The sequence below is a fragment of the Cervus elaphus genome, chromosome 6 (genome assembly GCF_910594005.1).
Source record: "Cervus elaphus chromosome 6, mCerEla1.1, whole genome shotgun sequence".
NCBI lineage: Eukaryota > Metazoa > Chordata > Mammalia > Artiodactyla > Cervidae > Cervus > Cervus elaphus.
In genome coordinates, this window is record NC_057820.1 from 39,775,719 (window position 1) to 39,847,807 (window position 72,089).

Consider the following 72,089-nt stretch of genomic DNA (forward strand, 5'->3'; position numbering starts at 1 on the left):
AAAAACAGGCATAGTCAGGTATTTTGGAACTCTGGAAACTAACTAAAAGCTTTTAGTGATTTGTGCAGAACTGCTTCTTTAAGAAAAATGGCTGAATCTCTGTAAGAACATAAGACTTGTTAACATGTTAAATTGAACTCTTCCCTTTTCCTAAGCTTTCCAAATCTGTGCTAACTGTTGAAAATAACAAAATATTTCTACTACCAGTACTGTATAAAAAAATTTTCCTCACCCCCAAATAACTGTCCATATTTGATCTATCTATTGACTCAAATGTCAATAGACCCACTCAAAATGTCTGTCTTTACCTTCCCTGATTCAGAAATCACCCTGAAATAAAACCTTTATCTGAGAGGCATTTCTCAAAACACTTGTAGATAGATATTTTACTCATTGAGATAATGGATAGAAAATTGGCATAGATAGAAATAAACATAAATCAAGAATCTTGGATTAGTGTTATATTTAAAATGGATAACCAACAAGGATCTACTGTTTAGCACAGGGAAGTCTGCTCAATATTATGTAACAAACAAAATGAGAAAAGAATTTGGAAAAGAATAGATACATGTGTATGTATAACTGAATCATTCTTCTGTACTTCTGAAACTAACACAACCTCGTTAATCAACCATGTTATGTCTGACTCTTTGTTACTCCATGGGCTGCAGCACACCAGACTCCTCTGTCCTCCGCTATCTTCCAGACCTTGCTCAAATTCATGTCCTCTGTGTCAGTAAAACTATCTAACTATCTCATCCTTTGCTTCCTCCTTCTTCTTTTGCCTTCAATCTTTCCCAGCATCAGGGTATTTTCCAATATAAAAGAAAAAGTTTAAAATGAATCGTGGAAGAAAAAGCTGAGAGATGAGAAGCTTTGGAGTTAAAAGACCTTTAAAAAGTGGGAATCTAGAGAGTCACATACATCCCTTAGGAAATGAAGACTTTATAAAATTAGTCTGTGATAAGACTAATAAGATAGATATAGACTAGATAGATTAGACAAATAAGACTAATAAGATATATGCTAAGACTAATAAGTTATATTTTAGATTTCATATACAAGTGATGTCATATGTTATCTGCCTTTTCTAGCATATCATTTTGTATGACAGCTTCTAGGTTCATCCATTTTGCTGCAATTTCTTAATGGTGCTTCTAATCCATGATAATAAAAAATTGATTGGAACCTATTTTAAGTGGGAAAATGTCACCCAAGAAAATAAGATGGTGACATGGCTAGTAATAAATACTAGCTTTTAAACTCTGCAATGCAATGTGGTTTCAATAATACCATGTCTTGTGACTTGTATATTATTTCTACAGCATAATTTAATGGGATACTGAACCCATAGGATAGAGACTCCAATATCATTTTGAAAAGAAAAACACATATAATATTTATAATATATATGTTATTGTAATGTATAATCATAGGATTTCATTTGCAATAGTTGGGAAATAGGCTCTATGAATGTTTTATATATTTCAAAGTTTTTCATTTTTTCCATCTGTCAATGTGAATACCCAGAAGCAACAAAGTAAGATTCATAACCTAAATTTCAGTAATAACTATAATTGCAATTCAAGATTTAATACTTCAAAACAAAGATCAGTGTCCTGAAAATTAGGTTTGGTATTCCAACAGGGAAATTTTTACTTATGTTACATTTCTTTAATTTCAGGTGATACCCTGAAAAAAGAGCACACATTCACTCTTGAAGGAATGAAGTTTCCCTATATTTCATGTACAGTTTTTCTTTTTTGATTAAAAATATACTTTAAATTGTTCCTCTTAAATATTTAACCAAATTAGGGTTAAATCTTCGTTATAGTTATTCAAAGTGAGAGAAATAAATAAAATTTTCTGCCTCTTCTTTGCATCATGAAAGTACATGAAATTATATATAAGTACAATTCAATTGATATTCTTGTTTTCTCTTTGCAATTTTACTTACATAGTAATTCTAAACTTTGTACAATGTATAAGCATAATCTAAGTAATATAAACTCAAGGAAAATGTTTGGAGGCTAAGAGGACATTTAAACTGCCTTGGATGATATAATGTCAAATGTAAAAATGGTATATGTTATATATTACTTTTCCATTGATATATAAAATATTTTTGTGACATTAAAAATTTGTTAATCAAAAAAAATGTGTTAATCAAGGTTCAGATATTCAAAATTATCTTTCCTGTATGTTTTATAATGTTTTACTTACCACTCTGAATTAATATAGAAAGTACACAAACATCAAACATTAACAGGCTAACATTTTAATTCAAAATTAATTGTTCATAATGACACACACCTGAGCTGTGATACATCTCCACTAAAAAAAAAACAAAAACAAAAACTAATTGTTCATAATGAACAACAGTATATATTTCAATCAGTTATTTTAATTACATTACAAGGACTCTTTCTATAGACACAACATAAATAAAGCACATTTTTGTCAGCTAATGAGACAGATTTCTTTATGGAATATATTTCTTCATGTTCAGTTAAAAATAACATCCCATGTTTAAGAGTACACACTTTCAGTTAGTATGTATAAAAGGCTTAGAGATATAATGCACAGTAAATGATTATAGACAGAACAGTAATGTAAGTATTAAAATTTATAAAAAGACTACCTGAATTATTTCCACCAGTATAAGAATGATGTGGCATGACAGAGTGGTTAGCTAAAGCTACCATGGCATACATTTTGAAGTGTGTCAAAATTAGAGATGCCAAGGGAACATTTCATGCAAAGATGGGCTCAATAAAGGACAGGAATGGTATGGACCTAACAGAAGCAGAAGATATTAAGAAGAGGTGCAAGAATACACAGAACAGTACAAAAAAGATCTTCATAAGCCAGATAATCACGATGGTGTGCTCACTCACCTAGAGCCAGACATCCTGGAATGTGAAGTCAAGTAAGCCTTAGGAAGCAGCACTATGAACAAAGCTAGTGGAGGTGATGAAATTCCAGCTGACCTATTTCAAATCCTAAAAGATGCTGCTGTGAAAGTGCTGCACTCGGTATGCTGGCAAATTTGGAAAAGTCAGCAGTGGCCACAGGACTGGAAAAGGTCAGTTTTCATTCCAATCCCAAAGAAAGGCAACACCAAAGAATGTTCAAACTACCACACAATTGCACTCATCTCACACGTTAGTAAAGTAATGCTCAAAATTCTCCAAGCCAGCCTTCAGCAATACATTAACCATAAACTTCCAGATGTTCAAGCTGGTTTAGAAAAGGCAGAAGAACCAGAGATCAAATTGCCAACAACTGCTAGATCATAGGAAAAGCAAGGGAGTTCCAGAAAAACATCTACTTCTGCTTTCTTGACTATGCCAAAGCCTTTGACTGTGTGGATCACAATAAACTGTGAAAATTTTGAAAGAGATGGGAATACCAGAACACCTGACCTGCCACTTGAGAAACCTGTATGCAGGTCAGGAAGCAACAGTTAGAACTGGGCATGGAACAACAGACTGGTTCCAAATAGGAAAAGGAGTATGTCAAGGCTGTATATTGTCACTCTGCTTATTTAACTTATATGTAGAGTACATCATGAGAAATGCTGGGCTGGATGAAGCACAAGCTGGAATCAAGATTGCTGGGATAATTATCAATAACTTCAGATATGCAGATGACAACACCCTTATGGCAGAAAGTGAAGAACTAAAGAGCCTCTTGATGAAAGTGAAAGAGGAGAGTGAAAAAGTTGGCTTAAAGCTCAACATTCAGAAAACTAAGATCATGGCATCTAGTCCCATCACTTCATGGAAAAGAGATGGGGAAACAGTGGAAACAGTGGCTGAGTTCATTTTTGGAGACTCCAAAATCACTGCAGATGGTGACTGTAGCCATGAAATTAAAATATACTTACTCCTTGGCAGAAAAGTTATGACCAACCTAGACAGCATATAAAAAATCAGAGACATTACTTTGCCAACAAAGGTCCATCTAGTCAAGGCTATGGTTTTTCCAGTAGTCATGTATGGATGTGAGAGTTGGACTACAAAGAAAGCTGAGCATGGAAAAATTGATGCTTTTGAATTGTGGTGTTTTAGAATACTCTTGAAAGCCCCTTGGACAGCAAGGAGATCCAATCAGTCCATCCTAAAGAAGATCAGTTCTGAGTGTTCACTGAAAGGCCTGAGGTTGAAGGCCTGGTGTGCTGTGGTCCATGGCGTCGCAAAGAGTCAGACACAACTGAACGACTGAACTGAACTGAGCAACATAAAAATTTACACAATCTTTTGTCAATTACATCATAATCATGTTTTAAAAATTGAACGTCTCAGATAGAGAATAATGTAAGAAAATTATGAAAACAAAGTCCCTCAACCTTAACTAAGAAGCGCTGTGCTAGACAGCATCCCTCTTTTATCTTAGACTAGTAAAGAACCCGTCTGCCAATACAGGAGACCTAAGAGATGTATGTTCAATCCATGGGTTGGAAAGACCCCCTAGAGGTGGGCATGGCAGCCCACTCCAGTATTCTTGCCTGGAAAATCCCATGGGCAGATGAGCCTGGCGGGCTACAGTCCATAGGGTCGCAAAGAGTCGGACACAACTGAGTGACTTAGCACACATGCAGGGAGACAACGAGTACTAGTCCATTAAGGTCAATATCATTTGTTATCACTGAGTCCAAGTCTCTGTCCATATCTCACTGTTACATAAAAAAGGAAGTCTGCTGTCAATACCTAAGTTATTTGTCTTGGAAATCCCAACGTATCTCTTTGATGAATCAGTTTAAAAATTCTGAGATGATGTGCACATTTACCACCAAGGTCCCATCTCATCCACATTTCTAACCAGATGTCTTTTGAGGATCAGGAGTCAGTCTAAAATTAGTAGCTTTCTTTGTTCCCCCTCTATATATATACCATCTATAGGTAACTCATAAATATAAACAATCAGATTCACATTAGTTCTAAGTAATAGGCTGGGGGAAAAAAATAGCACTCTAAATGAATCAAATAAAGTGGAATTCACTATTCTAATTTTAAACAAAGCATTCCAAAAAATTAAAAATAAAAATTATAAATAAAATTATCAGAGAATAGAGGGTATTACATAATTATTAAAGAGGTCAATATTCAACAAGACAATACTAAGTCAAGTATCTACCCAGGAGCAGAGCATCAAAATAAATGAAATAAACACTGACAGAACTGAAAAAGAAGTCTACAAACATATTCCACTCAAGACTTCAACACACCTCTTTCAGAAATTGACATATCAAATCAGCAGAAAGTTATTAAGCATATACTTGACTGAATATGATTAGAAATCAACACAATCTAGTTGACATTATAGAACGGTATTTCCAACGACAGCAGACTACATATTATTTTTAAACTCACAGGGAAGAATCACCAGGATGGACAACATTTTGTGCCATAAATCATATCTTAACAAATTTAAAATAATATAAACAACACAAAGTATGTTATCAGACTACAGTAGGATTAAACTAGAAGTTAAATCCCCCAATATTTAGAAATTAAACAACACATTTCTATATAAGATGAACAACAAATAAAGTCTCAAGAGAAATTTAGAAATAGCTTTAATTAAATTATATGATAATGAGCATACAAAATGTATTAGCTACAGGACAAAAAGCATGTACAGGAAAATTATAGCACTATATTCATATATAAGAAACAAGTACAAAAGTCTATAACCTATTCTTAGAGCCCTAGGGAAATGAGAGTTATCTACATCAAAGGCACTCATTACAGAGAATGAAATTAGAGGAGATAAATTATATCGAAAATAGGAACATAGAGAAAATAAAATTTAAATCAGTGAACTCATAATCTGAGTGTTTGAGTGATGAAATTTATAAACTTCTAGTTAGGCCAAACAAGAAAAAGAACATACACTGATTACCAGTATTACAAGTAAACAACACTATCAATCTATGGACATTATAAAGTAAGTTACACAATACAATAAGCAAACCCTTGACTATATATTTGTAACTTAAATAAAATGGATTAATTTCTTATGATACACTACCAAATATTACACAGTGAGACCACAAAACCAGACTATCCATGTAGTCAGCCTACCACAACAGAAGGACCCATGTAATCCATGTAAATATGTAAAACTCTATGCTCCAAATCCTTCAACACTATATGAACCAACAGCTTTCAGATGTACAAGCTGGATTTACAAAAGGCAGTGAAACCAGAGATCAAGTTGCCAACATGGGTTGGATCATAGTAAAAGCAAGAGAATTCCAGAAAAACATCTACTTCTGCTTCATTGACTACACGAAAGTCTTTGACTATGTAAATCACAACAAACTAGAAAATTCTGAAAAGGGTAGGAATACCTTCCTCTGAAGGGAAGCTATAAAAATCCTAGACAGCTTGTTAAAAAGCAGAGACATCACTTTGCCAACAAAGGTTCATATGGTCAAAGGTATGGCTTTTCCAGTAGTCATGTATGGATATGAGAGTTGGACCATAAAGAAAGCTGAGCACCAAGGAGTTGATGCTTTTGAACTGTGTTGGAGAATTTTCTTGATAGCCACCTGGACTGCAAGCAGATCAAACCAGTCAATCCTAAAAGAAATCAGTCCTGAATATTCATTGGAAGGACGGATGCTGAAGTTGAAGCTCCAGTACTTTCACCACCTGATGCAAAGAGCTGACTCATTGGAAAAGACCATGAAGCTGGGAAAGATTGAGGGCAGGAGGGGAGGGGATGACAGAGGATGAGATGTTTGGATGGCATCACCGATTTAATGAACATGAGTTTGAGCAAACTCCAGGAGACAGTGAAAGACAGGGAAGCCTAGCTTGTTATAGCCCATGATGTCACAAAAAGCCAGACACGACTAAATGACTGAGTAACAGTTGCATTACTATACATTAACACACTGCCAGAAAGAGAAATTTAAAAAAAAAAGAAAAACAATCTCAATTACAATTGCATCAACAAGTATAATACACCCAGGAATAAATCTAAATAAGAAAAGACCTGGACTGGAAAATGATGAGAAATCGATGAAAAAATTTGATGCTGACACAAACAAATGGAAACATGTATCATGCTCATATGTTAGAAGAATTAACATTGTTAAAATGACCAAACTAACCAAGATGATATATAGATTTGGTCCCTATCAAAATACCAATGATATTTTTCACAGAACTAGAGCAAATAATTCTAAAATGTGTATGGAAACCCCCCCCCCCAAAAAAAAACAACTGTAAATAACCAAGATAGTGTTGAGAAAGAAAAAGCTAGAAATATCCTGCTCCCTAATTTTAAACTACCACAATCTATGTCATCAAAACTCTACAGTACTGGCAAAAGGACATATAAATTGAACAGAACAGAAAGTCCAGAAATAAACCCACATTTGTATGGCTTATTAACCTGTGACAAAGGAGGCAATAATTGTGAAAAGACAAACACTTCAATGAGCAGTTGGAATAACTGAAGAGCTACATGCAAAAAAAAAAAAAAGTCAAACTGAACCACTGTATCTTACCATACACAAAAATAAATTCAAATTAGATTACAGACATAAGCATAAAACCTGAAACTATGAGGCCTCTAAAAGAAAAAATAGTCACTAGACTCTTTAACATCTAGGTTTTTTTTTTTTTCCCCTGGATATGCCTCATCAGGCAATAGAAACAAAAGCAAAAAATAAATATGACAAAAACATAAAAAAGCTTTTACGCAGTGAATGGAAATATCAATAAAATAAAATAGCTCCCACCTGACCTGTCTCTTGAGAAACCTGTATGCAGGACATGAAGCAACAGTTAGAACTGGACATGGAACAATAGACTGGTTCCAAATATGAAAGGAATATGTCAAGGCTGTATATTGTCTCCCTGATTATTTAACATATATGCAGAGTACTTCATGAGAAATGCTGGGCTGGATGAAGTACAAGCTGAAATAAAGATTGTCAGGAGAAATAGCAATAACCTCAGATGGGCAGACGACACCACCCTTACAGCAGAAAGGGAAGAACTAAAGAGCTTCTTGATGAAAGTGAAAGAGGAGAGTGAAAAAGTTGGCTTAAAGCTTAACATTCAGAAAACTAAGATCATGGCATCCGGTCCCATCACTTCATGGCAAATAGATGGGGAAAAAGTGGAAATAGTGGCTGACTTTATTTTTGGGGGCTCCAAAATCACTGCAGCTGGTGATTGCAGCCAAGAAATTAAAAGATGTTTACTCCTTGGCAGGAAAATTATGACCATTGTAGACAACATATTAAAAAGTAGAGACATTACTTTGTCAACAAAGTCTGTCTAGTCAAGGCTATGGTTTTTCCAGTAGTCATGTATGGATGTGAGAGTTGGACTATAAAGAAAGCTGAGCACAGAAGAATTGACTCTTTTGAATTATGGTGTTGCAGAAGACTCTTGAGAGTCCCTTGGACTGCAAGGAGATCAGTCTATCCTAAAGGAGATCAGTCCTTGGTGTTCTTTGGAAGGACTGATGTTGAAGCTGAAACTCCAATACTTTGACCACCTGATTCGAAGAGCTGACTCATTTGAAAAGACTCTAAAGATGGGAAAGATTGACGGCAGGTGGAGAAGGGGATGACAGAGGATGAGATGGTTGGATGGCATCACCAACTCGATGGACATGGGTTTGGGAAAATTCTGGGAGTTGGTGATGGACAGGGAGGCCTGGCATGCTGTGGTTCATGGGGTCACAAAGAGTCAGACCCAACTAAGTGACTGAACTGAACTGAACTATTGAAAGGGGGAAGATATTTGCACACTACATACTTAATAGGGGTTAATAGCCTACATATATAAAGAACTCATACAACTCAACATCAAAAAAAAAAAAAAATCAAACAAACTGATTAAAAAATGGGCAGAGGACCTGTTTGGACATTTCCCAAAGAAGACATATAAATGGTCAGCAGGCACATAATAAAGTGTTCAACATCACTAATCAGAGGAATGTAAATCAAAATCACAATGAAATGTCACCTCACATCTGTCAGAATGGCTATCATCAAAAGACAACAAATAATAAGTATTGGTGAGGATGTTAAGAAAAGTTGGTGGGGATGTAAATTGGTATGGCCACTATTAAAAGAGTAGGGCAATTCCTTAAAAAATGAAAAATAGAACTACCATGTGATCCTGCAATTCCACTACTACATATTTATCCAAAGAAAATTATGATACTAATTCAGAAAGATATATGCACTATGTTAAATACAGCATTATTTACAATATCCAAGATAAAACACCTTGCCGTCGCCAAATGAATGGATAAAGATGCAGTGTATACACATGTATACAGAGTGGAATATCACTCAGTCACAAAAAGTGAAATTTTACCATTTGTAACAATACAGATGTGCCTATAGGTTATAATAAGTCAGACAGAGAAAGTCAAAGTCTTTATCATTTCATTTTCATGTGGGTTATAAAAGAGAAAATAAAAATACTCAAATAGACCATTATAGATACAGAGAAAAAACACATGATTTCCAGAGGAGAGGTGGGTGGAATGAGAAAAGATGTAAGTGAAGATTAAGATGCACAAATTTCCTGTTGCAAAATGAGCCACAGATATGAAATATACAGTGTGAGGAATATCAATAAGTATGTAATGTTTTTCTATGGTGACAGATCATAGCTAGACTTATCACAGTGGTAATTCCGAAATATATAGAAATATTAAAACACCATGTTAAAAAAAAACCCACTATGTTGTATATGAGGAACTAGCACTGTTTGAAGTAAATTACACTTCAAAAACAAATAGATTTATAGGTAAAGAGATCACATTTTTAGTTACTAGAAGCAGGGTGTAGAGGGAAGAGGAGCTGGATGAAGGCAGACAGAAGGTATAGTTATAAGATAAAGTTATAGTTCTAAGTTCTATATAGTTCTATAACTTCTAGTTATAAGATAAAGAAGTACTAGAGATGTAATGCATGACATGATAAACATTAACACTGCTGTATGTTATATACGAAAATTATTGAGAGAAAATCTTGAGAACTCATCACAAGGAAAACACTCTTCTATTTATTTGTGTATATATATAAAACACTGGATGTTATATTTCATGATGTATACATGTCAAATCATGCCATACACCTTAAGCTGATAGAATGATGTATGTCAATTATATTTCAAAATTGACAGATAAAAACTTTTACAATGAGAAACACATAGTTTGAATAAGTGTATATTTAAAAAGTGAGTCAGTGACTAACAAGCTCCTGAAAGAGAGAGTTCCAGGCCCAGATGGTCTCATTAGTGAATTTTTATAAACACAGCAGGAAGAAATGATTTCAAATCTTCACAGTATCTTTTAGAAAATAGAAAAAGAAAGGACTCTCTCTGTCTCATTTAATGAAGCCAGAATCACCTTCTGTGCAAAAAGAAAGAAGCAGCAGAGACTACACTGTTTATGAACATGGATGCAAAAATCTATATGTAAAATATTACCAAATCAAATCCAACAGTGTATGAAAAGAATTATATACTGTGAAAAAGTATGATATACTCCAAGTTTGCAAGGCTGGTTCAATATTTCAAAAATCAATATAATCTACTCTATCAATAGTATAAAGAAGATAAACCATATGATCATATCAATTGATACAGAAAAAGAATTTGAAAAAAAAAATCCATTTAGAATTAAAACCACAAGAAAAACACACACCAATACAGAATACCTTTCTCAATGTGAAAATGAACAACTACAAAAAGCCTGAATCTCACAGTACATTTTATCTCTAAAATCAAGAACAACATACAGGTGTCCTCTTTCACTACTTCCAGTCAATATCACACTGAAAGTTCTAGCCAATGCAATATGACAAGAAAAGGATGCAAAATTTTATAGATAAAACTATATTAATGTGACATGAATATTTATGGTAAAAAAATCTTGAAGTACAGACAATAGACTATTGGAATGAATCACATAAATCAATTACCCTTCTAGATTCCAGCAATGAACAACTGGCATTGCTGTTTTAAAAACACCATTTAACATAGCACCAGCAAAAGAAATTCTTAAGTATAAATGCCACAAAATATTTACAGAATCTTTATATGGAAAACTTTAAAATTCTATCTAAAGAAATCAAAGTAGATGTGGAAAACTTCAAAATTCTGACTAAAGAAATCAAGGTATATTTAAACATACAAATGGATATTCTATGTGCATTGTTATGTCTATTGTTATTTTGTCAATGCTTTCCTTATTGATCTATAGATTCACTGTAATCATATTTAAAATCCTAGTAAGCACTCTGTTGGCTCAGTTGGTAAAGAGTCCACCTGCAATACAGGAGATCCAGGTTCATCCCCTGGGAGGAGAAGATCCCATGGAGAAGGGAATTGCAACCCACTCCAGTATTCTTGCCTGGAAAATCCCATGGAGAGATAAGGCTGGTGGGCTATAGTTCATGGGGTCACAAAGAGTTGGACATGACTTTTAGTGACTAAACTGCCATACCACTAAGCACTTTATAGATATCAACAAACTCTAAAGTTTATACGGAAAGGCAAAATTTCTATGACACACAACACAACTCTGAAGAAGAAAGTTGGGGGACTCAGAATACATGATTCTAAGATTTATTATAAAACTACAACATGCAACATAGCACAGTCTTGGTGAAAAAAATAGACTTTCATTCTAATGGAACAAAATTGAGAACACAGAAATAGATTCTTTTAAACATAGACAATTGATCTATGACAAAGAAGCCAATGAAATTCAATGAAGGATAGTTTTTGATCAAACAGTGCAGAACAGTTGGGCATCCATATATGCATTTTTATGTAAAAAAAAATAAACCCAGAAAAAATCTTACATCTTTCATAAAGACTGATACAAAATGGGCTATAGGTGTAAATGTAAAATTCAAAACTATAACCTTCTGAAAGAAAACATAGAAGTCAGATATGCTCACCACCATACCACCAAAACTGAAAAAAAAATTAAAATAAAAAAAAATAGAGCAAATTTTATGTAAACTCAGATTTAGGTATAATACCAAAGCTTTATCCATGAAAGAAAAAGTTGATTTTATTAAGATTAAATACTTGCTAAAGATACTATGAAAAGAACTAAATTAACCTGCAGACATGAAGATATTCACAAAAGAAACAAATTATTATACAATGGTTTCTAAAACCTTCATAGAATTTTAAACTTCAATAATAAGAAGATAAATAATCCAATTTAAATGCTGACAAAAGATCTGAACAGACGACTCACTATATGGGAAGGAAAAATAAGCACATGAAAATATGCTCAATATCATTTTTCAATAAGAAATGCAAGTTGAAATGGTATTAGAAAATCTAAAATCCAGAAAATAAAAATAACTAATAATACCAATTGTTGATTCAGAGGGCAAAGTAACAGAACTCCCATTCATTGCTGTTTGGAATGTAAACTGGTCAATCGCTTTGGAAGGGAATTTGGCAGCTCCTTACAAAGCTAAACGTACTCTTACCATTTGATCTGGCACTCACACTCCCAGGTTTTTACCCAATTTATTTGAAAATCTATATCCCTGGTGGCTCAGATGATAAAGAATCTGCCACAATGCAGGAGACCCAGTTCGATCCCTGGGTCAGGAAAATCTCCTGGAGGAGGGAAAGGCTACCCTCTCCAGTATTCTCACCTGGAGAATTCCATGGCCTGTACAGTCCATGGGGTTGCAAAGAGTCAGACACGACTGAGCAACTTTCACTATCACTATGCTATACTATATCCACAGAAAAACTTTCCTGTGCATAGTCACAGCAGCTATATTCACAACTGTCCTTCAATAGGTGCATGAATACAGAAATTGTGGTATATCTATATAATGAAATATTACTCAGAGAAAAAAAGATTTCAACAAAATTCAATATGATGAAAACTCCAGAAAGTGAGCAGAGGGAACCAAACTCAGTATAATAAAGGCAATATATGACAAACCCACAGCAAACAGTATTCTCAATGGTGAAAAACTGCAAGCATTTCTTTTAAGATCAAGAACAAGACAAGGGTGCCCACTCTTGCCGCTATTATTCAACATAGTTCTAGAATTCCTAGCCACATCAATCAGAGGGGAGATAAAAGAAATTCAAGGAATCCAGGTTGGAAAAGAAGTAAAACTCTGTCTCTAGACAACATGATATTAATACTATACATAAATAATCCTAAAGATATCACCAGAAAACTGTGTCTATGTGTGTGCTCCGTCATGTCTGACTCTTTGTGACCCCATAGACTGTATTCTGCCATTCTCCTCTGTCCATGGAACTTTCTAGGCAAGAATATTGGAGCAGGTTGCCATTTCCTACTCCAGGTGATCTTCCTGACCCAGGGATCAAACTTCCCTCTCTTTCATTGGCCGACAGATTCTTTTTTTTTTTTTTTTTTGACAGATTCTTTACCATGGCACCACTTGGGAAGCCTAAGCTAAACAATGAATTTCATAAAGTAGCAAGATACAAACATACCTAGAAATCTCTTGCAATCCAAGACACTAACAATGAAAGATCAGAAAGAGAAATTAAGGAAACAATCCCATTGACCATTACAACAAAAAAGATAAAATACCCGGGAATAAACCTACCTAAGGAGACAAAAGACCTGTATGCAGAAAACTATAAGACATTGATGAAGGAAATCAAAGATGGCACAAATAGATGGAGAGATACCATATTCTTGGATTGGAAGAATTAATACTGTCAAAATGACTATACTACCAAAAACTATCTACAGATTCAATGTCACCCCTATTAAGTTACCAGTGGCATTTTCCACAGAACAAGAACAAAAATTAAAAAATTTGTATGGAAGTACAAAAGGCCTTCAATAGCCAAAGCAATCTTAAGAAAGAGAAACGGAGTTGGAAGAATCAGGCTCCCTGACTTCAGACTATACAAAGCTACAGTAATCAAGACAGTATAGTACAGCACAGAAAAGGAAATATAACAATGTAAGAAGACAGAAAGCCCAGAGATAAACTTACACACATATGGGCACCTTATCTCTGACAAAGGAGGCAAGAGTGTATAATGGAGAAAAGACAGCTTCTTCAATATGCGACAACTAAATATAAAGACAACTAAATATAAAAGAATGAAGTTAGAACACTTCCTCAACACCATATTAAAAAAAAAAAAAAACCCAAATGGATTAAAGACCTAAATGTAAAACCAGAAACTATAAAACTCTTAGAGGGAAACACAGGCTGAACACTCCTTAACATAAACTGCAGCAAGATCCCAATCGCAGGTTCAATTCCTGGGTTTGAAAGATACCCCGGAGAAAAAAATGGCAACCCAATCCAGTGTTCTTCCTTGGGAAATCCCATGGAAAGAGGAGCCCTGCAGGCTACAGTCCATGCAATCACACAAGAATCAGACAGGATTTAGTGACTAAACAACAACAACATACATCTCAATAAAAAACAAACAAACAAACAACCCAGTCAAAAAATGGGTGAAAGACCCAAATAAACATTTTTCCAAAGAAGACATACAGATGGCCAACAAACATGAAAAGATGTGCAACCCTGCTAATTATTAGAGAAATGCAAATTAAAACTACACTGAAATACCAACTCACACCAGTCAGAATGGCCATCATTAAAAAGTCCACCAATAACAAATGTTGGAGAGGGTGTGAGGATAAGGGAACCCTCTTACACTGTTGGTGGGAATGTAAATTCATACACCCACTATGGATAATAGTATGCAGGTTCTGTAAAGAACTATAAATAGAACTACCATATGACTCAGCAATCCCAATATTAGGCATATACCCTGAGAAAACCATCATTCAAAAAGACACATGTATTCTAGTACTCACTGTAACACTATTTACAATAGCCAAGTCATGGAAGCAACCTAAATGTCCATCAACAGATGAATAGATAAAGAAGGTGTGGTACATATAGACAATGGGATATTACTCAGTCATAAAAAGGAAAGAAATTGGGCTATTCGTAGTGATGTGGATGGACCTAGAGTCTATCATACAAAGTGAAGTCAGTTAGAAAGAGAAAAACATATCACATGTCAATGCATATATATGGAATCTAGACAAATGGTACAGATGACCTTATTTGCAGGGCAAGAATAGAGATGCAGACAGAGAACAGATATGTGAACACAAAGTGGGAAAATGGGGGTGAGATGAACTAGGAGAGTAGCACTGACATGTGTACACTACTATGTGTGAAATGGATACCTAGTAAGGAGCTGTTATATAGCACAGCAGAGTTGCTATATAGCACACAGATATGCCATATAGCACATCTCAGCTTGGTGAGATGGGTGGGTTGGAGGCAGCGGGAGGGAGGTTCAAAAGGGAGAGGATGTGTGTGTACATATAGCAATTCATTTTGCTGTACGGCAGAAACTAATACAACATCGAAAGCAATTACATTCCAATAAAATAAATAATAAATGGAAAAAGCAAATGAGCTATCAACCCATAACAAGACATGGTGAAATTCTAAGTGCTTATTTCTATGTGAAAGCAAAAATTCTGAAAAGGCTACATGTGGTAAGATCCCAATTATATGGTGGTCTAGAAAAGACAAAACTAATAGTTAAATATATCAATAGATTTAAGGGCTAAGAGAGACGGGAAAAAAGGTTGAAATATGTGAAATTAGAATTTGAGGCACAGTGAAATTATTCTATATGACATTGTAATGGTAGGCATATGACATTATATGTGAAACTACAACACTTAAAAGTGTGAAAGTGTTAGTCACTCAGTCGTGTCCAACTCTTTGCAATCCCGTAGAATGTAGCCACCATACTCCTCTACCCAGGAAATTCTAAAGGCAAGAATACTGGAGTGGATAGATATTCCCTTCTCCAGGGGATTTTCCCAACCCAGCGATAGAACCTGGGTCTCCTGTACTGCAAGCAGATTCTTTACCATCTGAGTCATTACAGCACTTAAAGGGGATCTTAATTTATGAAAACAAGTATATCTTTCAGGAAACTAGGAGATTCCAGGATAAAATACGGAATGTGACCAAACAATATAACTATATTACAATGTATGAAACACCCTGAAGGTTGGGGTAGGGCGAGGTGCTGACCAAGGTAACCATAAAAATGAGTGGAACACTATCATTTTGGTTTGGACTATTTTTGTTCAATAATGTTTGTATATAAAATAGCCTTGGAAGATAGAGACACTAGCTTCCTATGGAGCAAAGGGTAGATGTGCATACTATGCAGTATAATATATACAGTTTCTTCCTCTAGGACAAAATCAAGAAGACTTACCGCCTAAAAAGACTCAGAGTCTTTGAGTTTGATGTCCTTTTCCTGTAAAACAATCGCCAGTTGGGGAGACACCACCTGGTTCTCTTCCTACTGCTCTGTGGGAAATGGGATTTTGACTATTGTTATTGCTGAGAGTAATAATACCCTATCTAGGTGTGTTTTTTTTTTTTTTTTTTTTTTTGGGGGGGTGGTTAACAATGCATAGGGATGCTCATTTGTTTCAGTACCATTTTTTTTTGAAGACCATCCTTTGTCTCCAACCAGATTCCTATATATTCCATCTGCATCCATGAAACTGTTGCAGACTAGCTAACTTTGCAGTGGTATAAAATATCAGATACTTCACAGTTCTTATACCTAGCTAGATAATTAGCTAACTGAAATTTTAATAGGTTAGTTCAAAAAAAGTCTTTTTTTGATTTAAAGAACTAGAGTGCAAATTATGGGTCTCTTTCAGTAGTCCCTGTGGAGCCAGATATATTCCTTAAACTTCAAAAAGTATTGTTAATAATTAGAGTAGTTGATTGGTAACTAGCTTGAGCTGGAATCAACTGCCAGGAGAAGTATCAATCACCTCAGATACGATAAACACCACCCTTATGGGAGAAAGCAAAGAGGAACTAAAGAGCCTCCTGATGAAAGTGAAAGAGGAAAGTGAAAAATCTGGCTTAAACTCAGTATTCAAAAAACTACGATCACGGCATCTGGCCCCATTACTTCATGGCAAATAGATGGGGAGACAATGGAAAGAGTGACAAAATTTATTTTATAGGGTTCCAAAATCACTGCTTCAACCATGAACTTCCAGATGTTCAAGCTGGTTTTAGAAAAGACAGAGGAACCAGAGATCAAATTACCAACATCCACTGGATCATCAAAAAAGCAAGGAAGTTCCAGAAAAACATCTATTTCTGCTTTCTTGACTATGCCAAATCCTTTGACTGTGTGGATCACAATAAATTGTGGAAAATTCTTCGAGATGAGAATACCAGACCACCTGATCTGCCTCTTGAGAAATCTGTATGCAGGTCAGGAAGCAACAGTTAGAACTGGACAGGGAATGACAGACTGGTTCCAAATAGGAAAAGGAGTAGGTCAAGGCTGTATATTGTCACCCTGCTTATTTAACTTATATGCAGAGTACATCATGAGTAATGCTGGGCTGGATGAAGCACAAACTGGAATCAAGATTGCCAGGAGAAATATCAATAAACTCAGATATGCAGATGACACCACCCTTATGGCAGAAAGTGAAGAAGAACTAAAGAGACTCTTGATGAAAGTGAAAGAGGAGAGTGAAAAAGTGGGCTTAAAGCTCAACATTCAGAAAACTAAAATCATGGCATCCGGTCCCATCACTTCATGGTAAACAGATGGGGAAAGAGGGAAGACAGTGGAAACAGTGGCTGACTTTATTTTGGGGGGCTACAAAAGCACTGCAGATGGTGACTGTAGCCATGAAATTAAAAGATGCTTATTCCTTGGCAGGAAAGTTATGACCAACCTAGACAGCATATTAAAAAGCAGAGATGTTACTTTGTCAACAAAGGTCCATCTAGTCAAAGCTATGGTTTTTCCAGTAGTCATGCATGGATGTGAGGGTTGGACCACAAAGAAAGCTGAGCACTGAAGAATTGATGCTTTTGAATTATGGTGTTGGAGAAGGCTCTTGAGAGACCCTTGATCTGCAAGGAGATCCAGCCAGCCCATCCTAAAGGGCATCAGTTCTGAGTGTTCATTGGACAGAGTGATGTTGGAGCTGAAACTCCAATATTTTGGCCACCTGATGTGAAGAGCTGACTCATTTGATAAGACCCTGATGCAGGGAAAGATTGAAGACAGGAGGAGAAGAGGATGACAGAGGAGTAGATGGTTGGATGGCATCACTGACTCAATGGATGTGGGTTTGAGTAAACTCTGGGAGTTGGTGATGGACAGGAAGGCCTGGCGTGCTGCAGTTCATGGGGTAGCAAAGAGTTGGACCTGACTGAGTGACTGAACTGAACTGAAAATCACTGCAGATGATGACTGCAGCCTTGAAATTAAAAGATGCTTGCACCTTGGAAAAAAGCTATGACCCACCTAGACAGCATATTAAAAAGCAGAGATATTACTTTGCCGACAAAGATCTGTCCAGTCAAAGCTATGGTTTTTCCAGTAGTCATGTATGGATGTGAGAAGTGGACCACAGCTAAGTGCCAAAGAATTGATGCTTTTGAACTGTGGTGTTGGAGAAGACTCTTGAGAGTCCCTTGGACTGCAAGGAGATCAAATCTGTCAATCCTAAATGAAATGAGTCCTGAATATTCATTGGAAGGCCTGATGCTGAAGCTCCAACATGGCCACCTGATGCAAAGAACTTCTTCATTAGAAAAGACCCTTATGATGAGAAAGGTTGGAGGCAGAAAGAAAAGGGGACAACAGAGGACGAAATGGTTGTATAGCATCACCAACTCAATGGACATGAGTTTGAGCAAGCACTGGAAGTTGATGATGGACAGGGACTCCTGGCATGCTGCAGTCCATGGGGTTGCAGAGTCAGACACGACTGAGTGACTGAATTGAACCATTTGTTCATTACACTCTACTAGGTACATTACCTACTAGTTTTCTATTGTTTCATATGAATATCACAAATTTGACTGCTTGTGTACTTAGTCACTCAGTTGTATCTGATTCTTTGCGACCCATTGGACTGTAGTTCACCAGGCTCCACTGTCCATGTGATTTTTTTCTGGCAAGAATACTGGAGTGGTTTGCCATTTCCTACTCCAGGGAATCTTTCCAATCCAGGGATCAAGCCTTAGTCTCCTACATTGTATGTTGATTCTTTACCCACTGAACCATCGGGGAAGCCATAAGAAAATCACAAATTTAGCTGCTTAAAGCACCACAAATTTATCATGTGATACTGAGCCCAAATCAAAAAGGCAACATAAGTCTTCAATTAGAAGATCAGCTTATTAGCACTATTAATTCCATCTACAAATTACTTTTGCCATGAAACATAACATTTGCAGGTGCAACATCATGGGAAAGAAAATCCTGCCTCTCACCCTATGGAACTGAGAAGAGATGCAGCCAATAGCCTGAGGCTGTTCAATGGGAATTTTAGAAAAGAATCATAGGGAAATCATGATAAGAACTTCAGTTTGCATAAAAGTAATTAATTTTTCTGGCAGTTAAAGTTGAATTTTAGCATGGGTTATTGAAAGATTATGTAATCTTTCTGGGACTAAACATTTGTCAACCAGAATGGCCTTAACGCAGTTTCCCTTACAGGTTGAATTCCTTGTTGAATATATTTACCAGTCAGGTATTCAGAGTTTAATCAAACTATGAAAATACCTTTTTTACAAAATGGTTAAGAAGACTATAAATTCACTGTTCTCTTAACACTAACATATTACAGAGAGGTAATTAAGAAATGGTACTTTATACCAGATAATAAATGATTTTAAAATCCTATTTTTGTATTTGTTTTCATCTGTAAATTTCATAATTAGAAGAACATTTGAAATTGAGTACTAAAAATGAGGTAAACTGTAGAAAATAAAGATCAACATTCCTATATTTTAGTCTTTAAATCCTTTAGAGTAGGAAAGGTAGATTTAAGCTCACTGTCTACCAAATGGATACAACCCCATTTCACTTAGAGCTGGATTTATATGACCTTGAATCCATTATGGGAGAAGAAGGTTTGAATATAGTCAGTTTTCTTTCCATTGTTTAAGCTGCATTTGTTGTCTCATATAGCTGATTTCAAAACCTTCTTTAAACAATGTTTCCCAAAGTTTCTCAGTGATCAAAATCACATGGGTAATTAAAAATTAAAAAAAAAAAAAAAATTTAACCCCCTGAGAAATACCCATGGCCTCATAAATCATAGGTAAGAGGGAATCTGCAAAGCTGTAGTTAACAAACACCCCAATGATTCTCATCATCAGGCTAGTTAGGCAAATATTTCTGAGCAAGTGCCAAAATGAAATCAACCACTTTAGAAATGTTTTACCTCTAAAAAAAATCCACCACATTTGTAAAGCTGAAAGGTACAGGCTTATTTTTCTTATGTATCATGATCTGACACTTAGCCTATCCTGAAGAATTCTAAAAGATTTTTGTGCTTTCTAATGAGATAAAATAACTTTTGACATTTTTTTTCTCTCCTAATTTATTTTACTATTGTGTTAGATTTACAAAAAATAAAAACAAACAAACAAAAAAAAAAACCTCCCTTTTGTAAAATTACAGAGAACTATATATTTCATTTTTCATCTCTCATACCCTTTTCACTCTGTTAATTCAATATAATAATCCATTCTACTTAAAATTTCAAGGTTTTATATGAATTTATACTTTAGTAACTTTTATATATACATATACATTTCTTTCAAAATAAGACAATATAATACAAATTTATATTAAAAAGTCCTTCACACCTGATAATGAAATATTAGAAAAAAAGCATACTCTAGATTTGTATACTCTTACTAATAGACAAATTGTTGGATCTCCTTGCAGTCCAAGGGACTCTCAAGAGTCTTCTCTAACATCACAGTTCAAAAGCATCAATTCTTCAGTGCTCTGCTTTCTTTTTAGTCCAACTCACATCCATACATGACTACTGGAAAAACCGTAGCCTTGACTAGATGAACCTTTGTTGGCAAAATAATGTCTCTGCTTTTTAATATGCTGTCTAGGTTGGTCATAATTTTCCTTCCAAGGAGTAAGTGTCTTTTAATTTCATGGATACAGTCACCATCTGCAGTGATTAAAGATCAATCAAAATGTTTTCTATTCAGATATGTCCTTTGAAAAAATTTATTTTTAATTTAAGAGCATGGAGAAAATACTAAAATTTCCAGCATAAATAGACTAACTACATAGAAGGAAAACCTTACTGACATTGTACTTTCCAATGAAACCAATTTTTACCCTACACTTTTGTTAACAGTGATTAAACAAACATTTAATTATGAGAGCAAAATAGAGTTTTTGTTTAACATTGCAAGCAATTGACTGTGAATAGAATTTTTAAAAAACAACTTCTGGAAGGAAATTTCTAAACATTTTTAAACTTTAAAGATAGCAGAAAACTAGAAAATAACATAAAAGCATAGGTGAAATTTATTTTGAATTTACATATAAACATTCTACATAAAATATTTTCAACAGTACAGTAAATTTTCTGCATAAATTATGATAGGAATTTGTCTTTATTACACAATAAGGAGAACGTACTTTGATCTGTTGCAAACATGAAACTAAGCAAACTTTCTGGGCTCAAATGTGGCTACTTCACTTTCTAGGTTTAGTATTTTGGGCACATCATTTAACATTATGTGCCTCAGTTCATTCATGGTTTTCTTAGGAGAATTTAAAGACATAATACATGTAAAATGTTTGAAACATCTTGGCACATAATAGCATTATTAAGTTTCAGTTTTTGCTGCTGTTATTTTTGCCACTAAACACAAGGACATGTCAGTTGAGGTCCAACATCAACATTTTCATTCAACATCATTCTGAAGATTTTAGCTAATATAATGTGAAGAAGAGAAGAAAAGAAATGCATATACTAAAAAAAAAAAAAAAAGAGAGAGAGACCATTATTACAAGTGTTAAAAGATATCTGTATGGTAGTTTTATGGTCAATATGTAGGGAAAATGACTTCCTAGGTCTGAATTAATCAGTTGAAATATTTGATAATGAACAAACTCTTTCACTGAGATATAATTTTTCACTGAGATATATATTTCTAGACACAAATATAAGAAATGTGCAAGATCTTTATGACAAAAACAGAAAAATACTGATACAAAGTGTAAATAAATAATTCAGGAACATACTAAGTTTGTGCATGAGATGATTCAATAATTTGAAGAGTTAACTTCTGCCAAAATTAATAAGGACATTTAGTACAATTATAATCATATTCCCAATTTTGGAGTTACAACAGATTGCTTACAAATTTCACCTAATAGAATAGCTTAAACCATCTTTTTGAAGAAAACCAAAGGGAAGAAATTCAGTTTTACCAGAACAGAAGGAATATATGTAGGACCTGATAGTAGGCAAGACTGTTTTGTTTTGAAATGGAAACATTACAAAGATTTGTGAATCCTACAAAAAAACTCTAATACTAGACAACATTGAATAACTGTCATTTTTTGAGCATAGCATTGACATCCATAGCATCTGAGAGCCCTAGGTTAAGAAATTAAACATTTACCTTCAAAATACGGAGTCGATCCTGAATACTATGGAATCCTGAATATCAAGCTTCTAATACACTATACCAGAAAAATCTGGGTTATATATTCACAGAGTTATCTCGAGATTTCCTGAGTCAGAATTTTCCAGGTGGCAACATTGGTAATCTGCCTTTCTAACAAGCCCCCCTGGTGATTCCAATGAGCAGGGGTTTGACCATTAATCTTAGCTCTCAAAAGATCATCATGCATGAGAATCACCTGAAGATATGGTAGAAAACATAGATTTCTAAGTTCCTCCCCAAGAAAGTCTGCCTCAAGAGATCAAAGCAGGAAAATAGGACTCAAAATTTTAAAATAAGCATTTAAAATTGGAGCAGTAAACTTCAAGAGAAATACAGCTTTAAATTATCATTTGACTAATAGTAATTCTAATTGTAAATTTATCTCCAAGTTAAATATGATTGCTATGTGCAGACAATTAACTCAGGGAAAGATTACACATGGGATTTGGGAGGAAATTCTGATTACATGGGTCTATGATTATTAGGAACAGCTGATTTGATACAGATTAGTTTTAAGGGTCTGGGTAGAATTTATAGCATTTGATAACCAATCAGTGGGCTTTCCTGGTGGCTCAGTGGTAAAGAATCTGCCTGCCAATGCATGAGATGCAGGTTTGATCCCTGTGTCTGGAAGATCCCCTGGAGAAGGAAATGGTACCCCGTTCAGGGGAAACCCCATGAACAGAGGAGCCTGGCCTACAGTCCATGGGGTCTCAAAAAAGTAGGACATGACTGAAGCAACTTAGCACACAGGCTTAGAAATGAACAAGTCTAAAAGGTTCTAGGAAATGTAAGGTCATTTTCAAAAGAACAAAAATAACATTTGAAGTACTTGAAAGGAAAGAAGACTGATGAAGAAACAAGCTTGGAATGGAACTTTTGAAAATGTAAATCTCTCAAGAAGTAAGAAGCAAACACCACAAATTTATAAAATGATTAATAATGCAAAGTATTTGAAAATTAATTAAATTTACATTGCCTTAACTCCTTAGAGAAAAGCTAAACGCAGCTGCCCTTTACCCTAGTATTTTTTTTTTTTTTTACCACACATCCACAAAGAATATGCCTATTGTATCAATCCTCCTACTTATAACACAAACTTCCATAACCTTTAACTCAACTACACATTGATTCTGTTATTTTTTCCCCATTAACTATATTTGCAATCCAAATACAGTGTGCAAACAGTGGAATAACCTGTATTTAACCCCAAAGAGATATCAAGTTAAAACTAGGTATGTCTAATATCAATCAATTTTAGCCTTTGAAATACCTTCTTCTTCTTCTTCTTCTTTTTTTTTTTCTTTGTTTGAAATACCTTCTTATAGCTACTAAATTTACCGTGGACTACTTTTTCTATGTGTTCAAAAATGATCTTTAGTATATTAGAAATTGTTCTTTGAGATATGTGTTTCAAAAGAGCTCTTTGAGGATGATTTTATAAACTAAATATTATTTTAAGTGAATAGAATGCTTAAAAAATTTCTCCAGTGAATCAAGCTGTAGGTGAAACTGTTTTACAATGTGCTTCTTGTCATCTATTTTATGATCTACTTTTCATAATTGGAATTTTTATATACCATTAATCCCAAAACTAACAAAATCAGATCTCTTAGTATAATCTCCCACACACTGAAGAAGTGTGTTAGTCTCTCAGTTGTGTCCAACTCTTTGCAACCCCATGGACTGTAGCCGGCCAGTGTCCTCTGTCCTTGGAATTCTCCAGGCAAGAATACTGGAGTGGGTAGCAATTCCTTTCTCCAGCGATTCATCTGGACCCAGGGATCGAACTCTGGGTCGCCTGCGTTGCAGCAAATTCTTTACCATCTGAGCCACCAGGAAAGCCTAGTTGAAAAAACCCACCAAATTGAGGAAGTTACAGCACGAAGAGATATATGTAACTATTTTGAACATCATTATTGAAGTATATTTCATATAAAATTAATTTATTTTTCATTTTTATCAACCATTTTTGGCTTAGCTTTAATATATGTACTTCGAAATTACCTATCACTTCATGGTATAGTGCATCCTATAATTTTTGTGCTACATATTTTTTTAAAACCCCCAGAAATTCCATGGCTATCTACTTTGAAGCATAAAAAGACTATAAAGAAATTAAAACTTCCAGATCAACTTTTTTTCCCTCTAGATTTTTCTTTTTCCTTTCAAATAGTACATTATTAATACTGAATCTCTTGAAGGCTCAGCTCTTGTGTATTTCTCACTGGGAATACTAGCGATATGTTAGTAAGGCTACTGTGAGCTCATCCCAGGGTGAGGCATCTCCTTGAATGTTGTGAGCTACTGGAACTGATTAATCCTGTCTGTCTTAGACTCAACTATTCTCATCAGGAAAAAACAAAACAAAAAAAAACACTTATCTTCAAAATTTATCCTATCCTAGCCAGGAGATCCGGAGAAGGAAACGGCAACCCACTCCATGTTCTTGCCTGGAGAATCCCAGGGACGGGGGAGCCTGGTGGGCTGCCGTCTATGGGGTCGCACAGAGTCAGACACAACTGAAGTGACTTAGCAGCAGCAGCAGCAGCCAGGAGATCCATGAGAAGACCTGATGATATTTGGGGGTTTCTCATATTGTTAATGCTGAATTTAGACTTTCCAAGAATATGTGGGCACATTCTCCACGTAAAACTCTAACCATGTGAAATGAACAATCTGAGGCACAATTTATTCTGGATTATGATTTTAATCTATTTCTTTCGGAACACAGATCTTGGCCCCACTGGCCCAATTTCCTCTGAAGATAAACTTTACCAAAGTCTAGCCACTTTTTGTTTTCTGTGTTCACATCAGCAAGGTTGCCCACTAGAATAAATCTCTTTAATGTCAAACATGTCGAGCAGTAAGTTCAAGTTCACCAGATTTCAAAAACTTTCATGGTGGATCACTCCTCATTCCTCAGGAAAAAAAAAAAAAAAAGACACCACTATAACCATTAATAGCTCTTAAACTTCCTACCATTTGAATTAAGCTGTAATTCTATTTATTTTATGTCCTGGCTTCATTACAGCAGAATGTTTTAAAACTGTTGGTATAACTCAAAATTTTGATTATTGACATCCTTCTTCTTAGAATAAATTTCTTCCCTGTAGAAAATACTACCTAATCTTATTTTATCTTTTAATAAGACATTATTATTCATCTTTTGTGGTTGAGCTAATTGCTTAACTAGCAATTTATTTTTTAAAAAATACACATTTCATTAAGAGTTTATCAGGTTAAAGTCACATAAAATTTATTCCAATTCTCACCTTTCCTTTCCATTAAGTCTTTCAGTAACTGATTATCTGAGTAAAACTGGAAAATGCTCTTCATCCATTTTCTGCTGCCACTGATATAAAACCGTAATAACAAATCTTTAGATGTAATTAGCAATTGCACTTCTTAGTATATAAGTAGTTTGTTTCACTAGTTATTAAATAATAAAAATAAGAAATAAAATGTTTTTATCCCAAGCTATAACCCTTTCCTCACAGTGGGACAGTTAATTGAACTGGCCTCATATTATTTAAAAAAAATTCCATATATCAGGAAACATAAGGAGGCTACAAAACTTAGAATTCATGCTGACAAAGAGTATAGCAGCAGTTAATAATCAAATATGTTGACCTTTGCTTTAGTGGCATGGCTTGCTAATTTTCAATTCCTATTGTATCTTTATAAAAGTGTTTCGTGGTCTTACTTTTGAATATAAATTAACTGAAAATAAGCATACACCCCTCTGCTAGTTTCCTTGTCTAATAATGTTTCTTATGTATTTTATTTATATTTTGTTATTTTCAGTTCATTTTTTATATCACCCAGTGAGTTTCATATAATAAATACCAGATGTATATTTTCTTCAGTGAAATAATACTACTTAAAAACTGGATTTATAAATGTTCTACTCCCACTTGTTATAGGCCTCATTGTATTTATACATCATATAATTAAATAAATTTCCTAAAGCTCAAATTACTTTAAAGAAATATTGCTGTACCCACTGAAAGCTTCTTTTATAAAAGTGAAATTAAGTCAGTGTGAATATTAGGCAAGTGGGAGAATGAAAAATTTACTACTTGATTATAACCTCTTATTCATCTCTTCCATTTCTATGTAGATTCTATAATATGCTCCTATGATTTTGGAAGCTTTTATAACCAAATGGAAATGCAGTTTTTCCTACCTGTTCCTCACAATATAGCATAAATAAAATAAGATAAATTAGTTATCTAGATACACAAATAATTACATCTATAAGTTTGTAGGCATTTTGTTCTTTGATATATGTTCACTTTTAATTGAATGTCCTTCAAGGATCCCTTTTATGGATCACAGCCTTGTCATGGCAAAGGGGCTTGCATAACTCAATGAAGCTATGAGTCATGCCATTCAGGGCCACCCAAGATGGATGGGTCATAGTGAAGAGTTCTGACATAATGTGGTCCACTGGAGGAGGGAATGGCAAACCACTCCAGAATTCTTGCCGTGAGAACCCCATGGACAGTATGAAAAGGCAAATAGATATGACATTGGAAAATGAGGTCTCCACAGGTCAGAAGGTGCCCAATATGCTACTGGGGAAGGGCAGAGGGCAATTACTAATAGCTACAGAAAGAATGAAGAGGTTAGACCAAAGAAGAAATGACATTCAGTTGTGAATATGTCTGGTGGTGAAAGTAAAGTTTGATGCTGTAAAGAACAATATTGCATAGGGACCTGGAATGTCAGGTCCATGAATTAAGGCAAATTGGACAAGGTCAAGCAGGAGATGGCAAGAGTGAACATTGACATCTTAGGAATCGGTGAACTCAAATTGACGGTTATGAGTGAATCTAATTCAGATGACCATTATATCTACTACTGTGGACAAGAATGCCTTAGAAGAAATGGAGTAGCCCTTGAAGTCAACAAAAGAGTCCAAAAGGCAGTACTTGGGTGCAATCTCAAAAATGATAGAACAATCTCAATTTGTTTCCAAGGCAAGCCATTCAACCTCACAGTAATCCAAGTCTATACACTGACTACTGGTGCTGAAGAAGCTGAAGTTGACTGGTTCTAGGAAGACCTACAAGACTTTCTAGAACTAACACCAAAAGAAAAAAAAAAAAAAAAAGATGTTCTTTTCATCATAGGGGGTTAGCATGCAAAAGAAGGAAGTCAAGATATACCTGGAGTAACAGGCAAGTTTAGGCTTGGAATACAAAATGAAGCAGGGGAAAGGCTAATAGAGTTTTGTAAAGGGAACAATGGTCATAGAAAATAAAGTTTTCAAAAAAAAAACCAAGAGCTGACTCTACACATGGACATAACCAAATGATCAGAACCAAAATCAGATTGATTATGTTCTTTGTGGCCGAAGATGTAGAAGCTCTATACAGTAAAAACAGTAAAAACAAGACCTGGAGCTGACTGTGGCTCAGATTATGAGCTCTTTATTGCAAACTTCAGGCTTGAATTTAAGAAAGTAGGGAAAACCACTGAGCCATTCAGGTATGACCCAAATAAAATCCCTTACAATTGTATAGTGGAGGTGATGAACAGATTTAAGGGATTAGATCTGGTAGAAAGATTGCCTGAAGAACCACAGACAGAGCTTTGTAACATTTGAATGTCAGGCACAGAAAACTAAAATAATCATGCCCCTTAGGTTGTGGCACACTTTTATCCATTCATGAGCCCTACCTTTTTTTTTTTTTTTTTTGAGGTTGTAAGCCTTGATTTTCTTTTTTTTTCTATTAGTATTATTTTTTTCATTTATTTTTATTAGTTGGAGGCTAATTACCTTACAATATTGTAGTGGTTTTTGCCATACATTGACATGAATCAGCCATGGATTTACATGTGTTCCCCATCCCGATCCCCCCTCCCACTTCCCTCTCCACCCAATCCCTCTGGGTCCTCCCAGTGCACCAGCCCCGAGCACTTATCTCATGCATCCATCCTGGGCTACCTTTTTTAATTTATCAAAATATATGATTCTTAACACATCTTATAACCTTAAATATATCACTAAATTTAAAACTATCATCATTACTGACATGAGTAAATGTGATAAAGAGTAACCCTTAGGGTTCTGTACTGGTCCTCTTCTCTGACAGGAATGTTCTCCTATGTGTACTCATGGATACATTCTCCAAATTCTTCAAGAATTTGCTCAAATATCTCCCTCTCAGTATCTAACATGTTACTCTGTAACCCTGCCAAATCCCTTGAAACTTTTTTAACTTGCACAATTTTTTAAAAACACCATGACACTTATAACTTTCTCTAATAACTTATTCATTAGATTTTATCCTTATTATCTGTTGCCTTTCAGCCAACGTTGTCTTTTTCTTTCTTTCTTTCTTTCTTTTTTGGTCAGTTATGTTAAAAAGGTCAGTTTTCACTCCAATCCCAAACAAAGGCAATGCCAAAGAATGTTCAAACTACCACACAATTGCATTCATCTCACACGCTAGCAAAGTAATGCTCAAAATTCTCCAACCTAGGTTTCAACAGTACATGAAACAAGAACTTCTGGATGTTCAAGCTGAACTTAAAAAAGGCAGAGGAACCAAAGATAAAATTGCCAACACCCGTTGGATCATAGAAAGAGCAAGAAAATTCCAGAAAAAAAAAATCTACTTCTGCTTCACTGACTATGCTAAAACCTTTGACTCTGTGGATCACAACAAACTGTGGAAAATTCTTCAAGAGATGGCAATACCAGACCACTTTACCTGCCTCCTGAGAAATCTGTATGCAGGTGAAGAAGCAACAGTTAGAATCAGACATGGAAAAAAGACTGGTTCAAAATTGGGAAAGGAGTACATCAAGGCTGTATATTGTCATCCTGCTTATTTAACTTACATGCAGAGTACATCATGCGAAATTCTGGACTGGATGAAGCACAAGTTGGAATCAAGATTGCTGGCAGAAATATCAATAACTTCAGATGTGTAGATGATGCCATGCTTATGGCAGAAAACAAAGTGGAACTAAAGAGCTTCTTGATGAAAGTGAAAGAGGAGAGTGAAATCTGGCTAAAAACTCAACATTCAAAAAATGAAAATCATGGCATCCAGTCCCATCATTTAATGGCAAATAGGTGGAGAAACAATGGAAACAGTGATAGACTATATTCCTGGGCTCCAAAATCACTGCAGATGGTGCCTGCAGCCATGAAATTAAAAGATGCTTGCACCTTGGAGGAAAAGCTATGACCAACCTAGACAGCACATTAAAAAGCAGAGACGTTACTTTGCCAACAGACGTCTGTCTAGTCAAAGCAATGGTTTTTCCAGGAGTCATGTATGGACGTGAGAGTTGAACCATAAAGAAAGCTGAGTGCCAAAGAATTGATGCTTTTGAACTGTGGTGTTGGAGAAGACTCTTAAGAGTCCCTTGAACTTGGACTGCAAGGAGATGGAACCAGTCAATCCTAAATGAAAGCAGTCCTGAAAATTCATTCATCCTGTAAATATGCATTCATACTGAAGCTGAAGCTCCAATATTTTGGCCAACTGATGCAAAGAACTGACTCATTGGAAAAGACCCTGACGCTGGGAAAGATTGAAGACAGGATGAGAAAGGGACGACAGAGGATGAGATGGTTGGATGGCATCACCAACTCAATGGACATGAGTTTAAGCAAGCTCCAGGAGTTGATGATGGACAGGGACGTCTGGCGTGCTGCCGTCCATAGGGTTCCAAAGAGTCGGACATGACTGAACATCTGAACTGAACTGATGTTAAAACAGTGCCTAGAATTATGTCTTGCTTTCACCTGAATGGATGAATAAAGCTTTTACCTTATGTGTAAACACAAATCTTACCATATGTTGGGGAGCAATTATTACTTTTCTGCCAATAGATATATTAGCATGACACTATCAATGTAATGAACAAACATGTTCAGGCTCTGTGTTCTCCATCTGAAATCATTCTGTGATAACCTATTCTATGGTGAAATAAACTTTTCATATGCTTCAACATATTACATATCATTCTTTGTACATCTCTGTCTTCAATACTGCCTGGCTTTCCTTCAATGGTACTATTTTTGCCTGCACCTTTTTCAGATGAAAACTGCTTCTGCTTCCATAACCCACAAAAACTCCCATTATGATTATCACACAGTCAGATATAGGATCAGACCCTCCTTATTCCATATTGTGTCCTCTAGACCATTGTTGTTTCAACAAGAAAATCTTAGCTCCTTTAAGGCACATACCCTTCTAAAGTCATACTTACGTAGCAAACTCTGTATGGTAAGAATTATGATCAGAATTGTACAATATAGTTAATAAAATATAATTAATGAAATCCACATAAGTCAAACACCATTTTTCCTCTCCACTTGTATTCATTAAAGTCCTGGTTACTTACCAACATTTTAAAGTTTTAATTCCTCCTACAACACACTGGGTCCAAATAGGAAAAGGAGTACATTAAGGCTGTATATTGTCACCCTGCTTATTTAACTTATATTCAGAGTACATCATGAGAAACGCTGGGCTGGAGGAAGCACAAGCTGGAATTAAGATTGCCAGGAGAAATATCAATAACCTCAGATATGCAGAGGACACCACCCTTATGGCAGAAAGTGAAGAAGAACTAAAGAAGCCTCTTGATGAAAGTGAAAGATGAGAGTGAAAAAGTTGGCTTAAAGCTTAACATTCAGAAAACTAAGATCATGGCATCTGGTCCCCTCAATTCATGGGAAATAGATGGGGAGAGAGTGGAAACAGTGTCAGACTTTATTTTTTGGGGCTCCAAAATCACTGCAGATGGTGACTGCAGCCATGAAATTAAAAGATGCTTACTCCTTGGAAAGAAAGTTATGACCAACCTAGATAGCATATTAAAAAGCAGAGACATTACTTTGCCAACAAAGGTCCGTCTGGTCAAGGCTATGGTTTTTCCAGTGGTCACGTATGGATGTGAGAGTTGGACTGTGAAGAAAGCTGAGCGTGGAAGAATTGATGCTTTTGAACTGTGGTGTTGGAGAAGACTCTTGAGAGTCCCTTGGACTGTAAGTAAGGAGATCCAACCAGTCCATCCTAAAGGAGATCAGTCCTTGGTGTTCATTGGAAGGACTGATGCTGAAGCTGAAACTCCAGTACTTTGGCCACCTGATGCGAAGAGCGGACTCATTGGAAAAGACCCTGATGCTGGGAGGGATTGGGGGCAGGAGGAGAAGGGGATGACAGAGGATGAGATGGCTGGATGAGATGGTGATAAGATGGCATCACTGACTCGATGGGCATGGGTTTGGGTAAACTCCGGGAGCTGGTGGTGGACAGAGAGGCCTGGTGTGCTGCGGTTCATGGGCTCGTAAAGATTTGGACACGACTGAGCGACTGAACTGAACTAAACTGAACAACTATTAACTCTGAGTGAGCTTCAAAGCCACACACAAATAGCTCAATACTCAAATCCTAATCTTCCTTTTCTATTTTTTTTTTTCCTTTGTCTTTTTCTCTGTTTCTACTCTAAACGCTGTTCCCACTGTCACCCCCCAGAGCTTTCCCAACATAATTAACTGCCAGGAGCCAGCACTCGAGATCCCACCCATGACAAGGTCATAGGGGAGAAAACCTGAGGGGCAAGGCGGATCAGGTTTTCAGGGATTCTGAAGAGCTGCCCCCGGCGCTCACCTTAAAGATGATATCTGTCTTTCTGATGCTTACTTCAGTAGACTACTCCCTTATTTCTGTGACACAGGCAGAAGGCCTTCCCTGATCTCTTTCCAAATAAGAATCAATTTAGAACTTTAATCAATAAGTTTCTCCGGTTGTGGTTATTTTATGAGATTATCCAGGGTGAAAGGAGTGTTTTAATTTAAACTCCTTTGCTGGTATTTTAATTTGTTTGGCAAATGCATTTATGCCCTTGGTACTAATATGCATGATTGCTTATAATACCCTAATCATAAAACAGCATAAAGAACCTGATCACATACAGGCCCTAATAGACACAGAGCCCTTCGGGGGTGAGGAAGCCCTATTAGAGAACATAAAAATATTATTCTAAAAGTGGTTATAGTTAAAGATTTAGAAAAATAAGAGTTTAGAATTGTTAATTTTAACCAGGAATGCTAAACAGGGGCTGCCTCACTGGAGCCGCAGAGTCTTTGTGTGGTAAACCTTTTAGATAAATTTAACTGATAACTTCTGCAAAAGGACTGACCTTTGTGTTCATTAAAGAATAGATTACGGAAAACAGCTTTGCATTCACCTAGGTCATAAAATGTCAATAGGCCCCAAGGCCAGAAGACAATGCACAAGACCCTCATAAACAAAGAAGTATGCAGAAAATACCCTGGTTTCGTGAAGAACAAGCTGAAGCTGATGTAATGTTAAACTATCTTCCCCTTAGAAATGTACTAATTTAGGGTATAAAAGCCACGGTAAAAAAATAAAGCATTGCCAGACTCTGCCAGACCCTGCAAACACCCCTGTCTGGTCATTCTCTCTCTCTCTCTCTCTCTCTCTCTCTCTCTCTCTCCCTCGCAGACTTGGCCCTATCAAGGCTGGTCTCACGTGTCTTCTCTCTCTCTCTCACCGACGCCTTTCATCCTGAAGGTATCCCCCGGATCCTGCCGAGGCTGGACCCCGGCAATTACCTATTCTATGTCTAATATTCTATCTCTGATTGCCCACCAAGAGATTTCCTTCTCCTCACTTTCAAATACTTTCCATTAGTTCAGCCTTCTATAGTTTTGAAATTTCCTTTACATATTAAGTCCCATAACCCTCTGTATTTTACTTTGTATATCCCATAATATGTGATTACTTAATTATCTCTTCATTTGCTTCACAAGGAAGTCATCACTTTCTAAGTTGCTATCAGGTCACTTGTGCTCTTACATTCTATTTATTCAGCATAGTTTCTGTAGCTCTTTAATTCATCTGAAGTTTCCAAACTCACCAATAATCATTTCATTGCATCACATCCTGATCCTGTGTAATTTTATACATTATCATATTCCTTTCCTATTCATCAGCAATTGAGAGCTGCTGAGGAACATTTATAACAATCATACATAATATTAATACAATGCTTATCCTGTACCATTTGCTATTTTAAGTGCTAATGTATACCAATTTTATAATCCTCAAAGTCACCTAAAATTAGCACTACCATTAATTCACTACCTAAAAAATGGATAACTGGAGATTAAAAGAATTTAAGTAATTTGACCAAAATCAAATGGCCATTAAGTGGTTTAATCAGGATTGAAAAGAAGGCAGCCTGGTTCCATGGTCTATACTTTTTTTTTTTTTTCTTTTTTTTTTTTTTTTTTTAGGAGAGGAAACCCGGGGCATGGTCTATACTTTTAACTACAATATTCTATCACTGACTACTTAAAAAAAAAAAATCACATGCTCAGACTGACTATAGATAACCATAATTTTATGATCTCTAATTTCAAATGAGTCTTTCATACTGCCAGGCAGTCTATCTCTTTTTAACCATTGTCAAAAAACTGGAACTTGACACAGAGAAATCAAAAGTTGACATTTTGCTTCTCCATTAATATTCTTTGTACTTACTATTCTCTAGGTTGAACTTTTTATTTTTTTTTAATCACACTTAGACCAAAAAAAAAAAAAAAAAAGAAAAGACTTTTTTAACTGTAGCTACAAACAACAGTTTAATTTCAGTCAATGATAATTCAGAATCATGAAATGATGAAATCTCTGATATTCATTTTTAATTCCCCCCTCCTTCATTTCTGGCTTGTTTCTAGATCAAGGCTGCAATTAAAAATAAGATAAATTTGGGCTCTTCTCCATTTCACTGACTTTCTTTATTCTCTTTGGTTGTAGATTTCTAGTTGTGATTTGTAGTAGTTTCAGCTCAAAAGAAGAGATAGAAAAGGTGTAATAGTAAAGGAAGATCTCATTCTTCTGTCAATATCATATGACATTAGTCGTCTATTGATTTGGAGGGTGTTAATAAAGTTTAAGGGCTTCCTTTGTGGCTCAGCTGGTAAAGAATTCGCCTGCAATGCAGGAGACCTAGGTTCAATCCCTGGGTGGGAAGATCCCTTGGAGAAGGGATCCCCTTCCAGTGGAGAGATTCCCACTCCAGTGTTCTGGCCTGGAGAATTCCATTGACTGTATAGTCCGTGGGGTCTCAAAGAGTCAGACACGACTGAGCGACCTTCACTTCACTTCAATAAAGTTTAATATTTTTACCGATCCACTATCCTCTCCTTGGATTTTTCTCACTTGCCTTCCCCAAATATGGGTAAGATCTCCTCTGGCTCACCTCTTCTGGTTTAATTTCAGCCTCTGATTTTGCATAGTCTACCACACACTCTGTGGAAATCTCATTGCTCGTTCAGAAAGTCTTCAAATTCAGAGTACTTCCAAGATGGCCCCAGCATGACTTTATTACTTCCACTAGGCTCGAATCTGATGTGCAGGAAATACATATGCTTCTTTTACCCCCAGCAAGTTTTGGGAATGCAGATCAATTCTGATGTAGACTCTACCACCAGAGTAGCAAATCAGGCTGCTATTCTCACGAGTGATGAATGAGTCAAACAACCCCCACTGTTACACACTCCTGAAGATACATATATTAAGCTCTTCAGATAATCTTAAAAGCTTTTCTCAAAGATTTTGTAACTTTCACCCTTTTGTATATTGATATGAATTCTTCTCCTAGATCCTTTAACTTTCACCCTTTTATATATTGATTTTAAATTTTGATAATAACTAAATACTATAACTTTGTTTGAACAACCTCCCTTGCAATAACTGTGGGGCTTCCCTGTTGACTCAGACAGTAAAAAATCTGCCACAGTGCAGAAGACCTGGGTTCGATCCCTGAGTCAGGAATATCCCCTGGAGAAGGAAATGGCAACCCACTCTAGCATTCTTGCCTGGAAAATTAAATGGGCAGAGGAGCCTGGAGGGCTACAGTCTATGGAGTCACAAAGAGTTGGACATGACTGAGTGATTAACACTTGCAATGACTGAAGATGTTTTCTAACATCTTCAAAACAAAATGTGATATAAATAGACCTCTATTTTGCTTTGAAAACAGAATGAGAATGGTTCTCATTCTCTTATGCTTTTCATACATTTCTTACTTAGCATCTTGAAAGCCTCAGCAACTATTTTTTAAGACATGTTTATTGAGGCACATTTTACATATTATAGTACATCCATTATAATATAAATGTACCCCCTCAAGTGTGCAATATAGTGATTTTTAGTAACTTACCAAGTGGTTAATCACCACCATAAATCAGCTTTAGAACATTCTAACTCCCACAGTGAAATTGCTCACACCCATTTACCAGATATGTGCTTCTCCCAAGTTTGCTTGTGCTGAAGCAAGTCTCTGGTAGGTATTTTAAACTTTTCTATGATACTCAAATCTTTAATCCTACCACCGACCATATTTTCCAATCAAGCAGAAAAAAAATCAGTTTTATTTTTCCAGATAATCTACATGCCATCAAAGTAATAATACTTACTTTAACGCCAATGCACTGACACACGTAATTGCAACTGCATCTATGATTTCCAGGTTTCTCTTGTTGCAAAGTGCTGGTTTTGCTCTTAAGTTTAGTTTTCAGTTTATGCTTTGGGTCTTCTCCCTTTCTATACTCTTTGGTACAGAAATCTATCAGCTACCCCTTTTCTCTTGTTTCTTAGTTTTCTGACCCAACTATCTTCTTCCCATTAGATTCAAATATGCTCGATTCTATTCAATGTTTAATTTTCAGAACTAAGTCAAACTAGTACAGTTCCACATCTTCCTAAAACCAAAGCTGTCTTTATTTTCTTTCATAATAAAACCCCTTGCATGAATTGTTTTCACAACTCACATCTCCAGTTATTCAACTCCAGTTAATTTCACTCTCTTTAACTTAATGTTGCTAGTTCTATCATAACCCTGAAATGTCACTCAACATAGTCAGTCATAAACTATTTTTATTAATTAAAACAATGCATCATTTTTTTTTATTTTATTAGACCTCTCCCAGTATGTGACAGTATAGAATTCTCTCACTTCCCTTGGTTTCCATGTTACATGCTTCTAATTGCCCTCTTCCCTCTCTACTTCTACTATCTCTATGTGAACTTTTTTAACAAGCTCACTCCAGAAAATTGGTATAGCTTAGAATAGTCATATTTCTTATTAGTTTACATATTACTCATTCAGATGATGTCAACTATATATATTCTGAAATATCTAAAATCTATTTTCAGTAAGAATCACTCTATCAAGCTTGAATAAACTTTATAATCAACTACCTACACCTATTTGAATGTCATTTAATTACAACAAACTTCTCACAAAACAAAATCATCACCTATACTCAGAAATAGCTCCTCTCCTGTTTGTCCTGTACCAATGTTATAACATCACCATCCAAAATCTGCCTGTAATTGAAACTTGGACATCAAAGACCTTTAGAAGCTTAATCATTCCGATGTAAAGGGGTAAAACATGAAAAGCATTTTACTAAAGAAAAATTCACTTAGCCAATAAGCAAAAGAAAATACATGTAAATTTATTTAAATTCACTGGCAATCAAAATGCTTATTAAAATAATAATATGCTACTTATTGTCTACTGATTGACTAAATTTAAAGAGTATTGTTAATTTATGCAATTACCACTTGAATAATAGGTACCTTCATATGGATTTATAGTAGTACAAATGGTAAGCCTATCTAGAGAACAGTTTTGCAGTGTTTTTTGATCCATGCTATTTGTATTTGTATATGAAATTATAACTATCAGTATTAATAAAATATTTCAATTATAATGACCCTAAGTGACTATACTCTTGGTAGACAAATGTATAGTTAGTACTTACTAAAGATAAGTTAAAATTTTAATGTGTTTGATATCTTTATACATTAAAAATGCAATATAATTACCTTTCTGATGATGTTGGATATTTGAGTCATAATTCTGTCCAACACAAAAATACTCTAGTACAATCTAATAAAAATGTAATAGTTCAAATTCTGCCACAAACCACATGGTGTACTGACATGAAACAATTAAAGATGATTGAATAAAATGACTATTTACAAATATATGGTCATGGTGAAGGAAAACAAAAAAAGGTGAAGGCTTCAGACTATACTCAACAAGGACAGGAGTGTCATCAGCTCTAGACCTCAGGGGCTTGAGGGGATGGAGAGGTTACAAGAACCTGAAGAGAGTATTGCAGACTAACAGGGCCACGAGACAGGAACTGGGCCTTGTGTTCAGAACACGGCCACAGCCAATCTGCAGCCAGACAAAACGAAGCCTGGAGAATACATACTTCAGCCTCACTCACCCTATCCACTAGTTTCCTTTGCTATTGCCCTGACTCAATGGAAAGTCCAGGGCAAGAAAGCCTGTTGATTCAGTCCATAAATTCCAGCCTTCTCAGGCACAGAACAAGATGGCTAAAGGTACAGAATGATTTTGGAAATAAATGGAAAATACTGATGATAAATAGTTTCAAAATATCAAAGGCAAGTAACCATTTAATGTTTAGAGTACTGTCTTTGTAGAAAAAAAATTCAATGGAAAAGGCTATTGGGCATTAAAAGACCTTAATTTTGCTTTATGATAGTATAATATTCCTGTACAAAAGTTGATGTTTTGCTACTTATATTGCACATGAAAAATTTTATCAGTTAAGTTTCTGCTATCCTGAGATAAAGACTATAAATTCTTTGCAATAACACTTTATTGCTTTCTAACAAGTCATAATATATTCTTGAATGTTTCCCCATTTTTATGGAAATGTATACCTATTTAATCTATTAAATAATTATTTAAAATATAATTAGGAAACTAATAATTAGTGAAACCAAACAGAAGATTACACGAAGTCTGTCTTTCTTATACATTTGTTTTTTTTTTTTTTTTCATTTTCCCTATCACTTCTAATTCTATATCTGTGAGAGAAAATAAAAAATGTCTGAGCACAAAATAAAAATCTGTCAATGTTTCAGGCCTATTTTTGTTACTGAATATTTGTAGTGGATGGTCCTAATGAGCAAATAATTGTGCTGCTTTACTTGTTGTAATGTAGATATTAGATACTATGTAGATTAGGAAATCTCTTTTGTAGTTATGTGATAAACCAACACAATTCAACTGTGACCAAAAAAAAAAAAAAAAAATCTCAATAGCAGAATAATTACCATGGAATATTTAACCTGGGTTTCCCAGGTAGCTCAGCTGGTAAAGAACCTGCCTGCAAAGCAGGAGAATCTGGTTCAATTCCTGGGTTGGGAAGATCTGCTGGAGAAGGGATAGGCTACCCACTCCAGTATTTTTGGGCGTCCCTAGTGGCTCAGCTGGTAAAGAATCTGGCTATAATGTGGTTAAACTTAATCTACTATTATCTTCAATCTGTTTCACTGATAGCTGTAATATATTACAGAAAAACTGATTATAGTGGCTTTTTTAAATTGCATTTTGTACCTTATTATTCAATTATAAGCATTATCCTTTATTCAATACCAAGATTCAAATGCTTAATTAGAAAAGGAGATGATAAAATTTCTAAAAATACTACTAAAAAGTGTACTATTTATTGCTGAAAAGCTTATCAAACATGAAAGGATTGAGCATGATCACAAACTTGACTCCAAATAATTCATACTGAATTTAAATCACAAAATCTCTCATCCATCAAGGACAATAGAAGAATAAAAAGAAAGCAAGTTAATGCTTCTGAAAGGAAGTAAGTTCAATATTCAGTAGAATTTTACTGAGTACCTGCTTTCTGGAATAACTGAAACAGGAATTACAAACAAATGCAACTTAAGAAAAAAAAAGAGAATAGTGTCTGAAAGAACTGAAAGTCTACAGAAAACATACAATTATTGTACTATACAAAACTAATTAATATATTGAGAAAGGATATATGATGACTATTGAAAATATATGTTAATATATTTTCTTTCTTTTTCACTTTTATGACATGCTTCTGATATTTTGTTATTGTTCAGTCCTGAAGTCATGTCCAATTCTTTGTGACCCCATGAACTACAGCACGTCAAGACTCCTCCATCCCACACTATCTCCTGGAGTTAGCTCAAATTCACATCCACTGAGTTGGTGATGCTATCTAATCATTTTATCCTCTTCCATCCCTTCCTCACTGTGCCTTCAATCTTTCCCAGCATCATGGTCTTTTCCAATGAGTCAGCTCTATGCATCATGTGGCCAAAGTATTGGAGTTTCAGCTTCAGCAACTGTCCTTCCAATGAATATTCAGGACCAATTTCCTTCAGGATTGACTGCTTTGTTCTCATTGCAGTCCAAGACTCTTAACAGTCTTCTCTAGCATCACAATTTGAAAGCATCAATTCTTCAGCACTCAGCTTTTTTAATAGACCAGTTCTCACATCCATACATGACTACTGGAATAACTTTGACTAATGGACTTTTGTCAACAAAATGATGCCTCTGCTTTTTAATATGCTGTCTAGGTGTCTAGGTTTGTCATAGCTTTCCTTACAAGAATCAACTGTCTTTTAATTTCATGGCTTCTGTCACTGTTCACAGTGGTTTTGGAGCCTAAGAAAATAAAATCTGTCACTGCTTCCACGATTCCTCCTTTCTATTTGCCATGAAGTGATGGGACTGAATGTCATTATCTTCATATTTTGAATGCTGTTTCAAGCCAGTTTTGTCATTCTCTTCTTTCACCCTCAAAAAGATGTTCTTTAGTTCCTCTTCATTTTCTGCCATTAGACTGGTATCATCTGCATATCTGAGGTTGTTGACATTTCTCCCAGTAATCTTGATTCCAGTTTGTGATTCATCCAGCCCAGCATTTTGCATAATGTGTTTGGCATAGAAGTTAAATAAGCAGGGTGACAATATACACCCTTGTCATACTCTTTTCCCTATTGTGAACCAGTCTGTTGTTCCATGGCTGGTTCCAACTGTTGCTTCTTGACCAACATACAGGTTTCTCAGGAGACAGGTAAAGTGGTCTAGTATTCCCATCTCTTTAAGAGTTTTCCAGTTTGTTGTGATCCACATAGCCAAAGGCTTTTGCATAATCAATGAAACAGAAGTAGATGTTTTTCTGGATATTTACTCAGTTTCTTTTTCCTATTTACTGTTGCTAAATTAATGCCCACCAACAGATTATATGCCTAAATTAATTATCAAAGTTGTGAATAACATCCAGTGCTCAATAACATTCAGTTGATCACTACAGATTTTTCACTACAGATTTATCTTACTCTCATCTCCAAAATCAGTTATCTGACTCTGCCATGTTGTCCTGTTTTATGTACATAAAAATTAACTGCATCATTTCCATTGACAGTCTATAAGAAAATATTTAGTAATCAACATAAGGCTGTTTTGGTGTACTCCAGAGTTACGTAACTGTAATACAATTGAACTGTACTTTGACTTTCAGTGATATTTGCATCTCAGTATATTCACTTGAATTAACGTTGCTCCAGAGAATTAATATTATAAAAATACTACATCAATTAACTGATAGGAAACCATTTTGGTTATGCCAATGCCCACCAGCCACCAAAGACTGCCAGGACCATGTTGTCAAATGGAACTGATATTCATTTTACCTAAAGAAACTGCAGACCACTGGGAACAGGGAATGTCTCAAAATCTAGCATATGAGGCTTCTTATAGGACTTGGCTTGTGTTAAATCATTGTGAAGATGGTATGCATATGGCTCTTGCCTTCTATTCTCATATGAAATTTTTTGAGATTGTCTCATAACAGAGTCAGAGAAGGCAATGGCACCCCACTCCAGTACTCTTGCCTGGAAAATCCCATGGACGGAGGAGCCTCGTAGGCTGCAGTCCATGGGGTCTTTAAGAGTCGGATATGACTGAGCGACTTCACTTCACTTTTCACTTTCATGCATTGGAAAAGGAAATGATAACCCACTCCAGTGTTCTTGCCTGGAGAATCCCAGGGACGGGGGAGCCTGGTGGGCTGCCGTCTATGGGGTTGCACAGAGTCGGACATGACTGAAGCGACTTAGCAGCAGCAGCATAACAGAGTATATACTTTATTTTCTAACTTCCTCAATAAATCCTGCTGTAGTATTCTGTTGACCAGTTAACAGCTATTGGCTGATTTCAATGTGAATCAGCCATAAGTATACATATGTTCCCTCTCACCACTCAATATTCCCATCTTTCCCAACACAAAAACACCACATAAAAATAAATAAATACATACAAAAATGTGTGATTGGTAAAAAGATGAGGGCTTGTAAATTTTAGAATACTTCAATTTAATCTAGCTTTATTTGCTTTATATTTATTTGAATTCCCTCAATATTCTGTCTGTATGTTTTCTGCCCCACTTGTATTTTATTGTTGTTAGATAGTACTTATTTTCTCCGTTTCCATAGAGGTTTTTTTTTTATTTTAATTTTAGAATTAAGAAAGGCTGATTTAAATATGAATTTCAATACCCTAATAAAGAAAATAATGACAATTAAGTAGCTTGAGGAGAATGAATTGAAATTAATATCAAAGAAAACATGAAGATAATTATTAAAATTGGGAAATTTTTCAAGCTACAACTGAAGATAATCAGATCCTGTATATTAAACCTAGAAGTAGACCTAAATGTATTCCAAATGGGAGAAAGAGCATTTAGAATAAGATCGGGGCTTTCCAGGTGGAGCTAGTGGTAAACAACTCAGCTGCCAATGCAGGAGAAACATATTTGATCCCTGGACCAGGAAGATCCCCAGGAGTAGGAAATAGAAACCCACCACAGTATTCTTGCCTGGAGAATCCCATGGCCAGAGGAGCCTGGAGAGTTATGGTCCACTGAGTCTCAAAGAGTCGGGCATGACTGAGCAACTAACACTGTGTATCCATGCTTCTTTATAACTAATAGCTAGATTGGTTACGGGTATATTTAAACAATTCCCAGGAAGCTGGTTTTGAAAATTGTTCGTATTAAGGGATCCTATTGTTGGATTTACTGGCTTTCCTGATTTGGGAGAACCTAAATATTAACTTTCAAGTCACCATGAAAGATATGAAGATATAATAAACCAAGATTTTTTTGATTTGATTACTTCAATAACTTAAAAAAAAAAAAAAAGAATGAGAGAAAGAAGAAAGATAGAAAAAAGACGGGGAGAGGGAAAGGGAAATGTTACCAAAGGACCATGTACTTAGTTTACATTATAATATGTAAATGTGAAATAATTAATTCTTTGTGAATGACTAGATTTACTTATTTACTTATTTCCTACTGAATAAACTGACTTCAAAAAGAAATTTTAACTTATTAATTTATGTGAAAGTATTAAAAATTCATTAAAATATATGTTTACAATTGCTTTTTAAACTGGCACTGCTAAGAAATGTCTAAAACAGAAACAAATTTTAAAGAGGGTACAGCAGTACACAAAGGCAAGTTACATCAATGATATAAAGGTTTTATTTATTGATTTAAAAATCTTGGATATGTATTTTATTTGCAATAAGTGGTGCATACAATACTCACATAGCCACGTGTGTATTGACTGGAATGTAGACTAGGATATGGTTCAAACTGGCAAAATATCTAAACCAAAGGCACTAGATGAGACAAGATGAAATAAAAATGTTCTTCCATCTGAGAAACTTCTAAGAAAAGATACTAAATGAGATAAAATAAAAATAACAGATGAGACTCCCTTGCCATATTTGGTTAAGAACTTTGGGTGCTCTTTCTGTATTATTTTTGACAATGATAAAGAAAGCTAATAAGGGAAAAATATTAAGACAACACCAATTATTTTGAGGGCGTGCAGTTAGGTACACAGCAACTAACCTAAAGCTTTGTGGAATCCAGATGGGACAAGTAATCAGATTACTTGTGGGTGTTTTAATAGCACCCAGAGGGTATCATAAAATCACTCACCATATGCTTAATATCTGTATAGTTCTGTTTCTTTGAACTGTTACTTTAATCTTCCTTTTTATTTACTTTTTATTGCCATCCACTTAAACTGATGCCTTTTCTTATCTACAGATAAACTTAAAGGCAATATGTGAATACTCACGCACATCTCTTATCTCTCATTTTACTATATTTCCTGCTTTTTCCATTGATATTTTAGTTGTCTGCCCTGTAATGTGGCTATCATTCAAACTTTATATCTGAAGACTTCCATTTCTTTGTCTGTTTGCTGAATTTACTGTTGGTTTTGTCATTAGGAATATAAAGGTTAGAAACCAAATTGTGATGGGTTGGAAAAAATAGGAGGTATAGAAATATAGAAAGTGAGTAGAAATTGTATGTAGACATATCAGAAAAACTTTAAGCAGTTCGAAGTCTCATTTAACAGGGTGGTTATATACACGCACGTGAGGCTAGCTTACATTATAATGGCCTGAAGTAATATGTTTTCATGAATTGCTTAGTTGTCAGTAAGGCAATTGAAATAATATTGCAACTTTTTTCTGATAAATGGAGAACATAATTTCAAATCAAACTGTGGGGGACAGGAGTGTGTGAAGTGAAGTGAAATTCACTCAGTCATGTCTGACTCTTTGCAACCCCACAGACTATACAGTCCATGAAATTTTCCAGGCCAGAATACTGGAGCGGGCAGTCTTTCCCTTCTCCAGGGTATCTTCCCAACTCAGGAATCGAACCCAGGTCTCCTGGATTGCAGGATGAATCTTACCAGCTGATCTACCAGGGAAAGCCCCAGGAGTGTGTCATAGTTGGAAAACAAAGTATATAAAAGAAAAGGTATTATCAACTGTGTCAAAATGTATTTAATAGGCCAAATAAAATTAAAGTTGAACATCCGATACTGGATTAACAATTTGGAGGTCACTGATGAACCTGATAAGATTAATAGTTGCACAATAGGGACAAAAAACCTGTTTAAGTTCAAAACACAAAGATAGAAATCGCTGGGTATTTTCTGAAAAAAGAAAAAGCAAAAGCAAATAATTTGACACTGAACAGAATATTTTATCAGTATTTTTGTTATGATTGTTTTACTTTGTTTTGTTTTTATTCTTTTTACTTTTTTTTGTAAATTGAGAAATAGCAGGATGGTTATATGCTGATGGTTATTATCCAGTATAGAGTTGTAAACTGAGGAGTAAGTAGGTGAAAAGGGTGTTATGTAATGAAAACATAAGAAATTGACTTAAGAAATGAATATTAATAATTCCATTTTATCAGAAAAATAGAGTATATGGGCACAGATGTTGATAGGTGTCCACTCAGATTTATAGTAGAGTGATTTAATACTTTTATAGATTAAACTCCACTTATAGCTATGATAAGATATTGGCTATATATCCTGTTCTATCAAATATGTCCTTGTAGGTTCTTTATTTTATACTTAGTAGTTTGTACTTCTTAACTCCCTACTCCTATTTTGCATCCCCCCCAGCTTCCCTCTCCCAACTGGTAACCATGGGTTTGTTCTCTATATCTGTGAGTCTATTTCTGCTTTGTCATATTTATTTGTTTGTTTTACTTTTTAGATTCCACATACAAGTGACTGCATGCAGTATTTGTGTTTCTCTGTCTGACTTATTTCACTAAGCATAATACCCTCCAGGTCCATCCATGTTGTTGACTTTTGAAAAGACTATTGAAGGTGTAAAATAATGCTTTAGGGAAACGAGAAAGTGAGGCTAAAGATGTATAATGTGGCTCCTAAATAGTTTTAAGCCTCCTTGAGGTTACTGGTCATGATTTTTAAAGAGAGACCGATTAGTGTGACTGCTCTTTTTCTTCTGCAAGATTTACCTGTATTAAGTCCAGGCTCAAAGTAGGCAGGTAATTTAACCAGGTTATGGATTTTTCAGGCATACAAGGCCATGTGAGAGAGGGACTAAGTTGTTGAGGTACACAAGAGGAAGTGATTTTAAGAACTAACCATAACATTAACCTGGATAATCAGAAAAGAGAAGTTATCAAGATGATCAACATTTGACAGTAATTGGTGATGACAAGATACAGGATTATCTCCATGGAAATAAGTAGCTTAGGCAGAGTGAAAGTTGAAATTATTTTAAAGAAGAATATGAGTAGCACGATTCAAGTATTTCCTTTAAGGAAGGGAGAAAGGGAAACCATTTGCTAGAGTCAAGGAAGATAAAGAAGGAGAGTGTGTGTGCATGCTCAGTCGCTTCAATCAAGTTGGACTCTTTGCGATCCTATGGACCATAGTCTGCCGGGTTTCTCTGTCCATGGGATTTCTCAAGCAAGAATACTGGAGTGGATTCCCATGCCCTCCTCCAGGGGATTTTCCTCACTCAGGAACTGAACTCATGTCTCCTGCGTCTCCTGCATTTCAGGCAGATTCTTTACCCACTGATCCACCTGGGAAGCCCCAAAGTGGAGATTATTCTAACTTAAACAGAGTGCTGTGAAGAAACTGCGGGAAAGAAGAGTCATTGTCTTAGTGGGCTCAGCAGGAGCATTTCAAACGTTTCCTGAACTTAGAGCAAGACGATGATGAAGAGTCTCAGAAAGTGCTTGAAAACACAGAGAAGTTTACTGATTATGGACTGGGAAATGAAGGGGACAGTGTCATGTTTTCATGAGTTAGCGGTGAGTGGGAGATGGAGAGAGAGAAGAGAATGTGAAAAGACATTAGGATGGCAGAGATGAGGGTGGCCTGGGACTCTGAGATTCTGGTGTCAGGTGTCAGCACATACACAGAAATAAAGGATATAAGTAGATTAGTTCAGATGACCTAAAGATATTCAATAATGGTGGTGATGGGGACAGAGGTGACTGGGACCTTTCTAGTTGATGTAGCTTAGGATATTTGTAAAATAAGGATCTTACTCTGAGCTGTCAAGTCCTCTCTTTATGTGGGCCAGTTGTATGAGGGTTAAATTGAATCAAAAGGAAAAATATGCTTGTGTTTGAGTCATCATGTGTTCTTTCATCCCTTAAAATTTTGAGCAAATTCACACTTCTGCATACTATATAGCAAAAGAAGAAATATGGTAGAATACAAAACATTCTAGGTGATATAAAATTTGGAACCAGAGTATGAAGAATTAAATATAACTGCCTTGGAAACCAGCACTACTGAATAGTGCAATGGAGGTAATATATGCCAGAGTCATACAAACTTCTAATACTTTTTAATAAAGTTTTTTAGATGTTTGATAAAGTATATTAAACATGTTCAAGTGTATTGCCTCTATAGCTTTACATGTATTTAAATTTAAGCTCAAAGGAACATATTATGTTAATTATTACATTGGACAAGATGCCTTGTAAAGAGTAAGTATTGTTATGCCAACAAGTACAATCTATGTTACTTGGATTCTGTTGCATGCATTGATTACTTTTGATGTCACATTTTATGAGGTCCAGGTGACCTGCTTTCCAGATCTGACTTGTTAAACAGAATTACTTTGTAATGGTAAAAGTTATTTTTTCTCTCTGAGACATGCTAAAGGTCATGATGTTCATGTTTACCCCCTGAAGATCTCAAAGATAACTTACCCATGGGGACTCATTATTTCTCTCCCTGTTGAAATTCATGTTTTTATCTTTAGACTTGCATCTATAAAAATTTGGCACGGGGGAAAATAACTGTGTCTACTGTATACTATACAGTGCATAAAGAGGCAGAAAAACAAGTTTTATTGCCATTCTGGACACTAACTTTTGTATTGAAGGAAATCAGGTTATATTTATCTTTTTGTAACCTAAAGGGAAAAATTTCAAAATTATTTATTGATAGTAAAAAAAAGTCACTGCTTATTATATGTATTGTGTGTGTGTGTATGTGTGTGCACATGTGTGCTCAGTCATGTCCAGCTCTTTGCAACTTCATGGACTGTAGCCTGCCAGTTTCCTTTGCTCCATGGAATTATCTAGGCAAGCATACTGGAGTGAGTTACCATTTCCTACTCCATATTAAATGTATTAATATAGATCAATTATGCTCCAGTAACAAAATCACAACTTCACTTCCTTAAATTCAAAAAGGTGTATTTCTTGTGAGGGATTGACTGGATTGTTCCTTTTATTTCTGTAATGCCCTCACTGCAGCATCCAGCCTAGTTGAGTAGATATGCTAGAATACTGCTAGTCATCATGGGTATAGGAAATAAATTTTGGAGGGTTTTACTCTGCAATTAGATGCTCTAGTTGGAACAGTTAATCATAGGTCCCTACCACTGCCAAGGAACCCAGACATTCAATCCTACCCATTTGAGGAAGATGGAGAGAATTAAATAATATATAATTATATAGTATTAATAATCATTATGTTGGTGTCATTATTCACTGCATTTTTCTTTTGAGATTTCTAAAGGAGTTGATAGCAGTGTTATTAGTATATGTCTGTAGATCATATTTGAAAAGACAAATCAAATGAGACACACCACTAGTGTGGATAGAGAGAATATAGATATTACAGAATTATTTTTTTGTCCAGAAAAACCTTAACTTGATTTGTTAATAACTAAAAGGAGAAAGTTTACATTTTGATTAGATCTATGCTAAACCCACATGTAAATGTTAATATGAAAGTAATATAAACAGAGTTTAGGGATTAAATAATACAATGTCATAAAATAATTTACATAAGAATTGTAACATTTGTGATTTTGATTTTATTTCTCTTTTGATTTTCTTATAGTTTGTAAGCAAACAGATACCAGGCTTGTTCATCTTGAATTTTCTAGGACTCTGGGAGCAGATATTCATTCTGAAATAGTAAATGAAGTGTCTAAAAACAGAGAAAAACGACTTAATTTTCCCCAAAAGTCCAACCAGAAGAAACAAAGAAGAATACAGATTATTGACTAAAAATAGTTGACATGGGTTTAAGAAAAATGGGATCTGGGGAGCTTGAGAGCTACAGGATATATATATAATTATGGCTGCTTTGTATTTTGTATGGAAAAAAAACAAAACAACGTTATAAAAATTAAAAAAACAAAAAATAACATAAAATATTAATAAAAATAAAAACAAATTACTACTCATATTAATCTAAAAGTAAACATTGGTTTGGCCATCAAGCAAAGGAAAATATAATTCAAATATGCATGAATTTATATGTAAGTTTATGAATATAGGAATCTATATTAATGTGACACAATGTATGCATTTTAGAATGCTTAAGTATCCAAATTCTTTTTCTTCTAAGATGTGAGAAAAATATATTTTTTTAAATTTTAAACTGTTGTGTAGTACACCAAATATAGATTTCTCTTTAAAAAGCTAGTTTTTTGAGTATTTATTTTTATTTAGGGTTTCATCGGGGGAAAAAAGCTTGTGATTGTTGTTGTTCAGTCCCCTAGTCAGGTCCTACTCTTTGCAACCCCATGGACCACAGCATGCCAGGCCTCCCTGTCCTTCACCATCTCCTGAAGTGTGCCCAAGTTCATGTCCATTGCATCACCAATGCCATCCAGCCATCTCATCCTCTGACACCTTCTTCTTCTGCCCTCAATCTTTCCCAGCATCAAGGACTTTTCCAGTGAGTGGGCTGTTGGCATCAGGAGACCAAATACTGGAGCTGATTCAGCTTCAACATCAGTCCTTCCTGTGAGTATTCAGGGTTGTTTTCCTTTAAGACTGACTGGTTCACTGGTGCACTGGGAAGACCCAGAGGGATGGGATGAAGAGGGAGGTGGGAGGGGGGATCTGGAGGGGGAACACATGTGGATCCATGGCTGATTCATGTCAGTGTATGGCAAAGGCCACTGCAATGTTGTAGAGTGGTTAGCCTCCAACTGGTGGAAATAAATGGGAAAAGAAAAAAAAAAGAAAGAAATAAGACTGAGTGGTTCGATCTCTTTGCTGTCCAAAGGACTCTCAGGAGTCTTCACCACCACAGTTCAAAGGCATCAGCTCTTTGGTGCTCTGCCTTCTTGACAGTCCAGATCTCACAACCCTATGTGACCACTGGGAAGACCATAGTCTTGACTATGCACACCTTTGTCAGCAGAGTAATGAGAGAGTTAATTACTAGGTAGGTTGATAAGGAGTCCAGGGCCCTTGAGAAGGAGAAAGGGACAAACATTTTTTTCTACATTGCTCTGTTTTAGTCATATAAGACATTGTTTCTTAACCTCTGAGTTGTTATGACAGCAACATTTAAGACCAACTTTCTTTAAGCCCAGAGCTAATGATTACACAACAAAACAACTCATCCTGATTAAGGGTATGTCCTTCCTTAAACTCTGTACTAATGATTACATAACAACACTTTATCTTGCTCCAGGACATGTTTCTCCTACTTAACCAGAACTTCTGACTAATCTTGTTATCTTCAGAGGTTTGTATCTTGTGTAGGTGGGCCTGGTAAGACCCTTCTATTGTTAGATCTAATCTTATTAATTTAAGATGTATGCTGTAGGAGTAGGTCTGGTAAAAGTATGTAAGACCTTGATAGGACTAGGGAGGGGGGCACTCTCAAACCCCCTTCTGATGTCTATGTCAGAAGCTTTTTCACTGTAATAAAACTTCTGCCACACAAAAACTCTGAGTGATCAATCCTGGTCCCTGGTCCCAAAGCTAAATCTTCAGAGATCACGAATCTGACATCATTCACCATAAGCTATCAGTAATGTCTCTGCTTTTCAACACACTGTCTAGGTTTGCCATGGCTTTCCAGCCAAGAAGCAATTGTGTTCTGATGTCATGTCTGCAGTCACCATCTGCAGTGATTTTAGAGCCCAGAAAGAGGAAAGTTGTCATGACTTCCACCTTTTCTCTTTCTATTTGCCATGAAGTAATGAGACCAGATGTCATGATCTTAGTTTTAAGCTGGCTTTTTCATTCTCCTCCTTCACTTTCATCAAGAGGTTCTTTAGTTTCTTTTCACTTTCTGCCATTAGAGAGGTATCATCTGCATATCTGAGGTTGTTGATGTTTCTCCTGTCTATCTTGATTCCAGTTTGTAACTCATCCAACCCGGCATTTCTCATCATGTGCTCAGAATATAGGTGAAATAAACAGGGTAACAACAGATATCCCTGTCATACTCCTTTCTCAATATTGAACCAATCAGTTGTTCCATATAGAGTTCTAATGGTTGCTTCTTGACCTGCATACAGGTTTCTCAGGAGACAGGTAAGATGATCTGGTATCCCCATCTCTTTAAGAGCTTTCCACCGTTTGATATGATCCACACAGTCAAAGGCTTTAGGGTAGTCAATGAAACAGAGGTAAAATATTTTTGGGAATTCCATTGCTTTCTCTATGATTCAGTAAATGTTGGCAATTTGATCTCTGGTTTGTCTTCCTTTTCTAAACCCAGCTTGGAGATCTGGAAGTTCTCAGTTCACATAATGCTGAAGCCTAGCATGCAAGATTTTAAGCATGACATTACTAGCATGGGAGATGCATGCAATTGTCCCATGGTATGAACATTCTTTAGTACTATCCTTCTTGGATATTTGGATGAGGATTTTCCAAATCTAGTCCTGTGGCCACTGTTGGGTCTTTGAGATTTGCTGACATATTGAGTGCAACACTTTGATAGCATCCTCCTTTAGGTTTTGAATAGCTCTACTGGAATTCCATTGCATCCACTAGCTTTATGGACAGCAGTGCTTCCTAAGGCCTCACTGACTTCGCAGTCCAGAAGGTCTGGCTCTGGGTGAGTGACCACATCATCATGGTTATCTGGTTCATTAGGATCCTTTTTTTGTACAGTTTTTCCATGTATTATTTCCATCTCTTCTTGATCTCTTCAGCTTCTAGTAGGTCTCTACCATTTACATCCTTTATTGAGCCTATCTTTGGGTGAAATGTTTCCTTGATATCTCCAGTTTTCCTAAAGCAATCTCTAGTCCTTCCTCTTCTCTCGTTTCTCTTTATTTTCATGCACTGTTTATTGAAGAAGGCTTTCTCATCTCTCTTTCCTATTCTTTGGAACTCTGTGTTTAGTTGGATGTACCTTTCCCTTTCACTCTTGCTTTTCGCTTCTCTTCTTTCTTCAACTATTTGTAAGGCCTCCTCAGGTAGCTACTCTGCCTTCTTGCTTTTCTTTTTCTTTGGGAGTTTATGTTCATAGCCTCCTATACAATATCACAAACCTCTGTCCATAGTTCTTCAGGCACAATATTTACTAGATCTAATCCCTTGAATCACTAGGCCAGCCAGGTATGACTTAAATCAAACCCCCTATGAATATGCAGTGGAGGTGAAAAATAAATTCAAGGGGTTAGAAAATTTGTGATTGTACATTATTTAAATTTTGTAGAAATTATGATAATAAATGTGCAGTCTGTTAAACCATCTTACTCAAAGTTGCATTTGAAATAAGACTAGTTGAATGAAGAGACTGGAACTGTAGGATGGAGTTTTGTTTTGTTTTTTTTTTTTTTAATAAGACAGTGTGTTGATTGAACATTGTCTTGGCCCCAGCAATAAATACTGTACTGTCCTCATCTGTATAGAGAAAAGTAAGAAGAGGAACAATGAACCACATTCCCCCTCTCCACAACAGACTCAGTGAAAGGCAGGGGACCAAAAAACATGAGTGCAATCTCTTTGATGTGCTATCATAAAGAATTTGAAAGGAGCTTTTAGCAATCATCTCTTCTGCAGAGTCAGTTTGTTTCAACATTTACTTCAGTTTTTACTGTTTAAAACTCTGTAATGACTCCTCATTGCTTTAAGTACAGTTCAGTGTTCTTTTCTTCCCTCTGGTTTATTGAGATATAATTGACATATAGCACTGTATAAATTTAAGCATAGTGATCTTACTTATACACCTTAAGAAATGATTACCACAAAAACTTTGGTGAACATCCATTATTCCATAAAGATACAATATAAAAGAAAAAAAAGTCCCCTTGTGATGAGAACTCTTAGGATTTACTCTTCTAACAACTTTTGTTTATAACATATAGAGGTGTTAACTGTATTAGTAATGCTTTGTTTCATTCCTAGCACCTATTGATCTAATAACTGGAAGTTGTACCTTTGACTATGCTCATCCAATTCCCCCTACTGTCAACCCTTGCCTCTGGTAATATAATCCCTTTTTCTCTGAATTTTTTTATTTAAAGTATAATTGACCTATAATACTGTGGTTAGTTTCTGGTGCAGAGGACAGTGGTTTGATATCTCTATGCATTACAAATATAGAACAATTCAATATTTTTAATGTCAAATACTAAGTTATCTCCCCTATGATTATGTCTGTGACCTCATGTCAAGATTTGGATAAAGTAAATGTATGCACACACATACACAATGGAATATTATCTGGCAATTAAAAAGAAGGAAATCTTGCCTTTTCCAATGATGATATAGATGACCTTGTGGTCATCATTATGTTAAGTGACTATGTTATACAGAAAAAGTCAAATGCTGTATATTTTCACTTATATGTGGAATCTGAAAAATGCCAAATTCATAGAAATAGAGAGCAGAATGGTGACTCCCAGAGGCTGAAAGGTAGGAAAATGGAGAGTTGTTGGCAAAGAGTATAAACTTTCAGTTGTAAGATGAGTAAGTTCTAGGGATCCAATGTATAGCATGATGATTACAATTAGCAATACTGTATTATATACTTGAAAGTTGTTAAAAGGATAGATATTAATGTTAACACTGAAAAAAAAGAGATAAAAATGTAATATATGAGGAGGATGGAGATATTAACTAAACCTTCTGTGCTAAGCATTTTATAATATATATTGTATCTATCACCATGTTGTACATATTAAACTTACATATGTTATATGCCAATAACATCTCAATAGAACTGGAAAAAAATGAATCCACATGCTTCAGGATTTTCCACCTCTTCCCTCCAACTCCCCTCTCACCCTTACCACTACTACAAATACAAATGTCTATTTATCCTGTGTAGTCTTGTATTTAGCACTCTCAGGAGACTTCTTTAAACTCCAAGGCCAAGTTAGACCTCTGATCATAAAGCAACATAGCATTTTGTGCTATGTATTATACAGTGTTGTGTAGTCAAGCTCAAACATTCTGATTCAAGCAGCAAGAGAAATAAAAGGAGACAGAATGAATTATTGTGACATTAATTAAACTGACAATTGATGCTTTTCTATTCTGAGACAATTGAATTGCTAGATCGCATAGTATTCTATCTCAGCTCAGGGCTTATTCCTTTATTTCCTTTGCTTCTAATTCCAGGAATGTTTTCTAATTCTACAGAATGTTTTCAGAAAACAAAATTAATACCCAGTATCCTCAGTTAAAAATCAAACCAAATAAAGTATCCTTTTGAGATATATAATCTATTTCTTTCTCCATGTCCCACATTTTAAAAATTAAAGGAAAGAATAAACAGTTGAGTCTAGAGTATATTTCTATAACCTCATCAAATCTGGAGTTAAGTCAAGAAAACTGAGTAAGTAAATGTTTAGGTCTGAATGATTAATATGACTTCTCAAAAGAATCCTTTCTTAACAAGGAATGTGTAGTCAAAGGACATATTTCCATACTCAATTATCTAGAATCATAGGAAGTAAAGCCCTGCTTTTAAGTGCTAAGGACTCAGAAATAGTGAGGATTTCTTTCAGAGAATCTTGCTCTGTGAACCAGAGAAAATACTTTCCAAAAAACAGAATTATTGACCCTACTTAATCCCTATTACCCTTCATTTTACTATATAAAAAGTCACACTGGCAAACTACCTTTTTGGATACTGGAGACCTAAATGCATTATCATTTCTTTTCTTTAGCATAAATCATTGCACTTATGATTATGTATTTGCTCGGCAGCTAGAATAGAAAAAGAAGTCTAAAATGGCAGTGGCTAAAAGGCAGACAAAGAAAGGGGAAAAGCCCAAGAAAAGGGAACAAAGGGAAAATCCTAGGACCTGAGTGAAACCTCAGGTGAAAAAAGAGGAAGAGGAAACAAGCACGCCCACTTGCTGCCCAACAATAGGTCGTTGTATTTCAGTCACTCCGTCCTGTCCAGCTCTTTGCGACCCCCATGGATTGCAGCATGTCAGGCTTCCCTGTCCTTCACCATTTCCCTGAGCTTGCTCAAACTCATGTCCATTGAGTCAGTGATGCCATCCTACCATCTCATCCTCTGTCATCCCCTCCTCCTCCCACCTTCAGTCTTTCCCAGCATCAGGGGCTTTTCTAATGAGTCAGTTCTTCTCATCAGGTGGCCAAAGTACTGGAGCATCAATTTCAGTATCAGTCATTCCAATGAATATTCAGGATAGATTTCCTTTAGGACTGACTGGTTGGATCTTACAGTCAAGGGATTGTTTCTTTACTTTTTTCCATTTATTTTTATTAGTTGGAGGCTGATTACTTCAATATTGTAGTGGTTTTTGTCATACATTGACATGAATCAGCCATGGAGTTACATGTGTTTCCCATCCCGATCCCCTCTCCCACCTCCCTCTCCACCCGATTCCTCTGGGTCTTCCCAGTGTGCCAGGCCCTAGCACTTGTCTCATGCATCCAACCTGGGCTGGTGATCTGTTTCACCCTAAGAGTCTTCTCCAACACCACAGTTCGAAAACATTAAATTTTTAAAGAAGGCTCTCAGCCTTCTTTATGATCCAACTCTCACATCCATACATGACTGCTGGAAAAACCAGAGCTTTGACTAGACAGATCTTTGTCAGCAAAGTAATGTTTCTGCTTTTAAATATGTGGTCTAGGTTGGTCACAGCTTTTCTTCCAAGGAGCAACTGTCTTTTAATTTCATGGCTGCAGTCACTGATCACAGTGATTTTGGAGCCCAAGAAAATAAAGTCCGTCACTGTTTCCATTGTTTCCCCATCTATTTGCCATGAAGTGATGGGACCAGATTCCGTGATTTTCGTTTTTTGAGTATGGAGTTTTAACTCAGCTTTTTCACTCTCCTCTTTCACCTTCATCGAAAAACTCTTTAGTTCCTCTTTGTTTTCAGCCATAGGGTGGTTTTATCTGCATATTTGAGATTGTTGATGTTTCTCCCACAATCTTGATTCTAGCTTGTGCTTCATGCAGCCTGACATGTCACATGATGTACTCTGCATATAAGTTAAATAAACAGAGTGACAATATACAGCCTTGATGTACTCCTTTCCCAATTTTGAACCAGTCCATTGTTCTATGCCCTGTTCTAACTGTTGCTTCCTGACCTGCATACAGGGTTCACAGGAGCACATAAAGTGGTCTGGTATTCCCACCTCTTTCCACAGTTTGTTGTGATCCACAGAGTCAAAGGCTTTAGCATAATCTATGAAGCAGAAGTATATATTTTTTTCTGGAATTCTCTTGTATTTTCTATGATCCAATGTACGTTGGCAATTTGATCTCTGGTTCCTCTGCTTTTTCTAAATCCAGCTTGAACATCTGAAAGTTCTTAGTTCATGTACTGTTGAAGCCTCGCTTGGAGAATTTTGAACATTACTTTGCCAGCAAGTGAAATGAGTGCAATTGTGCCCAAATTTGCATAGATCAGGTAGGGGAGAGAAGGAGACAAAATGGTAGGTAGGAAGAGGGAGCCAAAATGGGTGTAAGCCACTCTGCACTCAAGCCTCAGGGTTTTACTAACCATAGTTTACCAAATAAAATTCTGACCTGTAACCCAGCTGTAACACTGGTCCGTCCTTTCAAATTTTTGTTTAGGTGAGACTGATCCAAGGAAATTGTGCACTTTCCCAACATATCCATGCTTAAGTGCTCCACTAGAATGTAAGCTCTATGAAAGCAGACACTGTGTATGTATGTCTTAGACACAACTATATGCCATTACCCTACCAGATGCTGATGATATAAGTACTCAATAAATATCTGTGGTTGAATGGATGAAATAAAGAATAAAGTGTGTGCATAGATAAGCAAAAAGCATATTTAAAATACCATAACGCTACAAGCTATTTTTTCCAATGTCTTCATTTGTGATGACATGTGTTTTTCTGATAGACACTTTAATACAAGGAAAATTTTCATTTTAAAAAACATTTCTCGGTTGACATTTCTTTTGTGACTATGAATTATGTCTCTAAAGAATTATGAAATCATCTATTGTGTGTCTTACTAAACTTTGTTTTCCCACGTCTTAATCTGAGGTCTTCCATAATTTATGCACTCAATAAAAATTTGCTAAATGTTTACTTGTATGTAGCTTAAAAAGAAGTTAAATGAAAGTAATTTTAGAGGACATATTGATTTTGATATGGATTTACTGAGAAATTATATTTCCTTGTTTATCAATATTACTCAATAATTATCAAAAGTAAAAGAGATATTGCATCTTATCCCAGTTTTTTATTACTGTAAGTATATAAACTACTTTACATCTCCCACTGTTTTATAATTACTTGCAATCTCTAAATGTATTACTTATGTATTTTATATACATTTAAGTTCATTGTAGAGAGAATTTACCTGTTTAAAATGTATTTTCCTAGTGTAGAATGAAAATGTGTTTGGACATCAGGAAAATATATGGTTTGGTGATAAGCAGTAGCTATACTGTGCCAATGTATTTGAGGTGGATCATAAGATATAAGCTCTACAGACTCTCTAAACAATCCAGATTCACTCAAATACTTCAGACTATCACATTCTGAAGAAACAAAAAGATAGACCTTTGATTTGCTTTTGACCTTAAACATGCAATTGTAAAACTTTGTAGCAAAGAACTTTGGTTTGAAGTGGAAAACTAATTAATAAAACAGGTCAGAAAACATTTCTCAGACCATTTTTACTGCTTTAATTGGCACTATTGGAAGATTTGGTTAAAAAGAAAACCCTAATGGGATCAAAGAAAGAAATTTAGAATGAAATAATTTCTAAAGTTTCACTAACGTCCATTGTGTGTTTATGCCCTGCCTATTCCTGCATTACAAAATTCTAGTAGAGATATTTCTTTTACTAATTAATGTATTGATTTTTTACTAACTCTCTGTGTAAGTCCAATATGTTTATTAATATTCAATACTATAAATTAAAAATATAAACCTTTTTGCCAAAATTCATGTTAACCAATGCAAATTAAAAAGCAATAATTTCACTGCAATGTGAAAATGGAATTTGCTTTATTTATTTATTTATTTTGGAATTTGCTTTATACAGAGAAAAAAATACTGCCTTTCCTATAAGAGAACATATGTGGAAAACAAATAGTCCTTTATACTGAATACATAAATGTGTTCAGTAATGGAAGATCTGGATATTGAAACAATAAGCATCTAAGTTCAAGGACTGATTCTCATTTCTCAGAAAGTTTCTGTCTTCATAGGAAACCTGAAGCTTAACCCACATTTACTGTTGCAACCTTAAAAAATTTGAAGGTTCTTTAGTGCACTGCTTCTGTAGTGTGAATCTTGCTGTATATCTGCTATCATCTCTCTCTTTCTTTATTTCTTTTCACCTAAGGAACCCTTGGTTCTTGAGACTTAGCAATTCTTGTTACTATTTAGTATTCACTCAATAAAAATAACTTTGTTATAATTAATGTCATTTTCTTTCCCTTGCAACCAAAAACTTCTACAAGTATGGCCTTAGTTTTCACAGAGAGCAAAATATTGAAGGCTAAGTTAGCCAAGAAGGCTGGCAAACTCTCATAATTATTACAAGAGCCACATTTCTAATTTGAATAACAGTAAGGATGCAATTTGGGGCTTCCCAGGTGGTCTGAGTATTAAAGAACCTGCCTGTCAATACAGGAGACATAAGAGACGTGGGTTTCATCCCTGTGTTGGAAAGATCCCCTGGAGGAGGACATGGCAATCTACTCAAGTATTCTTGCCTGTAGAATAACACGGGCAGCGGAGCCTGGTGGGCTACCGTCCATAGAGTCACAAAGAGTTGGATATGACTGAAGTGACTTAGCACACACACACGCAAGGATGCAATTTAATGTGTAGAATAGAGATGCACAGGCTAAATGTATGTATGTATGTATGTATGTATGGCCCGTGTTACTTACTTGCTACTAGTATTTGACAAAAGCAATACACAAGATGAGTTGAAAGAATCAATACAAGAGTAGAACTTGAGGTATGACTTAAAGACTATGGAATTTAAATATTCTGAATCTGAAAGAATGTTCAAGAATAACAAGTGATTTGGGGAGACTGGAGCAAAGATTATATGAAAAAATGAAATGGAAAATGACACTAAAAAAGTGAAATAAGTTGCAACTCTGCAAATCCTTGAATGCCTCATAAAACTATTTGAATTTCAGGAATAAAGGTGCACAACTGAAAGTTTTCATGTAGAGGAAATAAAATAGAGACAATCAGCTACTCTGAATTATACAATTAATTCATCAAGCAATATTAGTTTAATCATGCATTCTACTTTTCTTTCTTTCTTTCTTTCTTTTTTTTTTACATTCTACTTTTCATCAAAGCATAGCATACTTATAGAAAAGGGCACAAATCATAACTGTGTAACTTCATGAATGTTCAGTGAGTGAACATGTTCAGAGCTAAGTGGACACAACCTCAGAATCTTAGAAATTCCCCTTTATTCCCCCTCCAGCCACCATGTCCTCAATTGTAACCACTCTCCTAATTTCTAAAACATGGGCTACTTATTGAACACATTATACAAACAGAATATGTGGTTCGTACTTTTTGTGTCTCTGTTCTTTCATTATTGCATTTGTAAGACCATCAATATTATAGCATATTATGGCAGTTTGTTTTCCTCATTGCTGTATGTGTGCTAGTGTGCTAAGTCACCAGCTGTGTCCAACTCTGTGCAACCCCATGGACTACAGCCCTCCAGGCTCCTCTGTCCATGGGATTTTCCAGGCAAGAATGATGGAGTGGGGTGCCATGCCCTCCTCCAGGGGATCTTCCCCACCCAGGGATTGAACCCAGGTCTCTTACGTCTCCCGCATTAGCCGGCGGGTTCTTTACCACTGTCACCACTTGGGAAGACCTACATGAAAATTTTCAATGTCCAGCAACTTTCATTACTATATACTGTTCATTATTGAGTATATCACAATTAATTCATACTGTTATTGATAGTACTATTTTGAATGAAGATACTGTGAAAACTTTGTGCATATTATTTAATGAAAATAAGTATTACAAAGTATTTTTTAACATCAATAGGATGAGCCTGGACTGAAGTCTCTATTAAATATTTTAATTTTCAGAAAATATTTCATTCCTGATTCTACTGGTCATTCCATATGGATATACCAAAAATATATAATTCATTAACTGTAATATCAAAGAAAATAGTGATCATTGTATTTTATACAGTAAAGCAGCTTTAATAATAAAATGTACATAGAGTTGAACTTGTTTTATCATAACCTGAGCTGAATGCTGAAAGCAGTATATTCTTCTGGTCTACTGGTTACATTAAAATTTTGATGTTGCTCACATGATTGTTTCAATAGACTGTGATATCTACTTCTGCCTTTTAAATCAAGTGAGAAAAAATTATAAAATTATGCCAGACTTTTACTAGGTTTTGCCTTCCAATTCTCCCTCTTCTCATGCAATCCTATTAGGAAGATCATTCTGTCTGTTGTTAAAACAATATATTGAGTCAGACATGAATGACAACTGAAAATAAGATATTATATATTTTTAACAAGTACCTATCCTTCAACATCAAAATTTTTTCCACAGCCACTTCAATAATGATGTTTCTAGTTAATTTTAGGGAGCATTTAGTTTCACTTGTGGTATGCAGAGAGCTTGGAAATAATCACTTATCTTTACAATAAGAGAATGTCCAACAAACTGAGAATCAATGGGTTTTCTTAGAATAATCAAAGAACTTAAATTAAAAGGAAAACTTCCACCCTGAATTCTGGAGAGCTGGATGAATCTATATACTCACAACTAAGGTCTGCTTCCTTGGAACAAAAGCCACAGAAACCACAAACTCAGTAATTTTGAACAATGTGCGGTGCTGAGAGTTGACTAACATGAGAGTAAAAAGCTCGCAGTGTTGTGGAGAGATGTTTCTATGGACTTTGCTTCCAGGAAACTCATAATGGAAATTTAAGAAGGGTTTTTTTCTTTACACTCTTCTCTTAACTAAAGCTTACTCTTTAAGAAGGGGTTTGACAGAGTGCAATTCTGGAACTTTATCTGATCTTCGGCAAAGGAATTGCTTCTCACTGCTTGTCCCTTTAGACTTCTTCACATAAGCGGAAAAGAAAACAACATAACCAAAGGGTGTGTGTGTACACAGGAATTCTAAATAAGTAAGGAAAGCTGCAGCCAGGGAAGGGAGTAGGGGACAAGGAGAAAAAAGTTATATCACCAGTTCAGTTCAGTCGCTCAGTCGTGTCCAACTCTTAGCAACCCCATGGACTGCAACATACAAGGCCTCCCTGTCCATCACCAACTCCCGGAGTTTACTCAAACTCATGCCCATTGGGTTGGTGATGCTATCCAACCTCATTCTCTGTCATCCCCTTCTCCTCCTGCCTTCAATCTTTCCCAGCATCAGGGTCTTTTCAAATGAGTCAGTTCTTCACATCAGGTGGCCAAAGTATTGGAGTTCCAGTTTCAGCATCAGTTCTTCCAATGAATATTCAGGACTGATTTACTTTAGGATGGACTGGTTGCATCTCCTTGCCGTCCAAGGGACTCTTAAGAGTCTTCTCCAACACCACAGCTCAAAAACATCAATTCTTCAGCTCTCAGGAGGTACAAAAACACTTGTGAAACCACAGTCCAAAGACACAGGCACACAAGAAGGGTAAGACTTAGAAGATTATGTAACACTCCCTCCACAACATTCTGCCACTTCATTAACAAATTTCAGTATAATAATAGTATTACACTTGATAGAGCTTCCATACTTCCATACACAGACTATTTTTGTTGAGCAGTACATAGGGAAACTCCCAAGCCAAGAGAAAAATCTTTAAAAAAAATGACACTAGAGAAATTTGAAAACTTTAGTACCTTATGACAGCATATATAACTAGATTACAAAATAACTAAGTACTGTATACAACATGATCAGCTTTCAACACAATATTATAAGATATCAATATATCACCAAAGGCAAGAAATAATAGTCTGAAGAAATGAAGAAAGCATCAGAATTGGACCCAGATGTGACACAGATGGAATTATCAGACAGACATTATAAAAATAATTATGAAAAATATGTAAAGGGCTCTAACAGATGGATAATGTAAGCAGAAAGATAAAAGCTCTAAGGAAAAAACAAATCAAAGAAAATGCTAGAAATAAAAAATGGTGTAACAGAGAAAGCTTTTGATGGGTTCATCAGTAAACTGCACACAGACTGGGAATGAATATATGGACTCAACTATAGGTCAATGAAAACTTTGCAAAATACAATTCAGAGAAAAACACCAGAAGAGATCATCTAAGAACTATAGGATACTTTTTTTAAATGTAGTCTATATACAGTCACAAAGAGTTGGACATGACTGAGCTAATAAGCACAGCAAACACACATTTAGTTCTGTTGTGCCCATCTCCTCAAAATCAACAAGCCCAGTCTAACCTTGAGAAGAACATTAGATAAATCACAATTAACAGACATAAAATACCTGATAAGGTAACCTCTAGACTTTCAAGATATTCAAACCAGTGAAACCTGGGAAGCTGTTGCAATGTACACCTACCTATGCAGAGGTGATGACAAAGGAGACTTGACATCAAAGTGAAATGCCATATTCTAAATGAGATCCTAAAACAGAAAAAAAGACATCAGTTAAAAATAGAGGCAATCTAAAGAAAGCTCAGAACTTGTTTAACAATAATGTATCAATACTGATTAATAAGTTGTAACAAATATACCACACTAATGTGATATATTAACATTACAGGAAATTGTATAGGTCCTCTAGGGGTTGCTGCATTATCTTTCCAAATTTTCTTAAATTATATTATCATAAAATAAAAAGTTTGCTTAAAAAAAAAAAGTCAAAGCAAAATAAAAAAAAAAAAAGCAATTCCAGTAGTTTTATAAGCATTAGGTTGGGCACATTTATACTACCTCTTTTAAATTGGGAGTTGCATTATATTCCTGACTCCAGGAATAAGTAAGTTTAGAATAAATAGTTTGTAAGGAAAAAAAAAAGGAACTTTTTATCTGAAAATCTTTGATAGAGAATCTTCACTCTTGTAAGCATAATTCTATATCTCTATGTTCTATCTAATGATATAGATAACAGAATTCAAAAAGAAACATTTGGGGATTTCATTTTTAATCTAAAATAATCTAAAATTCTTATAGCAGGCAGTGATATTATCTTATTAGTACTATAGAATTAATTAATGCACTAATAATTATTGCTTTTAAATTTCTTAGAAAAAGTTGATAACAGTTGTTCTATGCTGAACTTTTAAAAGTGTATAAGCTTATTCCTTGGAAGAAAAGCTATGACTAACCTAGACAACATATTAAAAAGAAGAGACATTACTTTACCAACAAAGGTCCATCTAATTAAAGCTATGAAGCTATGATTTTTCCAGTAGTCATGTATGGAAGTGAGAGTTGGACTCTAAAGAAACCTGAGTGCCAAAGAATTGATCCTTTTGAAGTGTGGTGTTGGAGAAGACTGTTGAGAGTCTCTTGGAGAGCAAGGATATCAAACCAGTCCATCCTAAAGGCAATCAGTCCTGAATATTCATTGGAAGGACTGATGCTGAAGTTGAAGCGCCAGTACTTTGGCCACCTGATGTGAAGAACTGACTGAAATGAGCCTGATCTGGGAAAGATTGAAGGCGGGAGGAGAAGGTGATGGCAGAGGATGAGGTGACGGGATGGCATCACCCATGCAATGGACGTGAGTTTGAGTAGGCTCCGGGAGCTATTGTGCTGCAGTTGGCATCACACAACAAGGGAATCCTGCCGCGCTGCCGTCCATGGTGTTGCCAAGAGTCAGACACGACTGACCAACTGAACTGAACTGAAGCTTATTCAGCATCTCCTGTAGGAAATTAAATGTGCTTTAATGTATATAAAATAGCTTTAATGTGGAGAGTACTAAACAATTATTTAAACACTAAATCAGATTTTGAAATGATGAGATAAAGAACCTCGCTTATGTGCATCTGGAAGGATCTTTTCATGAACAAGATAGAAGGTCAATTTGGTCCCTTGATTAGAATACCACTCGTAAGGTCTAGGTCTTAGATTTCATCTATAAGAAGGCCAGTTGACTTTGCTGTTCAGTTTATGTATGTATGTATGTTCAGTGGCTATATCTCTGATACTGATTAGCAGGGCATTTTAAAGATTGGATTCTCATGGTCAGCATTATGGTAATCCTCACAAATTTTATGGGGGGGGTACTATTGTTTATAGATGAAGAGACTGTGTAATATAGTGGTCTACCAGAGGATATTCTGCACTCTGATTAGTGAGTAGAATCATTCTCAACTGAAGTTCATTTCTTCAGCCCTTTGTAAGCTGCCTCTCTAAATTTTAGAACTGGCCCAGTGCTTATGTTTCTTATGCAATATATTGGGAATAAAACTGTTATGGATTGGATTGTGTCTCCTTACCACCCTAATCATCCCTGACATGGCCAAGTACTAACCTCAACTACCTCAAAATGTGATATTATGGGAATGGTGTCTTTACAGAAGTAATCCATTTAAAACGAGGCCATTAGATTGGTCCCTAAACCAACATGACCACTGAACTTTAAACAGAGAAAATGTGCACACAGAAATAGACATACACAGTAAGGAGATGATGTGAAGAAAAAGGAAAACATCAGGTGAAGGCAGAGTCAGAGACTGGACTGAGGGCCACCACCAGAAACTAGAAAGAGGCAATGAATGAGTCTCCCTTCCAGGCTTCAAAAGTAACCTGGCCTTACCAAAATCTTGATTTAGAAATTCTATCTTATGGAACTGTGAGGAAATATATTTCTATTAATTTAAGACACCCAGTTTTTGGCATTTTGTTATGGCAATCCTAGGAAATTTTAAAAGTCTTACATTTTCAGGTACACTAAATGTTTTCAGACTCTATACACATCGTTTCACTCATCTTTTTACTTTGTTTGCTATAATTTGACAGAGTCCATATTAAGAATTTTATCAATTTTTTCACATTACCCAAGCTCTATTCATACTTTCTATGTTATTAGTGTCTTCCTCAAACTGATGGCTTTTCCAGCCAATTCTGAAGGAGCATGCATTCTTTCCCTGCTGTTGCAGATGTTTCTCAGCTATAAGTGAAATGTTGATTATATCTTCATAGAAACTGAACTCTCAATTTCTCCACATAGCTTTCTTAAGACTTTACTATGCCATTATTGTACATCTATCTTGTTTTCCAGTTTCTTACATAGTTCTAGATCCTACCTTTGCAAAGCTTCATTTAAAGAATTAAATAATATTACTGAAGAAAACAGTAATATTGGGAAGACTGGTATCTTGCTTCATCACAATGTGGGCATGTATGCACACACCAAAGTATTTGTATATATTTGTGCTTCCATACAAGCATGGAATACACCACATATTTATTCTTCTAATAATTTTTTCTTTAATTATTAATAATATTAGTTCAAATTCTCCAAGTACACACATCAAGGGGAAGTAGCAGAGAAGTTTGTGGTATATCACAAGTCCTCCTGCAGCTACATATTTGCTTCAGTAAATCTACATATGAATATTTCAAAGTTAAGTCTGATGTTTCTTACTTTCATATACTAAAGATAAGTCAGTTGACAAAGATTTTAAGAAATGTATTTTAAGAAATGAACTGCTTTCTTATCAGGAAGGATTTTTTCTCCAAAATTTAATGAAATATAGCATAGCAGCTTACTTCAAGATTTGTTATAATAATCATCCTAACAAGTGAATTATCAGGCTTGTAATTTGTATAATTAGGTTGATTAATTATTTCACTGATATACATACTCCTGAATTTAAATCTTTTGTTGTACATTTTAGTTTGAGAAGTTATGTCGCAGTGATTTCTAACAGTTTTATCACTTGTATTTTAAGTTCCCATAAATTTCTTAAGATCCTAACTGACAGTGGTTAATGGAGTTGCTAAAGGTAAGATACTTCTATAGCTTTTTCAGTTAAGGCCATTTAAAAAGAAAATATATCATCATAGCAAGAATATTCTATTATGTTATATCAAAGATAGTTCATGTAATTTTCATTTTTACAACACAAAAAATACTACATGTGAATCTCTTATCCACTAATAATCATAATTTGGTACTTGTGCTATACACCACTCTAATTACAACCATATCTTTTATGCTAAAGACAGCCTCAAACTATAGGTAAGAGGAGGAATTTTTTTTTTCTTTCATCAGAGGGTTTAATTATGTAGTCTCAGAATTGTCTTTGTTGCTTAGTATTTGTCTTCCTTTCAAAACAGAATACTCCAATTTATCACGTAATCATTCTACCTGCTATTTTATCTCTAATTTCACATATTCATCCAAAAGCTTTATAAATAACTATTTTTGTGATGCATCTACATTTTTCTTTCTTTAAAGTTGCATGATTCACTTCTAAATGCTTTCTTTTCTAACCTTCACCATTAGTAAGAAGTATACAACTTACAAAACACATGAAAATGTAAAACACATGAAAGTTTTTACAAGATAAAGTTGTGGAAATTCATAGATCAGAATATGAAAAATGAAACCTCTACCCTTTATCTGACAGTTACTGCTTTGAATTGTACCACTTAGTTTTATATAAGGGTTAGATAATATGAGTACTACAATTTTTATTCTTTTTAGCATAAGTCACCTAGAGCCAGACATCCTGGAATGTGAACTCAGGTGGGCCTTAGAAAGCATCACTACTAACAAAGCTAGTGGAGGTGATGGAATTCCAGTTGATCTATTTCAGATCCTGAAAGATGATGCTTTGAAAGTGCTGCACTCAATATGCCAGCAAATTTGGAAAACTCAGCAGTGGCCACAGGACTGGAAAAGGTCAGTTTTCATTCCAATCCCAAAGAAAGGCAATCCCAAAGAATGCTCAAAGTACCGCACAATTGCACTCATCTCACACGCTAGTAAACTAATGCTCAAAATTCTCCAAGCCAGGCGTCAGCAATACGTGAACTGTGAACTTCCAGATGTTCAAGCTGGTTTTAGAAAAGGCAGAGGAACCAGAGATCGAATTGCCAACATCCGCTGGACCATCAAAAAAGCAAGAGTTCCAAAAAAACATTTATTTCTGCTTTATTGACTATGCCAAAGCCTTTGAATGTGTGGATCACAATAAACTATGAAAAATTTTGAAAGAGATGGGCATACCAGACCACCTGACCTGCTTCTTGAGAAGCCTATATGCAGGTCAGGAAGCAAAAGTTATAACTGGACATGAAACAAAAGACTGGTTTCAAATAGGAAAAGGAGTACCTCAAAGCTGTCTATTGTCACCCTGCTTATTTAACTTATATGCAGAGTACATAATGAGAATGCTGGGCTGGAGGAAGCACAAGCTGGAATCAAGATTGCTGGGAGAAATATCAATACCCTCAGACATGCAGATGAAACCACCCTTATGGCAGAAAGTGAAGAAGAACTAAAGAGCATCTTAATGAAAGTGAAAGAGGAGAGTGAAAAAGTTGGCTTAAAGCTTAACATTCAGAAAACTAAGATCATGGCATCAGGTCCCATCACTTCCTGGCAAATAGATGGGGAAAGAGGGGAAACAGTGGAAACAGTGGCTGACTTTATTTTTCTGGGCTCCTAAATCACTGCAGATGGTGACTGCAGCCATGAAATTAAAAGACGCTTACTCCTTAGCAAGAAAGTTATGACCAACCTAGACCACATATTAAAAAGTAGAGACATTACTTTGCCAACAAGGTCCATCTAGTCAAAGCTATGGTTTTTCCAGTAGTCATGTATGAATGTGAGAGTTGGACTATAAGGAAAGCTGAGCGTAGAAGAATTGATACTTTTGAACTGTGGTGTTGGAGAAGACTCTTTTTTTTCCATTTATTTTTATTAGTTGGAGACTAATTACTTTACAATATTGTAGTGGGTTTTGCCATACATTGACGTGAATCAGCCATGGATTTATGTGTATTCCCCATCCCAATCCCCCCTCCCACCTCCCTCTCCACTTGATCTTTCTGGGTCTTCCCAGTGCACCAGCCCTGAGCACTTGTCTCATGCATCTAACATGGGCTGGTGATCTGTTTCACCCTAGGTAATATACATGTTTCTATGCCGTTCTCTCGAAACATCCCACCCTCGCCTTCTCCCACGCAGCACTGTTTATAATAACCAGGACATGGAAGCAACCTAGATGTCCATCAGCAGACGAATGGATAAGGAAGCTGTGGTACATATACACCATGGAATATTACTCAGCCATTAAAAAGAATTCATTTGAATCAGTTCTAATGAGATGGATGAAACTAGAGCCCATTATATGGAGTGAAGTAAGCCAGAAAGTTAAAGACCAATACAGTATACTAAGGCATATATATGGAATTTAGAAAAACTGCAACAATAACCCTATATGAAGAAGACTCTTGAGAGACCCTTGGACTGCAAGGAGATCAACCAGTCCATCCTAAAGGAGATCAGTCTTGGGTGTTCATTGGAAGGACTGATGTTGAAGCTGAAATGCCAATACTTTGGCCACCTGATGTGAAGAGCTGACTCATTGGAAAAGACCCTGATGCTGGGAAAGACTGAGGGCAGGAGGAGAAGGGGACGACAGAGGATGAGATGGTTGGATGGCATCACCAACTCGATGGACATGGGTTTGGGTGGACTCCAGGAGTTGGTGATGAACAGGGAGGCCTGGCGTGCTTAGGTTCATGGGGTCACAAACAGTTGGACATAACTGAGTGACTGTACTGAACTGATGATAGAGAAACAGATTTTCTTAAGATTTTTTAAGTTATAATTTCTGTATTTTAAATACATGACAACTGTTAACATCTATATTGTTTTTAATAAATGTTACCTTATTATCAGTAATTTACAAGTGTGTGTTACTAAATGTTTAAAGATATAATTTTTGGAAAGACATAGCAGATTTATACCTTACATGCTATGAAGCTTTAGGTAAGTTATATAAAGTCTGTGAATCACAATTTTCTCACCAGTCAGAAGGAGATTATAATTTAGGCAGAAAATACCCATTAAATACTTGCTATCTTTATGAGCTCTTCTAGATGCTGAGGATAGTTTTTAATAAAATCAGCAAATCTCTGCAGTCCTGGAGCTTACATTCCAGAAGACAGTTAAATGGTTGAAAGCAAAAAACAAAAAATATAGAAACTTCTAGGAATTATATATGCAATGGAAAAGAATAAAGAGTGTATGCAGTTAGAAATTTAGATGGTAAGATACTACTTAAATTGAGGATGGTTGATAAGACTTTTTTTTTTTTTTTTTTTGCTCTGGTGACAGTTGAGATCAAAATTAAGAGAGAGAGGGAATCAAGAAACTATCTGCAGGTGAAAAGTGAAAGTGACTCAGTCATGTCCGACTCTTTGTGACCCCCCATGGACTACACAGTCCATGAAATTCTCTAGGTCAGAATACTGGAGTGCGTACCTTTTCCCTTCTCAAGGGGATCTGCCAGACCCAGGAATCTAACTGGGAGAGGGAAGCAGTAAATGCAAAGTTCCTGAGGAGCAGGTTGATTTCTGAAAATTACAGCCAACAAATTATTGTCAGGGAAGACATTTTCTTCTACCTTTCTAGGTTCTTCTGATTGATTTAAGAATTAAATTGACATTAGATTAACAGGGGAAAATCAGATGAAAGTTTAATACCAGGTATACATGGGAGATCCAGGAAAATTGAGGAACTCACCAAAATAGCAGAAACCCTCACCTTAAATACTATCATAAAGTAAAGACAAAAGAGGATATTGGGAGTGGTGGTTTAGGGCATCAAAGGGGAGTAAGACAATTCACATGAAGATGGTAAATCAAATATTTGGTGAACAATCATTTGCTGGGCCATGCAAAGACAATGAGATATAGATTGGTGTCTAGGCCAGAGATTTCCCTACCCCATATTCTTTATAGATATCTCAGGTGATGGCTTTTTTCTAGGAAGAGGCTATTTATCTTAAAAAAAAAAAAAAAAAATCAGGCAGTTAGGGAGAAGGTACATTTTTTTTTTTTCTTTTTTGGGTCTTGATTGTTTTTAGCTTGAAATAATCTGCCCACCAAAGAGATAACTTAGGGTGGTAAATTTTGCTCTCCTATATTATTATGGCTCCAGATGGGTGAACAAGGATGAGAATGGAAGTAATTTGGTCATCCATCCTTGATGTATGATCACCCTGGCCTGTCTTCAGCAAGAATCCTTATAAGTTGTTTTAACCAGAATTCTTCTTCTTAGTATCTCCTCTAAGCAACTTTCCATCCACAGACCTCCTCACCCAACTTTTTGGCTATAAATCCTTGCTCATCCTTATTTGTATATGAAGTTGAACCTGATCTCTCTTCTTTATTACAGTACTACTTCTGAACATTTGAATTAATATTTTCACTAATATTTATAACCTAAGTATAAATAAATTATTTCCTATAGTATTAAAAGTTTTAAAATATAATGTACGTAATGGTATTTGACGTGTAGCTATGGAAACCAGTTTATTTAAAAAACTTTCTCCATTGAAAACAAATGAAATGTTTATTTAAAAAAAAAGAAAAAGAAAACTTTATGGAAACATCAAAATGCTGATGAACTTATTAAAGAAAAACCTGGTCCAAACCTTAGTGAAACAAAAGAGCCTAGAAAAATAAGGGAGAGTTATAACAGATGTTCCTGCCCTGAGTATATTTTATACTTCAGTCTAAACAGACTGCAAACTTGAAATCTGGCTAGAAAGGAGACACTCTTCCCACTCCACATTTACAATAACAAGTAAAGAAAATCAAAGAGCCAATTAAAAATTATATAAAAAATAAAACTTGACTATGCTTAACACAAAACTAAAAAAGCAGCACAAGATCATTTGTGTAGTGAAGAAGGAATAAAAGAAAGAAAGAAAGGGGGAATACTAAAATTACTACTGTCTAGTCAAGGCTATGGTTTTTCCAGTGGTCATGTATGGATGTGAGAGTTGGACTGTGAAGAAAGCTGAGCGCTGAAGAATTGATGCTTTTGAACTGTGGTGTTGTAGAGGATTCTTGAGAGTCCCTTGGACTGCAAGGAGATCCAACCAGTCCATCCTAAAGGAGATCAGTCCTGGGTGTTCATTGGAAGAACTGATGTTGAAGCTGAAACTCCAATACTTTGGCCACCTCATGCGAAGAGTTGACTCATTGGAAAAGACCCTGATGCTGGGAGGGATTGAAGGCAGGAGTGGAAGGGGATGACAGAGGATGAGATGGCTGGATGGCATCACTGACTCGATGTACATGGGTTTGGGTAGACTCCGGGAGTTGGTGATGGGCAGGGAGGCCTGGCGTGCTGCGATTCATGGGGTCACAAAGAGTAGGACACGACTGAGCAACTGAACTGAACTGAACTATGCATAGGTTTCATTGAAAAGTGAGTTTTTCTTTAACCTTTGAGGCCTTTCCCTTAGCTTATTACTGCTTTTCCTCCCTGACTTTTTTTTTTTTTTTTCCCCCTCAGAACACTAGAACAACTAAATTCACAGCTACTCTGAGAGAAAACAGTCCTATGAGCAAACAAGACATGAAAATACTGCCCACTTCCGTTTCCTACAAATAAAACATGCAAGTATGCACATTAAAAGCCCTGAGAAGGGAACATAATATTTTAAACTTATTTTAGCCTTCAACTCCTTTTCTTAACACATTACTGACTGAGGGCTTCTAGCAGAAACTAACACCTGGGACTGGAGATATGTTTATGTAAGTGAATATTGAAACATCTCTCGATTAGTTGATTTACTATACATATATTGATAGCTTCTAAAAAATATGATCTCTGTGAGTTTCATGTACAGAAAACATGTATTAATATTTTTGGTCCTCAGTGGTCTTTATCATACTTATAGAAATTTAATTAAAATATCAAATCAAAACAATGGGTTTGAACTCCCAGAACACAGTGGTGACTTGGTGCTCAATCTATATCTGTTTGTTGAACTTTATGAATCAGGTCGCTTATGCAACTATGAAGTCATGCATAGTAGGAGACCATTTTATGTTTGCTCTGGTAACTTTTCCGTCACCTTTGCTTTTCTCACAAAATCTGAATTTGCTCCCAGCATCGCTATTTGCACATATGTCACCAGCACAGCTCAGCGGAGACCTCAGGAAAAAATAAGATGGAATCTAGACGATAAGGTCTAACCGCGTGTCCTCGGGCGTGTGTCACTTGCTCACAGGGTGCCACGTGCAGAGGTCTGGCAGCAGGCCATCAGAGCAGAGTCCCTCCCGCAAAACAGCTGCGCGGACACCTCACGACCCTCCTTGGGCTGAAGCTCCCGCAGGACGCTTGGATTCAGGATGGTGGTGGTCCAAGCGCAGACGCTGCACCCGCGCTGCGATCTGGAACCACATGAACCGCGAGCTGTGCCAGCTCGTGAGAACTCCGCCCTGCTCCCCTGTCCCCGACCCCCAATCCCCAAACCCCCAAACCCCAACCCCCAACCCCCAACCCCCGCCTGTTGGGAGAGCGTGGTCATCAGTATCGAACTCGCACGCACCTGTTCATTT

At 35.8% G+C, this 72,089-nt stretch overlaps 2 long non-coding RNA genes across 2 annotated transcripts; one reads left to right on the forward strand and one right to left on the reverse strand.

The window, feature by feature from the left end:
• Nucleotides 1-20,922: 20,922 nt before the first annotated feature.
• On the forward strand, nt 20,923-50,306 carry LOC122696184. The gene is made up of 3 exons (XR_006341705.1): nt 20,923-20,957; nt 27,134-27,141; nt 50,125-50,306. It is a non-coding gene; the product is annotated as an uncharacterized LOC122696184 (long non-coding RNA).
• Nucleotides 37,201-55,427, reverse strand: LOC122696185. Its single transcript, XR_006341706.1, has 3 exons — nt 55,244-55,427; nt 51,541-51,545; nt 37,201-37,211 (listed from the first exon to the last, which is right to left on the reverse strand). It is a non-coding gene; the product is annotated as an uncharacterized LOC122696185 (long non-coding RNA).
• Nucleotides 55,428-72,089: the final 16,662 nt, after the last annotated feature.